This window comes from Lolium perenne, chromosome 7 (genome assembly GCF_019359855.2).
Source record: "Lolium perenne isolate Kyuss_39 chromosome 7, Kyuss_2.0, whole genome shotgun sequence".
Classification (NCBI taxonomy): Eukaryota; Viridiplantae; Streptophyta; class Magnoliopsida; order Poales; family Poaceae; genus Lolium; species Lolium perenne.
In genome coordinates, this window is record NC_067250.2 from 177,176,787 (window position 1) to 177,247,870 (window position 71,084).

Consider the following 71,084-nt stretch of genomic DNA (forward strand, 5'->3'; position numbering starts at 1 on the left):
GTACCAAGGACTATCTCGCGAGCTCACCTTTATTACAGCCAATTGTTCATTTGGAAAACTATCATTAACAGGAACAGGATCATAAGCTATATTTTCCAATCTAGACAAATTATCAGCAACAGGATTATCGGCACCTTTCCTATCTATAATATGTAAATCAAATTCTTGCAAAAGAAGTACCCATCTAATAAGCCTTGGCTTAGCATCTTTCTTTGCCATAAGGTATCTAATTGCAGCATGATCAGTATGAATTGTAACTTTCGAATCAACAATATAGGATCTAAACTTATCACAAGCAAAGACTACAGCTAATAATTCTTTTTCAGTTGTAGCGTAATTTCTTTGAGCAGCATCAAGAGTTTTGCTAGCATAATGAATAACATTTAATTTCTTATCTACTCGCTGTCCAAGAACAGCGCCTACAACAAAATCACTAGCATCACACATAATTTCAAAAGGTAAATTCCAATCAGGAGGTTCAACTACAGGAGCAGTTGTTAAGGCTTTCTTTGGAGTTTCAAAAGCTTCCTTACAATCATCATCAAAAACAAAAGGTACATCTTTTTGAAGAAGATTAGTAAGAGGCTTTGAAATCTTAGAAAAGTCTTTAATCAATCTCCTATAAAACCCAGCATGACCAAGAACACTACGAATACCTTTAACATCCCTAGGATAGGGCATCTTCTCAATTGCTTCAACTTTAGCTCTATCAACTTCAATACCTCTCTCGGAAATTTTATGTCCCAATACAATTTCTTCATTAACCATAAAGTGGCACTTCTCCCAATTAAGAACAAGGTTAGTTTCTTCACATCTCTGCAAAACTTTATCGAGGTTTCGCAAGCAATTATCAAAAGAATTCCCATAGACAGAAAAATCATCCATGAATACCTCTACAATACTCTCACAAAAGCCATGAAAAATAGCAGACATGCATCTTTGAAAAGTAGCAAGAGCATTACATAAACCAAAAGGCATACGCCTATAAGCATAAGTTCCATAGGGACAAGTGAAAGTGGTTTTCTCTTGATCTTTAGTTTTAACAGCAATTTGTGAGAACCCAGAATAACCATCAAGAAAGCAAAAATGAGTATTTTTAGACAACCTCTCTAACATTTGATCAATAAAGGGTAAAGGGTAATGATCTTTCTTAGTAACCTTATTAACTTTTCGATAATCAATGCACATTCTATACCCTACAACTACTCTTTGAGGGATGAGCTCATCATTATCATTAGGCACAATAGTCATTCCTCCTTTCTTAGGAACACAATGCACAGGAGTAACCCATCTACTATCAGCAATAGGATATATAATACCAGCTTCAAGAAGTTTTAATACCTCATTCCTTACCACATCCTTCATCTTCGGAATTAGACGACGCTGATGTTCAACAACAGGCTTTGCATCATCTTCCATATTGATAGCATGTTGGCAAATAGAGGGAGAAATCCCCTTCAAATCATCAAGAGTGTAGCCAATAGCTCCTCGGTATTTCTTCAATATTCCCAATAACCTTTCTTCCTCAAATTCTGAAAGCTTAGAACTAATAATAACAGGATATATTTTCTTATCATCAATATGAGCATACTTAAGATTATCAGGCAATGGTTTTAAATCAAAAACAGGATCTTCCTTTGGTGGTGGTGTTGTACCTAAATCTTCAACCGGCAAGTCATGTTTAAGAATAGGTTGACGAAGGAAAATTTCATCAAGCTCATTTCTTTCTTCCCTAAAGACTTCACTCTCACTATCCTCCAGATGTTGCTGCAAAGGATTATTAGGAGCAAGAGCAATAGATGCACACTGTTCAACTCTAAAATCATTATTAGGCAAATCAGCTTTATATGGAGTTTTGGCAAATTTAGAGAAATTAAACTCATAAGATTCACCAGCAAATTTAGTAACAATTTTTTCCTTCTTGCAATCTATAACATCTCCAAAAGTATTTAGAAAAGGTCTACCAAAAATAATAGGACAATACTTACTAGCAGCAGAACCCAGTACCAAAAAGTCAGCAGGATATTTAATCTTACCACATAGAACTTCCACATCTCGAATAATACCAATAGGAGAGATAGTTTCTCTATTAGCTAGCCGAATAACCACATCAATATCTTCAAGTTCACAAGAACCAATTTCATGCATGATCTCCGTATAAAGCTCATAAGGAATGGCACTAATACTTGCACCAATATCGCATAAACCATAATAGCAATGATCACCAATTCTAACAGATAGCATAGGAACACTAGTTTTCCTAGACTTATTAGGATGCGAAACAATATTAGAAGCATCTTCACAGAAAATAATATGACCATCTTCTACATTTTCAGTCACAAGATCCTTAACTATTGCAACAGCAGGTTTAACCTTTATTTGTTCTTCAGGTTCTATAGGTTTCTTTGCACTTTTATTAACCGCACTAGATATAACAGAGTACTCCTTCATTTTAGCAGGGAAAGGAGTTTTTTCAATATAAGCTTCAGGAAGAATATGATCAACAGTTTCAATTATAGCACATTTATTTATAGATGAATCAATTTTATCTTTATACGGTTCATGATACTTATCAAAATTCTTCCTAGGCAATTCAAAGTGGGAGGCAAAAGCTCTATAAAGATTTGCAACAACTTGAGAATCAAGACCATAAGTAGCACTCATATTACGAAATTTATCAGTATCCATAAAAGCTTCAATGCATTTATAATCATAGTTTATACCTGACTCTCTATCTTTGTCGTTCTCCCATCCTTCAGTATTCTCCTGGATCCGATCAAGAAGGTCCCTTTTAAACTCTTCTTCGTTGCGTGTAAATGATCCAGAACAAGAAGTATCTGATACGCGTACAGCACGCGTCCGTTGGGAACCCCAAGAGGAAGGTGTGATGCGTACAGCGGCAAGTTTTCCCTCAGTATGAAACCAAGGTTTCTCGAACCAGTAGGAGCCAAGAAGCACGTTGAAGGTTGATGGCGGCGGGATGTAGTGCGGCGCAACACCAAAGATTCCGGCGCCAACGTGGAACCTGCACAACACAACCAAAGTACTTTGCCCCAACGAAACAGTGAGGTTGTCAATCTCACCGGCTTGCTGTAACAAAGGATTAGATGTATAGTGTGGATGATGATTGTTTGCAGAAAACAGTAAAACAGTATTGCAGTAGATTGTATTTCAGTATAGAGAATTGGACCGGGGTCCACAGTTCACTAGAGGTGTCTCTCCCATAAGATAAACAGCATGTTGGGTGAACAAATTACAGTTGGGCAATTGACAAATAAAGAGGGCATGACCATGCACATACATATTATGATGAGTATTGTGAGATTTAATTGGGCATTACGACAAAGTACATAGACCGCTATCCAGCATGCATCTATGCCTAAAAAGTCCACCTTCAGGTTATCATCCGAACCCCCTCCAGTATTAAGTTGCTAACAACAGACAATTGCATTAAGTATTGCGCATAATGTAATCAGTAACAACATCCTTGAACATAGCACCAATGTTTTATCCCTAGTGGCAACAGCACATCCATAATCTTAGAGATTTCTGTCACTTCCCCAGATTCACGGAGACATGAACCCACTATCGAGCATAAATACTCCCTCTTGGAGTTACAAGCATCTACTTGGCCAGAGCATCTACTAGTAACGGAGAGCATGCAAGATCATAAACAACACATAGACATAACTTTGATAATCAACATAACAAGTATTCTCTATTCATCGAATCCCAACAAACGCAACATATAGAATTACAGATAGATGATCTTGATCATGTTAGGCAGCTCACAAGACCCGACAATGAAGCACAATGGGGAGAAGACAACCATCTAGCTACAGCTATGGACCCATAGTCCAGGGGTAGACTACTCACACATCACTCTGGAGGCGACCATGGCGGCGTAGAGTCCTCCGGGAGATGAATCCCCTCTCCGGCAGGGTGCCGGAGGCGATCTCCTGAATCCCCCGAGATGGGATTGGCGGCGGCGGCGTCTCAGTAAGGTTTTCCGTATCGTGGCTCTCGGTACTGGGGGTTTCGCGATGGAGGCTTTAAGTAGGCGGAAGGGCAGGTCAGGGGGCCACACGAGGTCCCCACACCACAGGTCGGCGCGGCCAAGGCCTGGGCCGCGCCGCCCTAGGGTTTGGCCACCTCGTGGCCCCACTTCGTCTCCTCTTCGGTCTTCTGGAAGCTTCGTGGCAAAATAGGACCCTGGGCGTTGATTTCGTCCAATTCCGAGAATATTTCGTTACTAGGATTTCTGAAACTAAAAACAGCAGAAAACAGCAACTGGCACTTCGGCATCTTGTTAATAGGTTAGTTCCAGAAAATGCACGAATATGACATAAAGTGCGCATAAAACATGTAGATAACATCAATAATGTGGCATGGAACATAAGAAATTATCGATATGTCGGAGACGTATCAGCATCCCCAAGCTTAGTTCTGCTCGTCCCGAGCAGGTAAAACGATAACAAAGATAATTTCTGGAGTGACATGCCATCATAACCTTGATCATACTATTTGTAAAGCATATGTAGTGAATGCAGCGATCAAAACAATGTATATGACATGAGTAAACAAGTGAATCATATAGCAAAGACTTTTCATGAATAGCACTTCAAGACAAGCATCAATAAGTCTTGCATAAGAGTTAACTCATAAAGCAATAATTCAAAGTAAAGGCATTGAAGCAACACAAAGGAAGATTTTCAGCGGTTGCTTTCAACTTATAACATGTATACCTCATGGATAATTGTCAACATAGAGTAATATAACAAGTGCAATATGCAAGTATGTAGGAATCAATGCACAGTTCACACAAGTGTTTGCTTCTTGAGGTGGAGAGAAATAGGTGAACTGACTCAACAATGAAAGTAAAAGAATGGTCCTCCATAGAGGAAAAGCATCGATTGCAATATTTGTGCTAGAGCTTTTATTTTGAAAACATGAAACACTTTTGTCAACGGTAGTAATAAAGCATATGTATCATGTAAATTATATCTTACAAGTTGCAAGCCTCATGCATAGTATACTAATAGTGCCCGCACCTTGTCCTAATTAGCTTGGACTACCGGATCATCGCAATGCACATGTTTTAACCAAGTGTCACAAAGGGGTACCTCTATGCCGCCTGTACAAAGGTCTAAGGAGAAAGCTCGCATTGGATTTCTCGCTATTGATTATTCTCAACTTAGACATCCATACCGGGACAACATAGACAACAGATAATGGACTCCTCTTTTATGCATAAGCATGTAACAACAATTAATAATTTTCTCATATGAGATTGAGGATATATGTCCAAAACTGAAACTTCCACCATGAATCATGGCTTTAGTTAGCGGCCCAATGTTCTTCTCTAACAATATGCATGCTTAACCATAAGGTGGTAGATCTCTCTTACTTCAGACAAGACGAACATGCATAGCAACTCACATGATATTCAACAAAGAATAGTTGATGGCGTCCCCAGGAACATGGTTATCGCACAACAAGCAACTTAATAAGAGATAAAGTGCATAAGTACATATTCAATACCACAATAGTTTTTAAGCTATTTGTCCCATGAGCTATATATTGTAAAGGCGAATGATGGAATTTTAAAGGTAGCACTCAAGCAATTTACTTTGGAATGGCGGAGAAATACCATGTAGTAGGTAGGTATGGTGGACACAAATGGCATAGTGGTTGGCTCAAGGATTTTGGATGCATGAGAAGTATTCCCTCTCGATACAAGGTTTAGGCTAGCAAGGTTATTTGAAACAAACACAAGGATGAACGGTGCAGCAAAACTCACATAAAAGACACATTGTAAACATTATAAGACTCTACACCGTCTTCCTTGTTGTTCAAAACTCAATACTAGATATTATCTAGACTTTAGAGAGACCAAATATGCAAATCAAATTTTAGCATGCTCTATGTATTTCTTCATTAATGGGTGCAAAGCATATGATGCAAGAGCTTAAACATGAGCACAACAATTGCCAAGTATCACATTATCCAAGACATTATAGCAATTACTACATGTATCATTTTCCAATTCCAACCATATAACAATTTAACGAAGAAGAAACTTCGCCATGAATACTATGAGTAGAGCCTAAGGACATACTTGTCCATATGCTACAGCGGAGCGTGTCTCTCTCCCATACAGTGAATGCTAGGATCCATTTTATTCAAACAAAACAAAAAACAAAAACAAACCGACGCTCCAAGCAAAGCACATAAGATGTGACGGAATAAAAATATAGTTTCAGGGGAGGAACCTGATAATGTTGTCGATGAAGAAGGGGATGCCTTGGGCATCCCCAAGCTTAGACGCTTGAGTCTTCTTAGAATATGCAGGGGTGAACCACCGGGGCATCCCCAAGCTTAGAGCTTTCACTCTCCTTGATCATATTGCATCATACTCCTCTCTTGATCCTTGAAAACTTCCTCCACACCAAACTCGAAACAACTCATTAGAGGGTTAGTGCACAATAAAAATTAACATGTTCAGAGGTGACATAATCATTCTTAACACTTCTGGACATTGCATAAAGCTACTGGACATTAATGGATCAAAGAATTTCATCCAACATAGCAAAAGAGGCAATGCGAAATAAAAGGCAGAATCTGTCAAAACAGAACAGTTCGTAAAGACGAATTTTAAAATGGCACCAGACTTGCTCAAATGAAAATGCTCAAATTGAATGAAAGTTGCGTACATATCTGAGGATCACTCACGTAAATTGGCATATTTTTCTGAGCTACCTACAGAGAGGCAGGTCGGAATTCGTGACAGCAAAGAAATCTGAAACTGCGCAGTAATCCAAATCTAGTATGAACTTTTCTATCAACGACTTTACTTGGCACAACAAAACACTAAACTAAGATAAGGAGAGTTTGCTACAGTAGTAAACAACTTCCAAGACACAAAATAAAAACAAAGTACTGTAGTAAAAACCATGGGTTGTCTTCCATAAGCGCTTTTCTTTAACGCCTTTCAGCTAGGCGCAGAAAGTGTGTATCAAGTATTATCAAGAGACGAAGTGTCAACATCATAATTTGTTCTAATAATTGAATAAAAAGGTAACTTCATTCTCTTTCTTGGGAAGTGTTCCATACCTTTCTTGAGAGGAAATTGATATTTTATATTACCTTCCTTCATATCAATGATAGCACCAACAGTTCGAAGAAAAGGTCTTCCCAATATAATGGGACAAGATGCATTGCATTCAATATCCAAGACAACAAAATCAACGGGGACAAGGTTATTGTTAACCATAATATGAACATTATCAACTCTCCCCAAAGGTTTCTTTTTAGCATTATCAGCGAGATTAACATCCAAATAACAATTTTTCAATGGTGGCAAGTCAAGCATATCATAGACTTTCTTAGGCATAACGGAAATACTTGCACCAAGATCACATAAAGCATTACAATCAAAATCATTGACCCTCATTTTAATGATGGGTTCCCAACCATCCTCTAGCTTTCTAGGAATAGAAATTTCAAGTTTTAGTTTCTCTTCTCCAGCTTTTATGAGAGCATTTGTAATATGTTTTGTGAAAGCCAAATTTATAGCACTAGCATTAGGACTTTTAGCAAGTTTTTGCAAGAACTTTATAACTTCAGAGATGTGGCAATCATCAAAATTCAAACCATTATAATCTAAATCAATGGGATCATCATCCCCAATGTTGGAAAAAATTTCAGCAGTTTTATCACAAAGGCGGTTTCGTAGCTTTAGCAATTTCAGGCAGTTTCTCGCGCTTTGCATTAGAAGTGGAAACATTGCTAACACCAATTCTTTTATTATTAATAGTAGGAGGTGCAGCAACATGTGTAGCATTAGCATTACTAGTGGTGGTAATAGTTTAAACTTTAGCTACATTCTTCTCTTTAGCTAGTTTTTCATTTTCTTCTCTATCCCACCTAGCATGCAGTTCAGCCATTAATCTTATATTCTCATTAATTCTAACTTGGATGGCATTTGCTGTAGTAACAATTTTATTTTCAATATCCCTTCTAGGCATAACTTTCGTTTTCAAAAGATCAACATCAGAGGCAAGACTATCGACTTTAGAAGCAAGTATATCAATTTTCCCAAGCTTTTCTTCAACAGATTTGTTAAAGGCAGTTTGTGTACTAATAAATTCTTTAAGCATAGCTTCAAGTCCAGGGGGTGTGTTCCTATTATTATTGTAAGAATTCCCATAAGAATTAGCATAACCGTTACCATTATTATAAGGATATGGCCTATAGTTATTACTAGAATTGTTCCGGTAAGCATTGTTGTTGAAATTATTATTTTTAATGAAGTTTACATCAACATGTTCTTCTTGTGCAACCAATGAAGCTAACGGAACATTATTAGGATCAACATTTGTCCTATCATTCACAAGCATAGACATAATAGCATCAATCTTATCACTCAAGGAAGAGGTTTCTTCGACATAATTTACCTTCTTACCTTGTGGAGCTCTTTCCGTGTGCCATTCAGAGTAGTTGATCATCATATTATCAAGAAGCTTTGTTGCTTCACCAAGAGTGATGGACATAAAGGTACCTCCAGTAGCTGAATCCAATAAATTCCGCGAAGAAAAATTTAGTCCTGCATAGAAGGTTTGGATGATCATCCAAGTAGTCAGTCCATGTGTTGGGCAATTTTTAACCAGAGATTTCATTCTTTCCCATGCTTGTGCAACATGTTTAGTATCTAATTGTTTAAAATTCATTATGCTACTCCTCAAAGATATAATTTTAGCAGGGGGATAATATCTACCAATAAAAGCATCCTTGCATTTAGTCCATGAATCAATACTATTCTTAGACAGAGATAGCAACCAATCTTTAGCTCTTCCTCTTAATGAGAAAGGAAACAATTTCAATTTAATAATATCACCATCTACATCTTTATATTTTTGCATTTCACATAATTCAACAAAATTATTAAGATGGGCAGCAGCATCATCAGAACTAACACCAGAAAATTGCTCTCACATAACAAGATTCAGTAAAGCAGGTTTAATTTCAAAGAATTCTGCTGTAGTAGCAGGTGGAGCAATAGGTGTGCATAAGAAATCATTATTATTTGTGGTTGTGAAGTCACACAACTTAGTATTTTCAGGAGTGGCCATTTTAGCAGTAGTAAATAAAGCAAACTAGATAAAGTAAATGCAAGTAATTAATTTTTTTGTGTTTTTGATATAGCAAACAAGATAGCAAATAAAGTAAAACTAGCAACTAATTTTTTTTGTATTTTGATTTAGTGCAGCAAACAAAGTAGTAAATAAAACTAAGCAAGACAAAAAACAAAGTAAAGAGATTGGGAAGTGGAGACTCCCCTTGCAGCGTGTCTTGATCTCCCCGGCAACGGCGCCAGAAAAAGAGCTTGATACGCGTACAGCACGCGTCCGTTGGGAACCCCAAGAGGAAGGTGTGATGCATACAGCGGCAAGTTTTCCCTCAGTATGAAACCAAGGTTTATCGAACCAGTAGGAGCCAAGAAGCACGTTGAAGGTTGATGGCGGCGGGATGTAGTGCGGCGCAACACCAAAGATTCCGGCGCCAACGTGGAACCTGCACAACACAACCAAAGTACTTTGCCCCAGCGAAACAGTGAGGTTGTCAATCTCACCGGCTTGCTGTAACAAAGGATTAGATGTATAGTGTGGATGATGATTGTTTGCAGAAAACAGTAAAACAGTATTGCATGGTAGATTGTATTTCAGTATAGAGAATTAGACCGGGGTCCACAGTTCACTAGAGGTGTCTCTCCCATAAGATAAACAGCATGTTGGGTGAACAAATTACAGTTAGGCAATTGACAAATAAAGAGGGCATGACCATGCACATACATATTATGATGAGTATTGTGAGATTTAATTGGGCATTACGACAAAGTACATAGACCGCTATCCAGCATGCATCTATGCCTAAAAAGTCCACCTTCAGGTTATCATCCGAACCCACTCCAGTATTAAGTTGCTAACAACAGACAATTGCATTAAGTATTGCGCGTAATGTAATCAGTAACTACATCCTTGAACATAGCACCAATGTTTTATCCCTAGTGGCAACATCACATCCATAATCTTAGAGATTTCTGTCACTTCCCCAGATTCACGGAGACATGAACCCACTATCGAGCATAAATACTCCCTCTTGGAGTTACAAGCATCTACTTGGCCAGAGCATCTACTAGTAACGGAGAGCATGCAAGATCATAAACAGCACATAGACATAACTTTGATAATCAACATAACAAGTATTCTCTATTCATCGGATCCCAACAAACGCAACATATAGAATTACAGATAGATGATCTTGATCATGTTAGGCAGCTCACAAGACCCGACAATGAAGCACAATGGGGAGAAGACAACCATCTAGCTACAGCTATGGACCCATAGTCCAGGGGTAGACTACTCACACATCACTCCGGAGGCGACCATGGCGGCGTAGAGTCCTCCGGGAGATGAATCCCCTCTCCGGCAGGGTGCCGGAGGCGATCTCCTGAATCCCCCGAGATGGGATTGGCGGCGGCGGCGTCTCAGTAAGGTTTTCCATATCGTGGCTCTCGGTACTGGGGGTTTCGCGACGGAGGCTTTAAGTAGGCGGAAGGGCAGGTCAGAGGGCCACACGAGGGCCCCACACCACAGGTCGGCGCGGCCAAGGCCTGGGCCGCGCCGCCCTAGGGTTTGGCCACCTCGTGGCCCCACTTCGTCTCCTCTTCGGTCTTCTGGAAGCTTCGTGGCAAAATAGGACCCTGGGCGTTGATTTCGTCCAATTCCGAGAATATTTCGTTACTAGGATTTCTGAAACCAAAAACAGCAGTAAAACAAAGAATCGGCACTTCAGCATCTTGTTAATAGGTTAGTTCCAGAAAATGCACGAATATGACATAAAGTGTGCATAAAACATGTAGATAACATCAATAATGTGGCATGGAACATAAGAAATTATCGATACGTCGGAGACGTATCAGTATCCAGCAAAGTCTTATCTTGAAAAGACAATCTTGCATAGAAATTATCAATAATAATATTACCAGGAAGCTCATGAATGGGGCATTTGAGCATTAAAGACTTCAATCTCCCCCAAGCTTGGGCAATACTTTCTCCATCATGAGGCCAGAAATTATATATGCGGTTCCGATCTTTGTGAATTTCACTTGGAGGATAGAATTTGGAATAAAATAGAGGCACAATATCCTTCCAATCAAGAGAATCACCATTCTTCAGCAATTTATACCAGTGCGCCGCTCTACCAGACAGCGATATAGAGAATAGTTTCTTTATAACTTCATCTATAGCAATACCTGCACATTTGAATAACCCGCATAATTCATGTAGAAACAGTAAATGATCACCATGATGGACAGTTCCATCCCCTTCATAGCGGTTATCTACAACACGTTCAATAATTTTTATAGGTATTTTGTATGGAACCTCTTTCTCACCTGGCGCCTCATCCACTACCTTTGCAGTAGTAGTAGATTTTACAAATAGGAATTCAAGAGAAGATCTCTCCATAATGAATTATAGCAGCAGGCAGAAATAAAATCAGCACGTACAGTAAAGGTTTTCCTTACCGATTCCACTTACCAATAGCGCTTCACTCCCCGGCAACGGCACCAGAAAATAGTCTTGATGACCCACAAGTATAGGGGGTGTATCGTAGTACTTTCGATAAATAAGAGTGTCGAACCCAACGAGGAGCAGAAGGTGTTGACAAGCAGTTTCGATGAAGGATTCACTGTAAATGCTCACAGACAAGTATTCAGGGGGTTTTGATATAGCAGATAAATAAAGTACGAGTAAGTAAAGTGCGAGAGAAATAATTGCAGCGAGTGGCCCAATCCTTTTTAGCACAAAGGACAAGCCGGTTTGTTTACTTATAATGACCAAACGTTCTTGAGGACACACGGGAATTTAGTCTAGTGCTTTCGCTTCATATAGCTGATTAATCTTCATTGTTTTGATAAGTGTTGTGTGGGTGAACCTATGCTAATGCACCGCTCTTCCTAGGACTAATACATACTTGTGATTATACCCCTTGCAAGCATCCGCAAATACAAGAAAGTAATTAAGATAAATCTAACCACAGCCTTAAACTCTGAGATCCTGCTATCCCTCCTGCATCGATATACCAATGGGGGTTTAGGTTTCTGTCACTCCGGCAACCCCGCAATTAGCAACCGAATACAAGATGCACTCCCCTAGGCCCATAAATGGTGAAGTATCATGTAGTCGACGTTCACATGACACCACTAGAAGAATAACACCACAACTTAAATATCATAACATTGAATACTAACCAACATAATTCACTACTAACATTTAGACTTCACCCATGTCCTCAAGAACTAAACGAACTACTCACGAGACATCATATGGAACATGATCAGAGGTGATATGATGGTGAATAATAATCTGAACATAAACCTTGGTTCAATGGTTTCACTCAATAGCATCAATAACAAGTAGAAATCAACACCGGGAGAGTTTCCCCTATCAAACAATCAAGATCAAACCCTAATTGTTACAGCGGTGACGAGGTGCAGCGGTGGAGATGGCGGTGATGATGATGAAGATGATGGTGATGATGATGGAGATGATGTCCAGCTCGATGACGATGACGATGGCGTCGATTTCCCCCTCCGGGAGGGAATTTCCCCGGCGGATTCCTGCCCGCCGGAGAGCTCTTTTCTCTCTGGTGTTTTCCGCCCCGCAGAGGCGGCTGTGACTCTTCGCGACTATCCCCGGAGCTTAGGTTTTCGGGACGAAGATGTACGCGAAGGAGAGAAGGCCAGAGGGGGCTGTGGGCCCCCTCCTCACAAGGCGGCGCGGCCAGGCCTTGGCCCGCGCCGGCCTATGAGGTGGGCCCATGGCGGCCCTCCTCGGCTCCCCCTTCTGGATCCCTTCGTCTTCTGGAAAAATAGGATTTTTCATATAATTTCCGTCAATTGTTGATCTTCCGAAATATTGCATTCTGACGACGCTTTTTCCAGCAGAATCCTGACTCCGGTGCGCGATCCTCCAATAATCATGAAACATGCAAAATAGATGAAATAACATAAGTATCATCTCCAAATATGAAATATATCAATGAATAACAGCAAATTATGATATAAAATAGTGATGCAAAATGGACGTATCACACGGCGTACACTTCCTCATCCTCATCATCAGTTAGAGAGGTATCCGACTTGCTCGAAATCGTAGGAGTAAGTTTGATTCTATCAAACTCCATACATATAAGAGCCCTCAGATAGAATCTGAGAATAAAACTCAGAATAAAAACCAGCGTTAGCCGAAACTGAAATAGAATTAATATTACTACCCAACGAGACCCCCACTTTATTAAGCTTGGAAGCAATAAGTGGTGGTGGGAAGGTTAAAAACGATTTAGTACACTTATTCATACCTGAGAAGTCGAGGTTCGCCGCCGCCTTGCGTCTCATGGCCTTGGCCATCGTGTCCTCATCTGTGGCCGTCGCCCCATCTGGACCAACGCCATGCCGATTGCTGCGCCGCAACAACATGCAACCAGCAAGCTTCTTCGGATGCTCAGGAGCTGCAGTCTTGGGAAGGGAGTGCGTCGAGGAAGACCCTCCCCTAGCTGCCTCCATAGGCGGCACCCTCGGCGCTCCCAGACTCGGCGAAGAAGGCCGAGCGTGCTGTCCGTCGACAGGAGGGGGAGGTGGTGACGAAGAACCCCCTCTTAACGCTGCCTCGAAGGTACATATGCCCTCCGCCGGCGGGCAACTCTGTCGTACTGCGTCCGAAGGAGCAGCAGCAGAGTCCTGAGCTGCCGGCGGGAGGGTGCTCGTGGGCGCCGCACGGTCCTCGCCACCCGAGTGTGCGGCTGGCCCGGGGGCACCAGTGTACGGCTCCTATCTATATTAGTTGGCTCTAGTATTGATGTATCTAGACATATTTTTGTTTTAAATACATTCATTTGCATCCCGCCCCTTTAAATACTCCTTAACTCTTTACCGGCCCAATTATCGTCCCACCTTTCCATTTCCAGTCTTTCTTCCCCTTTGCTCTGCGTGCACCAAAAGCAGCAGCGGCAAGAGGCCGAGAGCCCGTCCCTCGATTTCATTCAGCCAGTCTCCACCAATCCGTAAGTTCCCTTCCTCCTCTCCGCTACCCGCCATGCGAGGGATCGTCCCGAGTTCTTGTTCCAGATCGCGAATTCGTTCGTCGATATGCAGCATCCCTAGCTCTTCTTGGTTTCTTGCTGCGTTTGCGAATATTTTGGTTTCCCGTGGTGGTGATGTTGATCCCGTTGTCCGTGCAGGGAACCTGTTCGATAAAATGCTTCAGGGGGGCGAAGGGCGGGGGCCGCCGACCGACGGGACAGCGGGGACTTCCGACGGGGACGGCGGTGGTGGCGGCAGCGGAGGCGGTGGCCGTGGCCGCGACCGCATCAGTGACCTCCCAGACAAGATGCGCCACCATATCTTTTCCTTCATGCCTGCGTGGGAGGTGGTCCGCACGAGCATGCTCTCGAGGCGGTGGCGCAACATCTGGGCCTCCGCGCCGTGCCTCGACATCCACTATCCGTGCGGCTGCGTCGACGGCCCCAACGCCGGCCAGGATTGGTACGCCCAGTTCGTCAAGCACCTGCTTCTCAAGCGCAGTTTGTTCGAGCCGCTGGACACGCTCCGGCTGCATTGGAACCACGACGACGCCAACACGTGGATCGAGCATGCTCTCAGACGCAATGCGAGACATATCGAGCTATCCGGTGATCAGCATCGACCAAGGCTGCGACCAAAGTACTGGATCTTCCTTTATGGCAACCTCAAGATCCTGCATCTCAGCCACTTGGAAATGAACAACAACCCCCTCTCGCAGCTCTGTTCTAGGTGCACCTCTTTGGAGGAACTAGAGCTCAAGAACGTCTACATATATGCCTCGCACATTCAATCAACCTCACTCAAGCGTTTGACTATGGTCAGATGCGTCAACCGTTGCGGCCTCTCTGTTGATGCTCCCAACCTTGTTTACCTGCGCTGCATCAGACCTCACAATTTTGTTCCTCGGATCGTGGACTCGTGCTACCTATTGACAGCCACTATCATGCTTGACGACACTTGCTTGACGTCTCGTTTGGCCCCTTGCCGCAGCTGTGCGAATGATGAGAACCCTGTGCACGGTGAATCTCAGTCTGCATCTGATGATAGTAGGCCTGAAGATTCTGATTCTGAGGACCCTGGGCACAGTGAATCTCAATCTGCATCTGATGATAGTAGGCCTGAAGGTTCTGATGCTGAGGTCCTTGGGCACAGTGAATCTCAATCTGCATCTGATGATAGTAGGCCTGAAGGTTCTGATTCTGGGGACCCTGGGCACAGTGAGTCTCAATCTGCATCTGATGATAGTAGGCCTGAAGGTTCTGATGCTGAGAACCTTGGGCACAGTGAATCTCAAGCTGGACCTGATGATAATAGGTCTGCAGATGCTGAGGACCTTCGGGACACTGAATCTCAATCTGAACCTGCTGCTGATAGCTCTGCCGTATCAGATGCTGAGCACCCGGACAACAATGACGATGATGCTGAGATTGCAGATGTGTATTCAGGTGACGATGATGATTATGACGACGATGAGATTGCAGATGTGTATTCAAGTGAGGATGACTGCTACGGAACTCCAACTCGTGGTGGCCATGGCATTCTTCGCAGCCTCTCCAATGTGATAACATTGAACTTGAGAGCACACTATGGGCAGGTACTTTTCATGTCACTGATACTATGGCCTTCTCGTTTTCTTATGCTTTCTGCAGTGTATGATTATATGCATGGGAAGGGACTACAGACGTAGCTAGAGCTTTGTCTTGAAATCTGCGTGAAGAACTTTTTCGTATTTCTTCTGGTCGTGAATTTCTTAATTAAGTTATTGTGAATCGGTTTAGATGTAGGGAAGAGCTGTAAGACTGTTTATTATTATTGATATATTCTATTGCTGACCACTCAAATAACATGCTTTATCAGGTTTCTATGTTGATATCAGTTCTCTAATGTGCATAAAGAGGTTCATTTTACTAGTGGGTCATTCCAATGGACAGTTCTCACCCAGGAGAATATTTTAATTAGCTATACTACTGCAAAAAAAAGCATTGAAATTAATATTCATAGTCTTAAACTCTTAATATCCGATCCCTGCAAAGGTTTCAACCCCTAGGGTGTGGTGTATGGAACTTAACTTACGGTTTGATGTTTGTATGATATCATATATGGGGAGTGCCTTATTACAACTTTTTTTTTTTTGCAAATGTGCCATATTAGAACTAGCATGCTTTGTTAACTTTTAGTCGGTAGAGCTAGTTTGTGCCCTACATGTCAGTGGACCATCAGTACTCACTCCAATATTAATGCGCAGCTTCTACTATTCAATGAAATTAAGAACTGCCCTGAGTTCAGAAACCTGAGGACTCTATCGCTTGGTGAATGGTGCACAGATCCCGGCTTTGATTCATTGTCAACCATGCTGGGGAAATCGCCCAACTTAGAGAACCTTTTTATTCACCTCCCGGTACGTACAATGTATTACTTGATGAATGTTTGCTACAAGGGCTTAAGCATGTGGCCGATCCTTTAAACCAGCTCATTGTTCTATACAAGGCCTACAGCAATCCAAGAGAAAGATCATTTACTTGCAACAACCTGAGGGTGAAGATCTCATATTCAATGAGCGATGGCAGACTGGCCCATCAGTTGGAAACCTTCTTATGCGCCAATTATGGTTCAAGGGAGAAGCGCAAGGTGCAGGACGAAGCTGCCAGTAGCCCAGCGAAGTAAGGTGTGGCTTGCATAGTGCATACTGCTTCTAAATGAGGACCAGCTTGTTACTGTCCTACCATGTCAGTAAGTGTTTTTTTTTCGAAACGAGGCAACCGTGTCGGTAAGTGTGACCTTGGGGTAAATTGCAGCCGGGACGCAATTGCTCAGATGGCAGACACAGTAAATGGCAGATTTTTGTCAGGTGCATCGCGCCGTCGAGTTCTTAATGCTGGTAAATCAGTACATGTGTTTGTTGTGTTCCATGTAGATGTTAGATCAAAATGTATAGTGACTCTGAAGCCTGTGGTATCCTCTGCAGTCCTCCTAGGAGGAGCACTGCACGGATTGATTTGGCACTTGGTGAGCCTGGATCCGCACTCTGAGTTCCTCAATGCTGTTGGTGTTTGTGAGTTGTGACTAGGATGGATGGTTGGTTAACTGAGTTTCTGGGATTTGACCGGCAAAAGTCCATAAAACTCTTGTGCAATTTTGCTATTAATCAGATTCTGAATCAGAGATACTTCTATCGCATTTCATTTCTGTCAAACTTGTATACTGGAGATCCTGAAAAATGTAAAAATAACAGGTAGATATGAATTGAGCTAGTAGCATATTGTCACAGATAGCCACTGCGAGAAGTGCTTGTCCCGAATTGCATTAGAGCCGGAAGCGCCGAAAGAGGTGTAAAAAGGAGGGTCAACCTGTCGGCTCAAGAGATGCGTCTTAATTAAAAACGAGCAAGTTGAATGCAGTTGCTCCCCCGAGCAAAATCCCAAGTACAGTATTGGTTGATGGCATAGACGATCGATTACAATAGTTGCGAAGATAGGAACATCGATGTAAGCCTGGCAACGAAGACCAAATTAAGCAATCTCGGGCGGGGACCTCCACCAGCGAGCTCTGCCCCGGCGGCGCGGCGACCTCCATCACCACCCAGCACGGCAGCACCCGTACCCGGTGATCCTGCCGGTTGACAGGTCTCGCGCGCTCTCACACCTGGCTACGGCACGTCCGCGTCTCCCGAGCTCGGCGGCGCGTCGAGATCTGCCTAGACGGTGCGGCCGTGTCCTCCGAGCTTGGCGTAGCGATTTCAGTCATTGTAGACTCTGGCAGGTGATTTCCGCTTACTCTTCTTTACACCTCACTGTTTTATGGTTCAGCAATGCTACAACTACGGACGTAGGTCTAGGATTATTGTTTATGGTTCTGTTCATCGGTCCAGGTCAGGGTTCTCTATTTTCTGCACACAAAAAAATACCGGATTGACTGTTACGGATTTTGTTTATTTGTGTTCGGAGAAAAGAGAAATTTAGGAATCAATTGGGATGACACTTCATTTCAGATAAATAGTGCTTAGAGCCTTAGACTGACTACATGTGATTTGGAGAGTAGTACAAGTCACCAAATATATATTTTTATAGGACATTCCAAAACTGTAACTTTCAGTATTAGAAATTCATGCTCCAATCCCTCTGTCCCATAATATAAGATGTTATTACAACCTGCTAACTGTATATTGATTGTAATAACATCTTACATTGTGGGAATGAGGGAGTATGTTTTTAGCTACTCTCTAAGAGGCATGTCCATGTGGTTTTATAGGGCATCACTGCCTCGATGGCCTACACTTTTTGCATGGCTATGAGCCAATGATGCTGGGACCCGAACACACAGGTGGTCAAATTACAGAGATCGATCAATCGGTTCATGCTGGCAAAAGGCGAAGATCAAAGTCCAAGGTGTGGAAGGAGTTTACCCCGCTGTTTAGTGGTCAGAGCGCAGAGTGTAAACATTGTCGAAAGCAGCTTAGCGCAAAGAGTTCAGGAGGAACCAGTCATTTGTCCCGGCATCTAAAGATCTGCTCTGCACGACCTGGAAACACCACGAACAGCCACACTGTTTAGCTCCACAGCCTCTTGAAGAGCTCTCTAAGACTACAAGCACAAACCTTTGCCCGCTTCCAGTCATGAGCAATGCAGGTTTTAGGCACGTTTTGGCTGGTATGTATCCTACTTCTAGCATGATATCACGGGTCGCCACTGAAGAACAGTTCATCACTATGTTTCAGAATGAAAAGCTGAAACTTAGGGAGGAAATAGCATTTGCACCCGGGGGAATTTTCTTGTCTGTTAGAAACTGGGAACTTGGACAGCAAGCTTTTACGTGTATGACAGTGCACTTCATTAATAGGGACTGGAAGATGCACAGAAGAATCATCAGATATTTCTGTTCACACCTTGGATACAAGCCAGAATACTATATCGGCATCTTGCCTAATTGGCAAAGTTTCATGTGTATATCTACTAATCTACCACGACAAACAGTCGAGGAATATAGTCTTGAGAATAAGCTTTTGGGAATTGTGTTGTGTGAGTCAGTGGAGGATACAATGATATTGGACTTGGAGAAGATTCTTACAGGGAAGAACTATCTTCTTGCCAAATGTAAGTTAATAAATATACCATGTTCGGTGGATGTGCTTCATCAGCTCTTCATTTCTGTTCCGAATGGCGATGGAAACAAGTAAAAAATGGATTGATTACATGACGTACTCTCCACTATGGAAGGAAAAATATCAACAAATTCTTTCGAGAATGTACCTTCACAGACCCTCTTTCGGTTCCAAGAGATGGTACTCGACTTTCTACCTAATGGAGGCTGTGTTGCAATTCAATAAGAAATTTCCAAATCCTATACAGATGGACTCTGGTTGGTATCCGTCCAAACCATCTTCCGAGTCACTTGAAGCAGCAGAAAGTTTCTGTCTGGTTGCAAGGCCTATTTATCATGCAATCAGAGTATTATCCAGCCCTCGCTCGGCTAGCAATTCATATTTCCATGCACTCTGGAGTGTGAGGACAGTTCTGCAGGAGTCATCTGGTAACATGTGTATGGAGCGTGTTCTTGATATCAAGGACATGTTGAAAACTTTTGATGAAAAATGGACAAAATTGTATTTGTGGCTGTCTGTGGCTGTCTGTGGCTGTCGTGCTAGATCCTAGATATAAGATGAGATTTCTTGAACATTGCTTTAGACAAGCATACGGTAATAGTGCCAAAATGTACATATCTGATGTGCGAGGAAAGATTTATGAGTTATTTTTTCGATACTGTTGCCGTGCTGATGAACCGAGCAGAAACAACAATAACGGCATGGAGATGAATACTAATAGCAGTGAACCATTAGGTTTCACAGATCAGAATTATCATGAAAAAACATCATATGATGATTCTTTGAGCGAACTCCATGCGTACCTGGATGGAAAGCTCTGTTCTCCGAATGATATCAACTACCTAAGCAGGGAAGCCTTATCTCAGGATGGCCATTTTGATATCCTGGAATGGTGGAAGGCTAATGCTTCCATATACCCAGTACTTGCTGCGGTCGCACACGATGTCTTAGCAATATCTGCATGTGCGGTCTCAGAAGAATCCGCATTCGATGAAACCGATGAACGGGTCTATCTGTTCAATCAAAAGCTGAGTCATGAAATGGCAGAAGCTGTAATCTGCACTCAGGATTGGTTCCAAGATTCAGGTATGTTTCTGTGCTTTAGCATGTCGTGAAACTAAACTTCCTGTATTCAGACCTGACCGGTTTTTGACTGAATATTACTCGTATCGGGTAACAGGAAGGAGTGACACGAATGGTGTGAACTGCTGTGTGCCTATTTAACTCACGGTCAGGTTATTTTCCTGTCTTTCTGCGTGTCTTTTATGCTTCCAAACCGGTCTTATGTTTTATTACAGTTTTCAAGATCCTTTAGTGTTACCCATTTCAGTTTGACATGAAGTGTATGACTTGCTGCTGTTATTGTTGTTGCTGCTGTTGTGATCAATATTAGGTTTTGTTTCACGTTCAGCGAGAAAACGCCTTTGTCAGGGAAGTCAGCTCTGTAGTATTTTGCACATATGTCCTAAAATGTAACAAATGAAAGGGAACAGTTTTACAGGGATTATCCACATATTGCCTTTCAGTGAGAAGTACATTTGGAGAGTACAAAGAAAAGAGAAACTAAAGAGGACATTTCTTAGCAATCCTATGTACAATTGCTGTACCAAGCCATTTCACTAATCTACACACTTATCAAATCCTAACAACAGACACTGCATTAACCAATAGTCCAATACTACTCCAATATCATTAGAAAGAATATGTCATCTAATTACTAGTCACCACCACACTGCACTTAGCAGGCTAGCACCATAATAATCATATGTCAAGTTTCAGAGGGGTGTCCACATCTGTGACAATCCATTCTCCTGGCTCCAGTTTGTGGGCAACTCCAGCCTTGAATTGCTGTTGCTCAGCGCTGTCCTGATGGCCTTCGTATCAGGGTTGTCCCAGCCCAGCAGGTCCCCGAAGCTCACCGATCCTTTCAATGGCAGTGCTGGCAAGCCGGAGAAGCAGGACACTTGCTCAACAGCCGTGCCGCTGTCGAAAGCTATGTAGGCATCGATGAGGGGTGCGAGCGACTGCGGCGCAGCCAGAAGGTCCAGTTCACCAGGGAATGTGCATGTTTCTTCAGAAGGTGGCCTTGGGGTAGTTGTTCTGCTCTTGTAGAAGACCCTGCATAGCACCCAGTCTTCCTGTAGGTGCCAAGTTCACATGGTTAAGTGTATGTTCATACTACTAAGTAATAATTGAAATAGAAAAAATATTCCTTAAACAGTCAATCCTTTCATATGAAGTAGGTAAGGCTGAGAAGACTTCCGTTGCTTAAATCAATTCAGTAGGCTCATGAATAGTTATGCTGATGCAACTAACATGACAACCTCTGCAGCGGGGTCACTTGATGAAACTATTATTCCTGAAGTTATCTACTTTTAAGGCATAGCAATTACAGGGACCTGAAAAATTCTTAACTAGCAGCTTGGGCTAAACAATGAGCGTTGAAGAGTCAAATTAATCATTCTCACGGGATTGTTAAGTAAATTATCTAGTTTTCTTTGGAAAGCGCCCTGACGTAAACACTTGAACGATCATTCCAGTGACAGAGACTCTGGAGTGGACCGGGGTTTCTAAATTGGCAACTCGCAGGCTGTACTTTGCAATAAGTAGGTTCAGAGTCAGAGCAGCATGTTTCTCATGAAGGAGATGATCATTCATTCAACCTAAACAGTAGAGATCATACGAAATTCTGGCTTGAGATCCATAGTGACGCAACGCGTTTGATGGCAAATAAATGAGCTGACGCGAGGAATACATATCAACAGTACTCGCTCCATTCTAAAATACTATCAACTGTACTCGCTCCATTCTAAAATACATATCAACTGTGACTGCATGACCATTTCCATTAAGACATTGGCTATTGCTTCGTATGGGAATATCTTACTAGTACAAATGTTTAGGAACATAAATAAATATAGAATAACATGAAATATCTTGTGTGGAGATGAAAATTTAGAGAATTTTAATTGCAAGCTAGGGGTGGCCTAGTCTGGAGATGTGGTAGTAATATCAAACCATTCAAACTTTTTAAAAAAATGATGCTATGCTATTTTTTAAAAGGAATATGGAGCCACAAAACTATGCAATTTTCTGCATATACTGATAGAAAAAAAAGAAAAAAGAAATGAAAGACAATTTGTCTTCTCTCCTTCATAATTCTGCATGAGAGTGGCGTGTCCAAACACTGCCGAGGGGGTCACACAAACCGAATGAACACAAGCAAGAAGAGCACGGTATTGATCCTACCTTGAGCTGGCGCCTCGCCGCGGCGGCGGCGGCGCGGCCATGCTGCTGCTGGTGGTGCTCGTCTTGTTCCTCCAGGCGGAACTCGTGCATGACCCACTCCGTCCTGGTCCCCTTGGGGGCTCTGCCCTGGTAGAAGACCAGCGTCTTGCGCATGCCCACTACCGCCGCCGATGCCTCGCCGGAGCCGGTGATGGGGCGGTCCTTTCCGGTGGCCTTCCAGTAGCCGGAGCGGGTGGCGCGGTTGGTGCGCTGGCCGGTGGCGTACTTGCGGTCGCGCAGGCTGAAGAAGTACCACTCCCTGCCGCCCACGCACGCCGCCTCTGTGATCGACCGAAGAACAGAGACGAATCAATCTCAGCAAAGATTAGTTGTACTTATAAACTAGTAGTAGTAATCCTATCAGCAAGGTTTCGTGGTGTAGTTGGTTATCACGTCAGTCTAACACACTGAAGGTCTCCGGTTCGAACCCGGGCGAAGCCAAGTTTTTTGTTTTTTTTTGTTCACGATCTGGTGCAGAAGCGCGCGAATGAATCAGTTATCCTCTCTCCGAAAAAATTCCATCCATTTTCTTTTTCCTCCTTCAAATTTATGGATCGATTTCTATGGAACTTGATTACTGAACTAAGTTCATCGCCAGCACCGTGGTGCACCAACAGGATTAACCAACCAGCAGAGATAGATCCAGAGAATGAAGAAAACTTGCTATGAATCATCCATGTTACTACTGTAGCAGACGTACCTGGAAGGTCCCATGGCTCGCACTTGTTGAGGTCGACGTCGACGATGTCGACGCCGCCGTAGGCGCGCCGGCCGGTGAGCTTGTGGAGGAGGTAGTCGAGGACCAGCTCCTCGTCCCTGGGGTGGAACCGGAACCCCGGCGGCATCCTCGCCTCCATCATGCCGATAGAGCTCATTCTCCACCGCTAAATTAAACTGCTTGCTAGCTAGGTAGCCTCTTCTGCTATAGAGAGAGACGGGAAGGGACGATGAAGGGGTCGGTACGTACGTACACGTATTAATAGTGCGATCGAGCAGGGTCAACTGATCGATCATGCACAGTATGCAACTTGCCATATTCTTTTGCATTGATGCTTACGGTTTGGAAATTAACTGTAAGTCCTCAACTTCGGCGACTCTTTCCTCCTATCCTAAAGCCTGCACTAGCCACTAGATATACGCAAATCATACATACGTAAGTGCTTGTGGAAATATACAACTGTATTTCAGTATTTATTTCATGGAAAAAAATACATTTACGCATACTTGGTAGTGGGTGCACACGCATGAATGCACACACGTGAATACGTATACGTATGAGTATGATATTGCTGCTGGGAAAGCGTGCCGTGTCGTCGGGTATACGGTATTTAGTTTGTTTCGTGGATATACATGGTTCGTTCCATCCATCGATCTCTAGGTAGCTAGCTAGCTCAGAGGCATGGGCGAGTGATTCTGATCAGCTTGCACCTTGGATGAGTTGAAGACTCTTCTTTTTGGCGATCAAACGGCCCCGGCCTGACCAAGTGGCCGGCGTCAATTATTTGGGGCGTCGCCATACTGCAAAAGATAGCTTGCGACAGTGACATGACATTGATCGTGTTCGAGGCTGTGAATCAAATACTGAACTTATGAATTAGTTTGAGGCTGCTAGTACCAAATAGATATAGATTTTCCATATCTATAGTGCCCAAAACTAGCCTTGTTTCTCTGTCTCCTTTGTACATATCTTGTACATCTTCTTAATGCAATAGAAAAGCTTTTTCGTCAAAAAAAAAACAAATCATATATGCCCACTAAAAGAGAGACCATATGATTTCCAAACAGAACAATAGAGCGACTAAAGAAAATAATCGCTGGCCACTCGCTTACCGACTACTTGCTAGCCACCAATAAGTCAAACAATCAACATTCATTTTTCATCTTTATTCAATTATCTAGGGACGTCACAATATTACAAAAGACATCGAAAGTGATACCAATGGTCTTTGAGGCTATAAATCACACAATGAACTTGGACTAGTTTGAGGCAACGATGCACATTTCGCAAATTTCTAGTTCCCAGAACATATTTTCCAAAAGGAGCCGACTATATATAACGGCCGTTGTGCCTTTAGGAGCAGCTGCCAACGGTTGCTTTTGAACTCTTGCATGCATACCAGTAGCACATATAGCTGACATCAACAAATATTCCATCTGATTTCCAAACAAAACAAATAGAGCGATTGGGGAAATTAATTTCTGGCCACTAGATTGCTACTGCTCGCTAGCCACCGATTGTTCGAACAAGCAATATTCATTTTTTATCTTTGTTTTCAAATTACCCAGGGGTGAGACGATATTGCCAATCGTCTCGAAGATGTAAAACACGCAATGAACTTGCCACTAGATTAGTACTAGTCCTTGTCCAATGAATAAGGGTTTTACAGTATTTTTTTAAAAGTCAGATTACGTAAAGTTTGGCAAAGGTTTTAGAAAAAAAAACATTAACATGTATAAATCAAAATCAATGCCGCTAGATACATCATCAAATATATTTTCATATGATATATATATATATATATATATAATGTTATAATGTTATTGTTCTTGATAGTTTTTTTCTAAAAGTTCAGTAAAACTTTACTTAGCTTGACTTTTTTTAAAAGATATAAACCTTATTCATTGAAATGGAGGGAGTACTGCTTGTTAGCCACCAATATTTTAAACAATGAATATTCATTTTTCATCTTTGTTTTCAAATTATCCAGGTTGTGAATGATCTTGCCTAAGACAGCGAAAGTATGCCAGTCTTGTTCGAGCTACGCCTTAAAACACACACAATGAACTTGGACTAGTTTGACTAGCTCTCGGGAAATAAATAAATACTTACTTACCAGATAAGGTAAAAGTACCTTTCGTGCAGCTAATTAGGCAAGCACCTAATTTTCCTTATCTGTGCCGATATGCTTGTGAAAGAGAGACCAAATGATGCTAGAAAAATATAGAGGCCACACTAGCTTACCAGTCTTATTTCTTTTTCACTGGTACATATTTTCAAAAAGGAGCCGACTATATATAACGGCCGTTATGCCTTTAGAAGCAGCTACCATTACCAACGGTTGCCCTTGAACTCTTGCATGCACACAGCACGCGAGTACCACAAATAGCTGACATTAGCAAATATTCCATCTGATTTTCAAACAAAAACAATAGAGCGATTGAGCTAATTAATCATCGTCCACTAAAACTACTAAAGGCGCTCCCTCCCGAGCGTCTCTGGCGGCGCCCTCCTCCTCAAAACCCTAGGCGGCGCCTCCACCCCCCACCCCTGGCCGCCCCCGCTGCCTCCGTGGTGGCAGCGGCGGCCCCCTCCGCGTCGAAGACGGCGGCAGGGATGGCGGTGTGTTGCTGGTTTTCCTCGGGAGTTGGGGGAACGCCGGTGGAAGCGCAGGGCGGCTATTCGGGTCGAGGCCTGAGGCCCTCCGGCGAGGCGGTAGTGAGGAGATGGCGATGCGCCTTCAGCACGCCTTCGGCGTGCATGGCGGCGAGCCGGGTCGACGGGCCATGATCTGGGCTGACGCCGGTCTGGTCAGATGGCCAGCCACGGCCGGGGCGAAGGGGGCTAGTGGTTCCTCGGGTCGCTGGTACATGCAGCCTTGCGCTAGGTCTGCATCTTCCTCTCTTTTCACTCCGGCATGAAGGAACTGGTGGCGTGGGGGGCTGCTAGTCTCGTGGATAATGGCGGTGGTCCTATGATTCGTCCTATCGCCAAGTTGATGATCTGTTGCTGCGTGTCCCCATCGATCTGCCGGAAGTGGCGTGTTTTGGAAGGCTCCGCTGGTGCTCCACGAGGTGTTCTATGCCTGGAGTCTGCCGGATCGGGTGGGATTCGGTCATGCGCACCCGTGTTTTACTCTGACCATTTGGTTTTGGAGGGAGCGTCTCGAAGCTTTGCTGGCTGTTAATATCATGGAGCATCTTCTCGTTCCGTGATGCTGGCGAAGAATGGCATTGAAGCCGAGATCTGAGGTCTGGCAATAGCGGCTCGAGTCTTTATGGTTATGAAGAATTGACTTGGTGATTTGTGTGATTTGGAGCAGCGGCATGTAAGCGGGGGAGACTGCACAGGAGAAGGTCATAGTCCTACCACTCGGGGTGAAAACCCAAGGTCTGGTCTTAGTTGGTTGTGGCTGGCAATGGCTTTGTTGGAGGCATTGTTTTGAGAGCGGGGACTTTCTTCAGGGTGAAAACATAAGATCTATGATCGGGCGATGCCGATGTTTGTGCACTGTTTTCTTCTTGGAGGCGTCGCTTTTGAAGAAGCTGGACTTCATATGTGCTATCTTGGTGGTGTTAGTACTACCATTTCAATGAATGAATCATTGTAGTGAGACTTTTCGTTTTTTGTAATTCTTCTTTCTTTTTTGAATGTGTGCATCCGTAGTGCCGCTAGGGCAATGTGTTGTTGCAGAACTGGGTGTAATTGGTATCTTTGCGATATTAATATATACTATTATCGAAAAAAATATTAGTACTTTCTACGTTTTTATTTACCCTGCCTTTTAGCTTTAGTCAAAGTCAAAGTTTCTAAAATTTGAACAAAGTTATAGCAAAAAAACATTAACATCTATAATTGCATATTTACATAATATAAAAATATATTTCAAGATGATTTTAATGGTACTAGTTTTATACTTTAGATATTAATATTTGTCCCTGTATTTGTAGTTAAACTTTGTAAAGTTTGACTTTGACTAAACATAGAACGCAGATAATTGTGAACGGAGGGAGACCACCTCCATTTCAATAAATAAGGTTTTTTTTCAAAAGTCAAACTACTTAATTTTTGACAAAAAAATAGAAAAATCATTAACATGTAGAATTTAAAATCAACACTGTTAAATAGAACATGGAATATATTCCCATATGATCATCTACATAATATCATTGTTCTTCTCGATAGTTTTTTTTAAGTTTGATCAAACATTACTTACCTTGATTTTTTTAAAGACATAAGCCTTAATCATCGGAACGGGAGGAGTATTGCTCGCTAGCCACCAATAATTCAAACAATGAATATTCAGTTTTTACCTTTGTTTTCAAATTATTTGAGGATGTGACAATATTGCAAAAGAGCACGAAAGTGATACCAATCACGTTCGAGCTAGGCCGTAAAACAAAAGTTAAAAATAGCAGGCTATGCGTCTTAGCGGCGACTATTTCCAGGCGTAAGAAAGTTATAGAGAAGTTAAGCCATTGGCGTTTTTTACAAAACAAGAAAACTCTTATAAAAATTAGGCATCAAATATTCATATATATATATCATCTATAAATATGATAAGAAATTCAATGATACAAACTTGTAATAAACAATAATGATGATTGCAGTAATAAAAGTAGTGCATAAATGTATATTACATACCCAGGCCTAACTTTCAAATCTAAACATAGAAATATTTGGATTTAGCGGGAGAAATAGCGCTATTTTTAGCCGTATTTAACGTTTTTGCGTGATTTAGCGAGCTATTAGTGGGAAATTTCCTACTTAGCGCTAAAAGGGCATATCTTTAGCAGGGGAGCTGTGAATCCGCTACAGCGATGCTATAGCCAAGAGATAGTGTGATATTTGAAACTTCGCGTAAAAGACACACAATGAACTTGGACTAGTTTGACTAGCTCACCGAAAATAATTAAGTACTTACTTACCAGATAAGGTAAAAGTACCTTTCGTGCAGCTCATCAAGCAAACACCAAATTTTCCTTATATGTGCCACTATGCTAGTAAAAGCTGAGAGTAGTTCGAACCACTTACACTTCCTTGTCATCGTCTTTGTCCAGCTTTAACTATGAAACAGTGGATTCATGCTTTCAGGTCTTATCCACCACGAACGTAGCACCATGACAACAACAACAACGACGTGCGTCGACGGCGACCAACCGAAACTGACCGCCGGCGATGCCATGGCCGCCTGAGGGACGTTAACATCGTCTAGCGGGGGCCGCTTCACGTGGCCTCTCACGTGCCTCAGTCCACATGTCGGCACCGCGTACCGTCCAATGAGCGATCAACGGCGAACAGATCGCCGGCCGTCGCCGGCCGGCCGGGGCCACCGGGTAGAATCCCCTATTCACCTTGTCTTTCATCTAAAATGACTCGTACCGCCAGATTATTGGCTCCTATTATTGGCTGCACTCAAGCATGAGACATGAGAGAGGAGATGAATGTGATGTGTTGTCGTGATAGATAAGATAGCGCACATCTATCGCTACAAGTGGAAAGGCATGGTCATAGTCTCCAGCTCTCATAGTAGAGCAATATACCATTTTTAGTGTTATCATAGGATGATACTCGTAGTTGCTATAAATTTGATGGTCGTGTGCATGGATTTGTAGCAGCCAGCTAGTTTGGACATGCAAATAGCACCACAGTTTGCCAAGCACTGCCGATCTAGGCATGCATACATTTCACTATTATATGTGGCTGGGTTTGGAATATTTATGATAGGTTAAGAAGATGAACAATTGTTTTGGCCGGGTTCTGATGATTAACTGTGTGCTGTGTGCACATCATGTTGTTGCTCCTGTCGATGTCAGAACAATTCCACTGGATTGATGCTCAACACATAAATTAATTGTGCATGATTCTCTTGGGGAGGAGGGATATGTATTGCTGTGTCGCTCTCAGCATAAGGGGCTACCTAATTTTAAGTTTTTTTTTTCTTGGCTCTATATATGGCGGTGTGGGAAGGTTAACCGGTCAGGTCATCAACTTCTTTCTCTGTCACTGGGAAAAGAAGAGGAAAAAACAATTATGATGTGATAGCATGGATGAGCAGATAGGGTAGATAGATCGTGACATGTCAAATATATATATATATATATATATATATATATATATATATATATATATATATATATATATATATATATATATATATATATATATTGTTCATATTGCTACATTGAAAATCTTTTCTTTCTGAGGGAATGCTACATATTTCAAAATCAATGTAACCAAAACTCATCAATGTACAGAAAACATATGCTGACATATGATTGATGATTTTTCATAATTAATTAGTATTAATTATTGAATTGTATGCACCGATCAGCCTGCCTAAAAAATCAGAGTGTTATGAAACGGTAGGCAATAATATTTCAACACCCCTCACTCTTACGCTCCATCAGATAGTCATAGATGTGGGTCGCAATTATCTTTTTATTAGTAATGCATTGGCAGGGTCCTAAACTCGAGTTTGTGACGAGTGGGGATGCATTTTACATTATTTGGAAGGTAATATTATTTGCTCGGATTGATTTTTATATCTAGGTACAGTTCTATTGTTGCCGCTAGGAGATCAACTTGTAGTCCAAGACACATTGTATTATGTTGGGGCATAATTATTTCATAAGGCCCTGCCATGAAATTCCACTCCACGCACTTGACACGGTCAACAAATCAAAGCGGGGGTCAAATGGAGAAGCAAGATGTGAGATTCAGTGAGGTAGTTCATCAAGACAATGCACTATCAATTTTTATCCATAATCCACTATAAGCTAGTTTATCAAGTTTTACCGTTATACCTCTTTATGAAAAGTATCCCTAGAGGATAGCATTGTCCTTTTGTCAAGGGGCTCTTACCTACATAATCCTAAGTGATTCTCTCCACATGGGCATGAGGTCATCCCATCTTCAAGCGAATAAACTCTAGGGTATATGGTCTAGATTTCCAAGTACCATGTGAAGAACTATAGTGGCAACCTCATGAAGTCTCATACACCCACATCGATGTTTGTGCACTCAAAGCTTCAAAGATTCAGTAGGAAATACTATATGGTCGTAGTCACTTGCTAGCCAAGCCCGACTGTCTAAGATGTTCCTTAACATAGGAATAGTATGCACTCTACAAGTTGTTGGCCCATCATCATAATGTCACAACTAATAAACATCCGCGATGCCACATTTCTTGTGTAATTTCTAAGATGGCATCAATATAAACCCCACGAGGATTAGGTCCCGTCATTTGGGCAGTAAACGACCATGTTGATTAGTGCTCATGGCTCGTTTTTTTGCTGGGAAAGCAGGCTCCTTAGCGTCTGCTCGATTTAGATGTGCGTTTCTACTTCACTTGGGGTCGATGATGTGTGTTATTAGGTAGCAACTGACATTGGTAAGTGTTTGTGCGACAATTTTGGTCGTCGGAGGCTAGTTCTCTTGGATTTTGGGGCATTACCTCCTCGTAGTCGGGTGTGGCGGTGACCTACTGATGGGAACGTTTAAAAAGCATGTTCTAGAGTTGGGTGACGATGTGACATGTGCGGGAGACACACATGGTGCGGTTGTTAGTCTCCCACCAGGATATGGGGAGCATCTTCTTTGTCCTCCATAGGGATAAGTGTGGTACCTACACACAAGCATTGAGATAGTGTCCCTCCCCTCCTTGGAGGCACTATCGCGGGCCATTGTCCCTCCCCCTCAGGCTCTTGTGGAAACCCTTAGTCTTGTTTGCTGGACCATGCGGTGACGGTCCATTGGTGTTGCCCCCTCCTTGGAGGCGCCATCTCTAGATCTTATGTCCTGGCTAGTTGGTCATAGTGTGGTTGGTTTGTACGTGATGACAATATTCCTCTCGTTATGGACCTCGAGTCGAAATGGTGGTTGTGCTCAGAGTCTCTTCCCCTTTAGCGGTATCCTTATCAAACATACTCCACAACGATCTTCATCGAGTGTACCCGCCATCTGACGGCCCGATGGGGGGGGGGGGGGGGGGGGGGCTCTTCGGCAATGGATGAAGGGGTTTGTGATATCATGTCTTCTTACAGGTAGACAAAGGTTCTTCCTCCTACAAAGGGCAATCTTCCACATCTTTTTTGTGCATTTGCTTCTTCTTTGGTTAGCAATCACTCAGTGGACAAATTTTCATTATGTTCAAGATTCGCCTCTTTTCTTTATATGTTGTTTGCTTTTTTTAGCGCATGCAAGCTAATTTACTCAGCACCTACCTGATTCAATTGTTTGGAGCTTTATAGATTTAGTGATTTCTTTCTAAAACACTAGCTGGAGTAGGTGTTCATATCAGATGATCCTGAACAAATCGTGCCAACAAATCTCAAAACACGTAAGCAAATTAGAGCCCACAGGCTTCATTTGTGTTCCTTTTTGCCGTTGACGAGCGCTTGTCTGCAATTCATCATCGGGTACGTGCTATGGTAACTCTTGCAAGCAAAGAAGTTGCATGCAAGCAAAGATCCTGCAATCGGTTAACCATTAAATATTCAGGAACGCTCTGGATGCATGCACACCTCAGTGCCATTCGTGTGGCAGTTCTTTTTTGGGCAAATGATTGATGAACAACCTGTACTAGCTAGTGTCATTTTCACGATCATTACGTGGATAAATATGCTTCACAATTGGTATTATTAAGCAAACCTGACGGCAGCAATCGAGATGTATCAACAGCTCGTATGTAAGCAACTTAGTATATTTTTGGCTACCAGCTACGTTTCGTACTAGTACTATTAAGTAGTCTAATTATCTATAACCTTTCTCTACAGTGTATGCAAAATAAGGGGTAGTTTGGTACCATGAATTTTCTATGAGAAGTGCTTAACAATTTCATATGATCTAACAATGAATTTAATCAGTCCACTATCTGCAAATTAAGTTAGCGTTACTGCAAGCAAATCGGCTCGATTTGGGCAAATCAAATCTTTTTTATTTAAGTAATATCAATTGACATCAACATTACCAACATCCCGACCTTAGCTCAGTTGGTAGAGCGGAGGACTGTAGTGTTGCAGAAAAATCCTTAGGTCGCTGGTTCGAATCCGGCAGGTCGGACATTTCTTTTTAATTTCTTTGCAGTAATTTTTTGCTTCCTCATTTTCTCTATCAGTAGCAGAAATGGCTACAAATAGTTCTCCCAAAATCTATTCCCGATAATCACCAGACGCAATGTGCCGCCACACTCGGCTCAATTCTTTTATCATGCATACGCGCCGTGTGAGCCCCTGTCGGCTGTCGCCCCCGATAGCTCGCTCCATGTTGCCCTTTTGGTTCCAAGCATAGGGAGACTGGAAAACCACCACGGATCAACGTTCAAAATGTTGTTTGGTTCAATGATAATTGACAACTATGTAGTAAGGGTTAGGGCATCTCCAGCGGGTGAACGCATTTCGGACGGCCAAAATGTCCGCGTTCATCCGTTTGCGTTGGCCCGTGGATGTGAAAATGGTCATGCGTCCGTTTGCGTCGGGGATGGCTCCAGCGGGCCGACGCATTTCCGGCGCGGGCCAGTTTAGGTTTAGAAAATTCAGAAAAGAGGTTGTAGTCTCAAATTTGCACGAAATTATAGCCTCAAATTAGCTCAAATTGAGGTCTGAAATAAGCTCATCACACTTTGCACATAGTGGGGCGCAAAATGGAGTCAAAAAGGGGCACAACAAGGCTAGAACACCATATGAAGTCCAAAAGGAGGCCATGGTGCTAGACATTGGCGCCGCAGATCAGTCGTCTCGCGCGCGGATTTCGGTGCGCCTCTTCATGAACCAGATCCTGGTGTCGTTATCGACGCTGATCAAGTTGGCTAGCATGATCATTGTGTCCTCTGCAAGGGTCTTGGCCTCGTCGACGCCGCTGGGAACTTACCGAGCTCACCGACGAGGGCGGAGGAGCGACGTCGACGATCCCCTCTCGCTTGACGAGCATGTAGGCATCCGCTATGCTCGGATGGAGGCCTACTTGCGCGGCGTCGGCTTTCAGCTGCATCTTCCATGCCTGCTGGGTGGCCTCCAAGGCGGCGGCCGCTGCATTCCTCTCCTTCTGGTTCCTGCACCGGCTGCGACGCTTGGCGGCCTCGACACCTTTCTCCTCCTTGGACAACACCTTCTTTGCCGCCTTCGGCTTAGCGTCCCGGTCGCCAGTGGCGGCACGCTTTGCGTCCGCCGGACCTGCGGCCTCCATTGTGGCTATGGTCGTGGCTATGGGGGACTCTGGGGCGGCGGCGAGTGCGAGGTTCCCTCGGAATTCATGGTTGTGGCTGCGGCGGTGAGGACCTCCATCGCTTCTGGACTGCTAGCGCCGGTCTACTTTGATTTTTCGCGCGAGGAATGGCCACTTTCGGAAATGTTATCGGCCTCCCTGCCACGTGCGGGTCCTACGTAAGTTTCGGCGACACTCGACGCGTCCACGAAAACGCAAACCTGATGCATATTTGGATCAGGTTTACGTCGCTGCGGACGGTCCAGTCACTTTGCGTTCAACGGTGGAGCAAGGCCCATACGCATTTTCGATCACCCCGTTGGAGATGTCCTTTTGCGTCACCGCGTTGGAGCAAGGCACGGACGCATTTTCGATCAGCCCGTTGGAGATGCTCTAAACAGTCTATCCCTTTTAATAGCCCGTTGGAGATCGAAAAGTGTGTTTGGCACATGAGCACCAGTGCTCCTGATTTCTAAAAATCATGTTTTTTGGATTTCAAAAATTATGAAATTAAATACCCACATACATACAAACATTCTGAAGGTACGGTAAAAAATTTGGAGAAAAATATATTATATTTTAAGCTATAGAAAAAAGACAAATTTCTGACAAATATATACCTCTATACGTAGCCACAAATTTGTTTTTTTCCTGTAGCTCAAAATACAATGTAATTTCTACCGAAACTTTGCATAAATATTCAGAACATGTGTATGTATTCATGGAATAAATGTGATGATTTTTTGAAACACAGAAATACAGTTTTTAAATATTTAAAAAACTGAGAGCACTGGTGCTCATGTGCACCAAATTTGCTTCCGTTGGAGATGCTCTAATAGTCTATCCCTTTTTATTGACCTAGGATTTGGGATTTAGTAGACCGGAGGAAGCAGTACGGAACCTGGCTTTCTTTTTGCAATAAATGCCGAACATGGCTTTATTCTCAACATTGTGTTGCTGTTGTGGACGGTGCTGTTGATATTGGAGAGGATTTTGTCTCAAAGTTAGGGATGTGAAAATGTGGTAAGTAGGATAATTAAATCCATGTTTATTAAGAAGGAAAAATAAAGTCTAAAAATTCGGTCAATCTTCGGAAGTTTGACCAAGAATAAACCACTGCACATCCACACTCTGCTGTGATAAGCAAAATTGGCATAAACTGACAAGCAATCTGCGATCCTGAAAAGAATGTACCCATACTGTAAGAAGAATGGTTACTTATTATACTGCCGCCATGCCATGTTCATGTCAACCAGAAATCCTCTAGAAACATGGCCAGAGTTGCAGCAAGCCTCAGCCTCAAGAGTTAATAATGTTGGGCAACCACATCAAACATGAAAATGGCTGTCAAATTCTCAGGGGAAACGCCGTGGAGTTGCCAATGTTTTCTTATTAAATTTACAAAATTGGTTACTTTTCACGGGTTGGTGATCAAGCAACTGAAACTAAATTTGCACCTAGTATCTTTTCTTGTGCCACCTCCAAAGAATTCTCGGAACACCATAAAATAGCATCTTTCATTTACAAAAGCAGTCTCCTGATGTCACTGAAGTTCAATGCCAACTCTGTGAAAAACTTGCCTGCCACGTGTCACAAAAGGAAGAGAGTAAATAACATGAAAGAAGATGGATGAAATTACAGGACTAAGATGATCAATACCTCCTACTTGGCCGTCAAATATACGATGATCAGCAGACAGCGTCAGGCTCATTTTTGTTACTACAGCAGCCTTCTCTGTTCCTGGACATTGAGATATGAGTTAGAGATGAATGCGACTCATTTAAGCAGGACAATCATATTCAAGAAAATATACCATCACTGTCCATCACTGGTTCCACAACCTTGTTACCACGTCCAACAGCGAGAATACCAGCCTGACAGGAGAATATGGAAAGAGATTAACAGTACGAATTCAAAGGAACACCTTAACTGACAGGACACGGCACAAGGAGGAACCTGTGGAGGGTTAATGATTGCACAGAAATTGTCCACTGGATACATTCCAAGATTTGAGATGCTGCATAAGCACGGACAGGTGAGAATTTCAAATATGGAATATAATCAATGAGACAACAATACGGGTCAATGTCAGACATGTACAAGTCACTTGCCTGAAAGACCCTCCTTGAAATTCATTAGGAGCAAGCTTCCCAGCTCGTGCCTTCTCGGCTAGCTGCTTGACCTAAAATGTTTCAAAAGGGAGAAACATGAATCTTCCATTGCCATTGAAACACTTGAATTAGTCTACAGGTAGTAGGACAATTTTGTATTTTTGGTGATTCCAAGTGCAAGCTTGATTCTGGTTGACAATAAGAACTGCATGCCTACGACTTAAACCGTAGCTCATCACCTAACATAAAGTCATGCTGCTGAAGAAATTCTGCTTAAATAGAATTGTCATACCTCTGAGGATATTGCTGATATTGTCTTTTGATCCGCATTTCTTATTATAGGAGTCATCAGGCCCTATAAAAGCAAAGACTGTCATTACAGACATCAACAAATGCTAACAAAAACTTTTGTGGACAATGCTGTCGTGCCTTCTCTGTAGCAACAGCGATAGATATATCGACTGAATCCCACTTCTGGGCTTCTTCCTTCGCATTGTCCCAGTAAGCTGGCAAATGGTGATAAAGCACAAGATTTACAAAAGCAGAAACTAATAGACATACACATAACCCGCATATGTAACTGAATATTTCATAAATCAGTGGAGCACAAATTTTGAGGAAGACAAACTCTAGCGCAATACCATAGTATGTTGAGCTGACCCAAGTTAATATGCAAATTTATTCATGTACCGTCCGCTCAATATGGAAATAAATCATGTTCATGGAGTTCTATCATATTATTCTACCATTGTCCCTAGGGACAGTAGCACTATAAGCTTCCCGAGATTGGAAATATAATCCCTCATCACTCACTAAATTACACTGACACGCTATTTTTGACAGAAAAATTGTTTACACAGAGATGGTTTGTGCCTGATACATCTGATTTGCAATAAAAACTGGTAGTCTTGCCTAAAACAAATAGACACTTCATAATATAATAGCCAAAAATGTTGCATCATTACCATTTGCTTCAGGGACATTCCTTAAGGCAAGTGCCACAGCTTTTATGACGATATCATTTACTGAAACTTTCACGCCGTGTTGCTCTGCAATATTAGAATGCCCAAGGGAAAAAGGGTTATACTCTGGCTAGGTGAATCGCTGAAATATCAAATGGGAAGAAGATGAATACACACCTTTCAGTTCATTCCTGAAGGCGAGCAGGGGATCCAGTATGACATCTGACAAGGACAATAGGACATAACACAAATCGTTTCAATACCGCCAATAAAATTGCAGACTGTAAATGGAATGAGTACAAACCTTTGGATAGGTACAAATGTGGAGTAGTCTGTTTGGATTCAAGCAACCTTTTTGCAATCACCTGCATATACAACTTTTTTGTCACTTTTGAAACAACAATCATGCACTTTGAATTTAATAGACAAAATAACAAAGTTCATTTAATAGAAAGGCATTATTAATTTCAGCCCTCCCGCTAACAAAACAACAATCATGTTTATGTTTATGTAAATTCACTCAAAAGATATCAGGTGGCACTAGAGTACAAATCATATGGTTGCTACCAACAAGGTAAAAAAAAGGACATGAGTTAGAAAGATAACCTGAATAAAACATAATTTCAATTAGACTAGTTATCCTGCTTTTAGAGGATGTCAGGTAACTTGATTTTCTATTAATGAAATACGTGGTTGCTCTCAAAAAAAAATCTGAATTTATCTATTTATAAAGTATGTGCTGATGCAACAGAAATGAATACGTGGCCAGACACAGTACCTTGCGTATCTGAGTATTGGTCATATCTTCAAATGTACCGCTCTTTTGTGAAGTGGGTAGAGATTGAGTTTGGGAATCACGAGCTGGTTCGGGTGAAGGTGTCGCAGGAGCTGTCTTTTCTTTGGCTGAACTTGAAGCAGTGCCTGCCTTCAATGCAGCCAAAACGTCACCCTTCAGAAGAGTCCCACGTGGACCTGATGCCTTCAGTGAGGAGATATTAAGACCATGTTCTTTGATGAGCATCTTAGCTGTTGGGCTGATATGTCTCAATGCTGGGCTTTCTTCAGCAGCATCAACTTTGACACTTTGTGCTGCACTTCCACTTGACTGATCCTCGTCATGCTCGCCTCTAAAGGAGGTATCTGCAGGTATCTTTGCAATATCCTCAGAGTCTTCAACCTTCAAATGGACATGACATAAGTACTGCTGACATTAAAATGAATGGCCATTGAAAAAAAAGAACCACCAGTCAAGCATGGAGCTATACCGTGACAAAAATGGGTTGTCCAACCTGAACATCCTTTGAACCTTCCGGTACTAAAATCTTGGCCAGATACCTGCAGCATTAAAGGAGTGAACCAAAAATTGAAGGTTTGTCGTTTGTGCAGGTTACACAGATACGCGTGATTACAGAAGGTCACATGGCACAGAAGAATAAACATAAGAGGCACGCACAAATTATGCATAAAGGAATAAGTTTAGAAGAAAAAAATCAATACTGTACACCAGTTCAGCAGCACAACAGAGCAATATATCAAAATATACTTATGCACACCATGAAAACCAAGGTAGACAAGTAGCATAGACATAGTTGTCACATTAACTTTCATACTGACAGTAAACAATTTCACGCGAACTACTGAAACCCTTTTATGTGCATTTTGTGCACAACATAGTATATTTAAAGCAACAAGAGATTTGATGTGGAGTGGCAAAAGTAGTAAGGAAAAATAAAGGATTGTCAATGGTGATTAGATAAGTCAGCCAGTGAATCATATATTTTCTATAATAATGACTGGGCAGAAATGGTAACAAGGCCTAGAAATGCTGAGGCTACATGCAGCTAAAAGAATGTGAGTTCAATAAATTTGGATGCAACCTATCCCAGGAGTTTCCTGACAAGTTCTATCAGCGAATGAGAAGTATGTAACTTATCGAAAGCGCAAACACCAGAGCTCCTTAGGTAAGCACATGATACACAATATTATTTGTTGAACCAAAAGAATGTCAACAATCTTTCTTCAAGGCAACACAAAGTGGAATAGGAGGACATTACCCCTCTTCAAGACTTTCAAATTCAAGTGTAGCTTTATCAGTTTCTATCTCACAGATCACATCACCAACCTCGATCTGGAAACAACATATAGCTTTAGAAGACACGTGCTCATAGTTAACTAAGAGAGGAAATGTTAAGAACTCTATGCTAGGACACACAAGTTATATCAGAGAAGAAGCCATAGCAAAATCATTACCTTATCTCCTTCCTGCTTTCTCCATTTTGTGAGGTTACCTTGATTCTAATGAAAACTATGTTAAATATGTACGTATGGGGGAAATGCACATTGCTAGCATCAATCAAGAATTACTACGACCAATGTTTAAGCTCTTACCATAGTAGGGGACAGCGCTGGCATCCCTATCACCATATGTGGTGGAAGCCCTGCAGAAATGATACAAGCAACTTCATGATATACTGGATAGTATTTACTATTTTGTACCAGCATATTTCAGTACATATCTGGGGTGATAATTAAGTTGCAAACATGAAAATGTAATAAAAGAAAACGAATGTGATGGGCAAGTATGCCAACAAAAGGATGTGCTCAGGGTTCAACAGTAATGTATCGTTACTACATAGAAGTCAGGGTCTTGCTCAGGATGCTAACTTCCCTTGACTGCATGTGAATTCATTTCGTTGCTTAAGTCTGTATTGCACAATAATCAAGAAGCACTAGAAGCTCCGAACCGCATAAAGCTAGCATTTCTAAGATTTCAGTTGATGCAAATCCAAGCATAGAGAAACTACAAAGGATCCATAAGATATCTATACCTAATAATAAAGGAGCTAACGTTTCCTTGGTTCGGTCCGTCGCTTTACGCTTTCGTCCAACCTTGTTTATGTCTTCGTCTGTCCTTCATACGCTCCTTTGACCGTTTCTGTAGTCGCGTGTTTTGTTTTCCTAGAGACCGATCGTTGGTAGAAAAGAGAAAGAAAACCGTGTACGAGTCCCGTCTCCATGTCGCGCACGATTGGGAGGGATCTCTTTCCTTCTTCCTTCCCGCAAGCTATGCATAATCCTCCTAAAATCTCGACGCCTGCACTTTTTTCTGTTTGTTCGTTTCTTACCGGTCCCCGATCTGGAACGCACGGAATCGAGGCCATCGCATCTTCCTCCTCTCCGGCCGTCGACCTTGCCGTCTCCTCACTCTCTACCAGCCTCGGATCAGCACATCTTCGTCGGCAGTGTGAGCTCGCCGTATTTTTTTTCCGTCTTCCCCGACCTCCGCCATGGGTCGTAGTGCCGCTGCTGTGGCGGTCACCAGGTACCTGTCTCTCCGGCGCCCATAGGTCCCCGCGCCACGTCCAGCTGGTGCGCCGTGACCAGTGAAACCAAACCATTGAACCCTTGGGCCTCTTCTCCGTTGTGCGTGCGCCCATACGGCGTCTGCTGTGCTGCCCATAAGGCGGTGCAGTCTGATGTGCTAATTGTTGCTTTTTTTTTTCTCCTCTGTCTGAACTCTGAACGTTGGTTGCTCGCTTCATCTGTTTCAGCAATTGGTCATAGCTTTCATCGCTACTCAATTGGTCCTGTGGTTGTGCGCGGAGTACGTAACTGGACAACAGACATGGCCAGCTGCTAGCCTGCTACATGCTGTTGGGAGGGATCTGTATATCGTGTGTGCCGAGACGCTGCAGTACTCTAGGCAGGGGCTCGATTGGATGTGGTGCGGTGGTGTGATTTGGATGCTGAAGATTTGAATACGATAGGTTCATTTTGCTGGTGTATCATATTCAGGTGCAAATTCAAGAATGATTCTGCTTGTCCTACTGAGCTAGCTGGATATATATCCCTCCTCCAACGAGAGGAATTAGTTGCAGCATCGTGACTTTCTTCTTTGGGGAAGAGTTCTACCAAGTTTCTTGTAAATTCAAATACAAATCCTCTACATGCGTTGAACTGTGCCAAAAGTAGATGGCTCATTACTTGGTGGGAGAGAGATGACTACTTAAGCATTCACTTACCACCATAAACGATGTCTGCTGTGGTTATCAGCGTACAAGATTTAAATTCCACATGCTTATTCATTAAATTTGTATGATGTTGGTTTCAGTAATCACTCTTCGTGGCGCTTGGTGGTTTGAGTATATCAGACTAGGAAGCCCTGCAGTTTCTTAAATATATTAGATAAATTTGACTGAGGATTTGCTTCTCTTTTGTAGCATTGCAGCACAAGCCGGATTGCGATGACTGTGTCGTGGAAGTGTATCCAAAAATGTTACGAGCTATATACATATGTGCTGAATTTTTGTGAAAAATTGTTGTTTGCGGAAGAGTGGACTTTCAACAATAATAATCATAGAGAGCTTGGCTGGACAGAAAAAAAATAAAGGATCACCCACTTCATTCTGCAATTCAACCATCTAGCACTTTGAAAGATCAAAGGTACCAAAGTAATCAGGCACTACATATATGCTTTAACTTTTCTATCTGCTAATCGATATGTACTAAAAAAAATCATACTTTTAGAGTTGCAGTGATATGTTAGTGTTTACTGTTCCACAAGATGGCAATGTTGCAACCATATTTTTGGGTTTGTTTGCAGCTTCACAAGATGGGAGTGTTCCTAATGGTTTTTGTTGTGACATGTGAATGATCCTTCACTTGATTTGTCACCTTCACGGCCAACAGCATCCCGCGGACATTCTACGTCCGCCGCAGATGTCCGCCCGTGCATGGTAACATTAAGGTGTCATAAAGAGAAGAAGAAGAAGGACGAACATTGCAAAAACATTGTGAGATATTGATGCACGAGATTTATCAGTTAGAATTGTTGCATCTAGCGGGATGACATTCCATGTATAAGTTTCGAAGTTGTTGCAAGCTAGCGCATAGTAAGAAGAGTGGAACTGGACGTTCTAACGAGGATTCAATGACCTTGATGATGAGAAAAAACAATGATTTCTCGCTGGCACGCGTACTGAGTGGATTGGCTCAACCAGCTGACAAGAGAGGCATTGGTGGCACACCTTGCCGCGGAGCACGACGTGAAAACGCTGGCTGGTTTTCGTAACGTAGATTTATTTTTTTTCCCGTTGCAACGCACGGGCACTTTTGCTATTAAAGTATAAAGGTACAAATGGACAAAAAATAAATTCCAGTGGGCATAATGTTATAATACATCTACAGCAATAGAGCAACATGCATACACCAGAACCATATCAAAGTTAGAATGGTCTACCTGTCGAAGAGAACCATCGGGCCTGCATACCAACCTGCAGCGAAAATACCGCGTAAGTATACAGCTACGTGAGAACAAGAGGGATTAATCTTTCGACTAACCTTGTGACGTCCACCACCGATGGATGCTGGACGCAGCGTTACCAGATTCGCTCGGGCCATCGTGGAGCCCCGAAACCGGTCGATCGTTCCAGATCGGGGATCGATTCCGCTCCCCTGATTCGCCACGGCCACGGCCACGGCCACCGGACCATGTTGTGGCGGTGGTCCGGGGGAGGCCGCGGCAGGGGAGACGCGTGGGTGGGCGGCTGCGCGGGAAAGGGCAGCAGGGAGGCAGCGGCGCGTGCGGAGGAGCATGATGACGGCGGCGTGGACGCCGGCGAGGTTGGGGGGGCGACGCGGTGAGGTAGGGCGGAGAGGCAGTTTCGGCGGCGCCGGATTTAGGAAATCGAGGTGCCCCGTCGAGCGAGATTGACTCCTGGAAAGGGCGGAGGTCTGGCCGGTACAACTCACCAACAGGGCCGGGCCGAGCCGGGCTTGCTCCAGGTGAGCAAAGAGCCACTTTACCTCTAACCTGTATTTTTTAGAGTACTTTAGTAAAAAAAAGTTAAGTTAAAAAATTCTCTAGAACAAAGACACTTTTGAGAATGGTTTTCATGATAGGAAATCTATTCAACCTATTTTTCATTCCTGAGATTTCTATTGATGAGAAAGTTTACTCTTCCATTGTGCTATCATAATCGCCTCATGTGAAGCCAAGGCTAACACTCTTGCGAATTCGAATTCCACTCACCAGCTATGTAACTATGAACCTTACAGACTCATCTACAATCTCCCACTGCCGCTAGGCATATCATGATGATTACATAGGACACGCAACGCAAACATGTCTCCAAATTATTATTATTATCTGACAAGTGGATCGACTATTTGTGGCGACTAGTAGCGTAGATCAGCGCTATGGTAGATGGTGCTAGGGGAATAACATCACTAAACATTATGTCGTGCATTGCACACGACATTTAATGTGGGTCCCTAGAGGCTAGTAAGATGTGACGCTAACTAGTTAAAAATATACCAAGTATCCATATAGTGAGTTTTGGATGATTCATGAAAGGCAATTACGGAACTAACCAATCTTGTGCAAGACTTGAGGTTTTAGTTCAATATGATTAAGCCATTTTCATTTATTCTTTTCACATCTTCTGATCATGGAAATTGCAAAAATGTATTATGCTTGGTGGTCCTTCAAAGAGATAGAAAAATATATATGCTCATATGCAATGTAATTTTTATTCATTAAGACATAGATATGGCGTACTATCAAGAAGGTCACTTGGCAAAGCATGAGGGGAAAAAATATCGCCTCAAATACCCCACAAAGTTTTCCTTCAAAATCCACTCAAAATCTTCAAGATCTTCTTTTACACTTACCTAATACCTCTAACCATGTGAGTTTGAGAGACTGGAAGAGGCCCACGTTTATGACAAGTCTCTATTTGTGTTATCGCTATTGAGTGTAGATAAATCCGTCCAATGATTTTTATGTATATGTAGAAGGTGGTACTCCCGGATCATATCTATACGGTTCCTCTGAGCATCAACTTAACCCTTTTTTTCCAAACTCATGCATGATGGCATTTTTTCGGTCCAGTGCCACTAAGGTGATTCTCTTCCAGTAATTTCAATCACTCTAGGATGAAAACTAGCCGGTTTCTAGGTCAAAACTTCTGAAATTTGTGTCTTCACGTCCATGTAAAAACCATTTTCAAGTGTTATAATCCAGACAATACCTCCAAGTATTTCGCTCTACTACATTCGATATCCAACTTTCTCGCTGATGAATATAGTTTTTACATGTATGGTGCTCCTAGGTTTAACTCATTGGTACTACCGGGCTAGTTACATTAGAAGTCATATTCCTACTTTTGCCCTCTAAGCCACCAACCACCAACCACCAAGGGAGAAGTAGGACCTTTTTAGTGGTTTTCTAAGAGAAGAGAGAGCTTTTTTACCTACCTTTGTCCTCTATTTCTTACACACCTAGATATACACCTCCTCCTCACAAATGAAATAGCTCGGCTCAGAAGTAAGGAAATTACATCATTGGAAGAAGATACTTCATGATCTCATCTCCAAATATCACATCCCTTGAAGCCTACTTAAAATGGCGCCAAATTATCGAGACCTCAAGCCTATCGAAGTTTGTGCTCATGAAATGGGGCTTCAGGACAAAGAAGATCCTCGAGGCATGTCTTCTACTCGGTAAAAGTGAAACATTGCTTTGAAGGCACCACAATCTGAAGAGATCTCAATTGATGAAGAAGGAGGACAAGACCAACAACAAGTTACTAATGACTTGGCTCTCATGGTTCGCAACTTTAAGAATATGTACACGAAGACAAAGAAAGACTACTTACAACAATTTCAAGTCCAACTTAAGAGACTCCACCAAGTACAAACTCAAGAAGCCCACATGATATATTTGTGAAGCCATACACTACATTTCAAATTGTCCTGAGCCTATCAAAGAGAACAATTATAAGAGGGAAGAGAAAGATAACAAGGATAGTAGGGATAATCCAAGGACCAGAAGGACAAGAATATCAAGAGTTATTCAAGATACAAGTCTCGAAGCAACCTTGCTGAATGGGTTGCTAGCTCCAAATTTGAGACCGACTCCGACTCGTCAAGCGACGATGAATAAACTGGCGTTGTCGGAATTGCAATTGCTTCATCTCCACCGATAACCTCCATCTTTGACATGCCTAAGAAGGATAATCACACTCTACCGTTCTTCATTGCCCATGTAACATCTTCCACCCACTATGATGTTAGTGATGATGTTGATCTGCTTAGTGAAGAGTTTAAAGATGGCTTGTTCCGAGTTAATGTCTTGGCAAATGTGGGTGATAAACAAGAAGAGTTGTCTGTTAGTACAAGAGGAACATATGCGAGAGGTTACCACACAAGATTAAAAACATTAAGTTAAAACATCTTGATCTCTTGGAGAAACATAGTTCTCTATTATGTGATGGTGAGGAGCTAAGCCTTGATTATCTCGCAAAATCACGGGTCACTCAAGTGCGGCCATGAGAATCTCGAGAATAAGCATTCTTCTATTATTACAAACATTACAACTCTAAAAATAACTCTGATTAAATGCTTTGTTGCGTTTGCTCATACAAACAAAGAGGTTTCTCTTCGAACACTTCCGATATGCATATTATTGTCAATGATGTTAACCTCTCTTCTAGCAAGTAAGATGTGAGTTTTGGCGGCAATACTTCAGAACAACGAGAAAGATTTTGGCAAGCATTTTACAACAGTGAGGAGGATTTTGGCAAATCTTTGACGCTAGCGAGATGTCCAGGAGAGTAGATTAGATGGTTATATATTGAGGAAAATATATGTAGGGCTAATCTGACCACATCGGTAGGCCCAATGAGCCAGATTGTTGTGTTGGTGACACATCGCAATCATCAACTCGACTTTCACGGTAAAGAAGGTTCAAAAATAAGTTACTCGGCTTTATCTAGATATATAAATTTATCTAGACGCATTTAACTGTACGAAAAAATTGAGAAAAAAGAAATAAAAATTAACTGGGTTAATTTTACACGGGCAGGCTCTCACCACCGAAACCGTCATAGTCGATACAAGTCCCGGGCCAACACAACAACCTTGTTAATGAACTGCTGGCTGCGAACACGAGATCGACTCCAACTCCTCAAGCGACGACGAATAAACCGGCTGGTACCGTACCCAAACCAAACCGTCACAGTCGCGATGCCGCCACAATCGGAGACGCACCGCCGCAGCCAAGGCGAAAGCGGTGGCGACTTGTGCAGCCTCTCGCCGGATCTGCTGGCCGAAATCCACGGCCGTCTCTGTCTTGCCGGACGCCTCTCCTTTGCCGGGGTCTTCCGTACGTCGTGCGCTGCCTTCAGGCCGGAGGCGCCGTGCCTGGTCCTCCCCGGAGAGACCCCGGACGCGGAGACCGCCACGCTCTTCTCCCTCGCCGACCCCCGCGCCGCCGGCGCGCGCGCGCGAGGTCCCGCCCTTCGCGACCTCGCCTTCCTGGGATCCTCACCTGGCGGATGGCTCGTCACCGCCGACGACCGCGGCCAGATGCGCCTCCTCAACCTGGTCACCGGCGAGCAGGCCGCGCTCCCGCCCATCTCCACCCTGGGCCTCTTCCTGCCCTCCAACCACTACCACCACTTCTCCCTGCTGATGGCTCCGTTCCGGGACATCCGGTTCGGCGGCCCGCCGTACGACCACCAAGGCTGGGGCCCGAGTCTGCCCGGGACGCACACCACCTGCGCTGAGGATATGCGCAGTTGGTTCTACCGCAAGGTCGTCCTCTCGGCGTCCGCGCGCCCCGGCAACTACGCCGCGATGCTCATCCTGACTCCGCAGTACGGAGCTCCGGCCTTCGCCACGGCGGAGAACCCGGCTTGGAGGCTGGCACCCTCGCGCGACGGCGTCGAGGACGCGATCCACCACGGTGGGCGTTTCTACTCCGTCACGTACTCCGGCGCCGTCGAGTCGTGGGAGCAGGATGCGGCCGCGGGCAGTTTCACGAGCACCGTGGTCGCGCCACGGCTGCCCATCGAGAGCAACAACTCGTCGCACCGCAGCAAGAGCAACCGCAGCCGCAAGTACCTGATAGCGGCTCCCGATGGCCGGCTTATGGTTGTGCTCAAGGACTACGAGCAGGCCGAGGGCTGCAAGGGGACCTGGTCCATCAAACTGCAGGTCCTGGACGGCGAAGCTGGAGGGCGGTGGAAGGAGGTGAATGACATCGGTGATACTGCTCTGTTCGTCGGAGTGAACAACTCGCTGTGTGTGTCGACGAGGGAGCACCCGGAATTGAAGGCCGGCTGCGTCTACTTCACTGAAGACCACCCGCCGGGGCTGGCATACAACAATGCCGACTATAAGGAGCTGGGCGCCGCGGTGTACAGCCTCAAGGACAACACGGTGGAGAAGATCCAGGGGCTTGGGCAGGCCCGGTCCTAAGGTTTTGAGGGCCCGGGGCGAAAGCAGAATTCTGGGCCCCTAATAAAAATATAATAAAAATATAATTTCACTTATATACTCATTACAAGTAAATACTTAAAGCGTATTAAAACATATTATTTATATAAAATAATTTAGAGATTTTAACTTAAATTATCGATAAATATCTATGTTTTTTTATTGTCATGCATACCTTTTAGATGAAACAATTATTTAAGACTATTTGCGAGATGAATGTTAGTGAGATGAAGAAACTTTTGAAGAAGAGATAAATAGATGATGGGGCGTACACAATTGATGAGTTGTTGTTTTCAATTATTCTAGGAAGTGAAAAAATGAAATTAGCAACCTTATCCTTCTTCGTCCAGGTTGTGTAAAATAAGCATAAAGTATACACATAGGAAATTTTATCATTAATTAAACGCTTATATTGCGTACAGATGCAACATTGATAAACTAAACATTTTATATTAAATATTTCTTCTAATAGCATGTTTACTCATATCTAACCATGGCTTTGCAGTTGCACTTTGCCAACTATGTGAGAAAATAAGCGCACAAAGAAATAAGAAAATGCTGCAGGCTTTTTTTAGCAGGAAAATGTTGTTTTGAATAACTGGATCCGTATTCCCGGCCAGGTACAGCCCATGGGCCCCACCCCACTTAGTGCCTTATATATAGCTAAGTTAAGAGAAAACACTGACCAAGGGAAGACGGCCCAAGCTAATCGAAGGGATAAAAAAAAAAGCCCGTCTTTAGCATAACGCTTCGTGCCTGCCTTCGTCGTCCTACCTCCAACCGTATACGGGAGAAACAGTTCGGAGCTCCGACCTGCTCTAATGGCGGATCGAGGGGCGCTTAGTCGCATAGATGGGTTCTTCCTCTGCCGCTTCTAGATGGAAGTTGGGCCCCCCTGGATTCAGGGGCCCGGGGCGGCCGCCCCTCCCGCCCTCCCCTAGGGCCGGCCCTGGGCTTGGGAGGCTTCAGAGCTTGCCGCGCCCAGCATGGTTCATACCTTGATACCACATGGATAGGTGTGCTTTTATGAATTACTCTAGTCAAATTGTACTTCATAGTAAATGGGAAATGCATTGTGAGGGATTTTCCTGAAGTTTCCTGTGTTCATTGTAGGATGGAGTCAGTACAGAAGTAACATGTTCAATGCCATAATTATCCTTTTGTAGTACTGGTTTGGATACCTGAGTCATTTTGGTTTGCCGAGCAGTAAAGTTATCTCCATTTTAGCTCATATCTCCTAAACATATTATCCTTTTGTAGATTCTTCTTGTTAAAGGTAGGCCATAGTTCTACTTATGTTAGTATCATAATATTATTTGGGATGTATAAGAGATTTTAATTTCTGAGCCAAGTTGATAACAAGTGAACTGCAGTCAAATTCAGCGAACATTCGAAGTGAATTATCGCAAAGACATATTCAGGGATCTGATTACTTTGATCCGTCGTCTCTAGTTTGAGTAAAACGTGTTTTATCTGTCATAACAATGCATACTGCAACAGCTCCTAAGTGCAGCAATAATTGAAATCCTAAGCAGCTAGTGTCCTATTGAACTGCTGAATTTAGATAAGCACTCGACTTCTCTGAATGTGGATCAAGACTGCAAAGACACATTCAGGGCTCTGATTACTTTGACCTCTGTTATCTCTAGTTTGAGTAAAACGTGTTCTGTCTGTCATAACAATGCATACTGCAACAGCGTCAGTGATAATTGAAATCCTGAGCACGTAGTGTCCTATTGAGGCTGCTGAATTTAGATAAGCAGTCGGCTTTTCTGAATGTGGATCAGGTCTGCTGGATTTTGGCCAATTAAGTTTCCAGGTTAGAGGTATTCTATAATGAGCTGATTTAGTGAGATCGAATTGTGTCTTGTGCGGTGCGCGCTGTATAAGTACAGTGGCTTCAAATTATTTCTGAAATTTTGGGATTACTAATTCTTACATAGAGTTTGAACTGCACGGTACTCTGCGAATTGTTGATATGGCTATGACTAGTTAAGTAAGATAATGTCACAAGCCCACAACAGAGAAGAATTACATTATGGTAGTAATGTTTTTCTTAAAGGAAGTGCAGTAGGTGCGAGCTCTGGATGAAGCCTCGGATATGTACCTCTGAGACGTTGCTACTAAACTTGAGGCATGATGAATTGATGACAGATTTGTGTATTCTTTTTTTAGATAATAGGCAAAGATTTGCCCGACTTTAAATTAATAAAGCCAACATGGTATCAAGGATTCAGATACAAACTGTTGGGCATTACAGCTTGGCCACACACTAAGAGGCACACACGACTAAAAGTTTCAGGGTGACAAGGTAAGGTGCAACACAAGAACACAACAAGGCCTCCATGAAGTCCTGACCGTCCCAGGGACCCGCACCGTGGCACGGACTACTCCATCACGTCGACGCCGGCTTGAGCGACGCGTACAGCTCCCTTAGCTCGCGTGCCATCCAGTTTATGCCCTCCTTTTCTCTTGACTTGCATTTTAGGCTCCACAGCTGCAAAAAATGATGATTTTGTAAATAATGTCAGCTGGGTTAGCAATAGTTTTCTTTTCAATGGCAAGTTTATTGCGCACATTCCACAACGCCCAAGACTGGGCAAGGAAAAGGATCCACACCAGTCTTCTGGGATAACCCGAGAAGCTAGAAAGGATGGCGTGAAATTGGGCGAAGTTGGCGGGGCGTCAGTTGCACCCGAGCAGCTGGCGCGTGACTGACCACGCGAGGATCGCCAAGGAGCAGGAGAAGAAAATGTGGCTAGCATCCTCCGGCGCACCGCACAGAGGACATTGACCATTGGACGGACCGTGGCGAGTAAGGATCTGCAACCCCGAGGGCAGCTTATCAAGCGCTAACTGCCCGGAGAAGATTTTGATTTTTAGCGGAACCGTGGCTTCCCACATGTCTTTAAAGTGGGCAATAGTCGTGCCCTTCGAAAGCATAGAGTACTTGGATTTCACTGAGTAGGATCCGGTTTGTTCTAGGTGCCAGGAGATCTTGTCTTGACCAGTGGTGAGATTCACCTCAGCCATGATACTTTGGAGCTCGTCCCACTGCCGCAGACCCTCCGGATCAAGTGAACGGCGAAAACGGACTTGCAGGGAGTTTTGATAGAGCGCGTCAGCGACCGAAATAGCCTGGTTGTCGCAAATGGCAAATAACAGAGGGAAGGACTCTAGGAGGGGGCTGATGCGCGTGAGACACACGTCTGTTGGGAACCCCAAGAGGAAGGTGTGATGTGCACAGTAGTAAGTTTTCCCTCAGAAAGAAACCAAGGTTTATCGAACCAGTAGGAGCCAAGAAGCACGTTGAAGGTTGTTGGTGGCGGAGTGTAGTGCGGCGCAACACCAGGGATTCCGGCGCCAACATGGAACCTGCACAACACAACCAAAGTACTTTGCCCCAACGTAACAGTGAGGTTGTCAATCTCACCGGCTTGCTGAAAACAAAGGATTAAACGTATTGTGTGGAAGATGATGATTGTTTGCGAAGAACAGTAAAGAACAATTGCAGTAGATTGTATTTCAGATGTAAAGAATAGGACCGGGGTCCACAGTTCACTAGTGGTGTCTCTCCCATAAGATAAACAGATGTTGGGTGAACAAATTACAGTTGGGCAATTGACAAATAAAGAAGGCATAACAATGCACATACATATATCATGATGAGTACTATGAGATTTAATCAGGGCATTACGACAAAGTACATAGACCGCTATCCAGCATGCATCTATGCCTAAAAAGTCCACTTTCAGGTTATCATCCGAACCCCTTCCGGTATTAAGTTGCAAGCAACAGACAATTGCATTAAGTATGGTGCGTAATGTAATCAACACAAATATCCTTAGACAAAGCATCGATGTTTTACCCCTAGTGGCAACAGCACATCCACAACCTTAGAACTTTCTGTCACTGTCCCAGATTTAATGGAGGCATGAACCCACTATCGAGCATAAATACTCCCTCTTGGAGTCACAAGTATCAACTTGGCCAGAGCCTCTACTAGCAACGGAGAGCATGCAAGAACATAAATAACATATATGTTAGATTGATAATCAACTTGACATAGTATTCAATATTCATCGGATCCCAACAAACACAACATGTAGCATTACAAATAGATGATCTTGATCATGATAGGCAGCTCACAAGATCTAACATGATAGCACAATGAGGAGAAGACAACCATCTAGCTACTGCTATGGACCCATAGTCCAGGGGTGAACTACTCACACATCGATCCGGAGGCGATCATGGCGATGAAGAGACCTCCGGGAGATGATTCCCCTCTCCGGCAGGGTGCCGGAGGCGATCTCCTGAATCCCCCGAGATGGGATTGGCGGTGGCTACGTCTCTGGAAGGTTTTCCGTATCGTGGCACTCGGTACTGGGGGTTTCACGACGAAGACTATATGTAGGCGGAAGGGTAGGTCAGGGGGCGTCACGAGGGGCCCACACACTAGGGCCGCGCCGCCCTGTTGTGTGGCCGCCTCGTCGCCCCACTTTGTATCTCCCTCGGTCTTCTGGAAGCTTCGTGGAAAAATAGGCCCCTGGGCGTTGATTTCGTCCAATTCCGAGAATATTTCCTTACTAGGATTTCTGAAACGAAAAACAGCAGAAAACAGCAACTGGCTCTTCGGCATCTCGTCAATAGGTTAGTGTCGGAAAATGCATAATAATGACATAAAGTGTGTATAAAACATGTGAGTATCATCATAAAAGTAGCATGGAACATAAGAAATTATAGATACGTTTGGGACGTATCAGGGGCCCCTCCCACACCACCAGTCCCTCCAGAAGTTGGTTCTATTGCCATTCCGCACCTTGTGCTTTGCGCCAACCTTGAAAAGATGTTTGATTTTGTGAAGGCTTTTCCAGAAAGGGGAACCTCCATGACCTGATCCCGCAAACAGGTCGAAGGCGTCAGCATACTTAGCACGAATGATACGAGCCCAGATCGTGTCCTCTTCCTGATAGAGCCTCCAAATCCATTTTAGCAGCAGCGCCAAATTCATCTTTTTGGTATTGAGCAACCCAAGACCTCCATCTTCCTTGGGTCTACACAGTTGGCCATTTAACAAGGTGGTACTTCCTCTTTGGTCCCGCCCCTTCCCAAAAGAACTTAGAGCGGTGAGAATCGAACCTCGCATGAATCCCGTCATGGAGGAGGAACAAACCCATCGCAAACATTGGGAGATTATCTAGGCACGCATTAGAAAGAATGAGTCGTCCCCCTGACGACATCAACCTTCCTAGCCAAGGTTCAATTTTGATGGCGAGTTTCCGCACCAAAAAGAGCCACTGTTTCAGGGTTAGCTTTCTGTCGGAGATAGGGAGGCCCAGGTAAATGAAGGGGAAGGTGCCAAGCTTGCAGTTTAGCTTGTTAGCAATAGAAGTTCGCTCTTCGAACCGCTGACCCAGCACAAACACCTCGCTTTTGTGATAATTGATCTTGAGCCCAGACATATCCTCAAAGCACATCAGTAGGAATTTAAGATTGGCAATATCCTCATCCGAACCCTGGATGAGGATGAGCGTGTCGTCTGCGTACTGAAGGTGGGAGATACCCCCGGGCAAAAGGTGCGGAGCCAGACCGTGAATGTGTCCGGCCTTGGTAGCAGCAGAGAGAATACCAGACAGGGCCTCGCCAATGAAGTTGAAAAGCAGCGGTGAGAGGGGGTCTCCCTGGCGAACCCCTCTCCTATTTCCGAAAAACGGCCCCACTTCACCATTGATCGAGATAGCAGTTTGTCCCCCAGAGACAAGTTGGGTAATCCTATGGATGTAGCCTTCGTCGAAACCTTTGCAACGTAGAACTTCCCCCAAGAAGTCCCAGTTCACTCTGTCGTAGGCCTTTTCGAAGTCAATCTTGAGAAGCACCCCATTGTGCTTTCTCTTCCTCAAATCGTGGATAATTTCCAACAGCGCCAGCGGGCCGTCGAGGATGTTTCTTCCTTTGACAAAGGCCGTTTGATTGGGGGATAGAATCCTATGAGCAATCGGATCCAACCTAGAGGCATAGGCTTTGGAGATGATCTTAAAGATTACGTTGATCAAGGCAATCGGTCTGTATTGTGTCATTTGGTCTGCGCCCGGAACTTTCGGAATAAGCGAAAGGATTCCAAAGTTGAGCCTAGAGATGTCGATGTGCCCCAGCACAAAGTCATTGAGAATGTGCAAAATACCAAGTTTGACCTGCGGCCAGAATTTCTTGAAGAAAGCAACAGGAAAACCGTCCGGGCCCGGGGCAGTGTCAGTCTTCATGTCTTTAACAATGGCTTCGAGTTCAGCCTCAGAGAATGTGAAAGCCAGGTTCACATTCTCCTCCTCTGAGACCCGACTGTACCTATCCCAGGTATCCGGCGCCAGCCCACACACCCTTGGGGCTGACGAGCCAAGCAGGTTCCTGTAAAAATCATACACATGTTGTTGGATGAGCTTCGGGTCCGTGATTGTCCCGCTGTCCGAGATTAACGCCGAAATATTGCATTTCCTTCTTCTGCCATTGGCGACGGCGTGAAAGTAGGCTGTGTTCGCGTCACCCTGCAGAGCCCACCTGACTCTGCCACGCTGCCTCCAGTGCTCCTCTTCAATCTTATAAATATGCAGCAGCTGCTCTTCCAGGTGATATCTAGATGCCCAGGCGTCTTCGTCAACACCAGAGGTGTCAGCCAGCACATCGAGCTGGGCAATCTGAGTCAAGAGTGTGTTCTTTGTAGCCTTGGTGTCCCTACCAAGGTTCTGGTTCCAGCCCCTCAAGTACTGTCTTAGTCCCGTCGACATGAAGGACCACCAGTCAATGATGTCGCGGCCGCCCACCTTGGACATCAACCTGGCCCAGGTTAGCTGGATCAGCGGGACAAAGTCGGGATGCTCGAACCAGCTAGTCTCGAAGAAGAAGCGGTTGGAACGGACGGGGAAGCCCTCCCCGGTGTCAAAGACAAGCGGCGTGTGATCAGAACCAAGGCTGGCCTCGGCAGACAGAGAGCAAAGTGGGAAAATGGCTTCAAAGGATGCAGAAACAAACACTCGATCAAGGGCAGAGCGGACAGGATTGAGCTGATGATTAGACCAGGTAAAACGCGCCCCCGTGCGCGGAATTTCCCTTAGGGCCCATGAAGCAATACTATTGTTGAAGAGATCGATGAGCGTCCAGTTAAGATTGTCATTGTTCTTATCTTCGGCAGCTCTGATAAGGTTAAAGTCCCCTCCCATGAGAATCGGAAGGGCACAGTTGGTGATTTTGTCCGTAATCTCGGCCAGGAACCCCCTGGAGCGAGCGTGGTCCGCAGGACCGTAGATACCAATGACCTCCAGCTTTTTCTTGGTAGCACGATGAAGAATAGATAGGCTAAGGAAGAATTGACCCCTGTCCATTCTCCCCACCTCAAACATACTGTCCCTAACTCCCAAAAGCATGCCTCCCGATTGGCCATCGCCAACTACAAGGCTGGCAAGCTCGGCGTCCGTGAAGTCTTGTTTAATGGTTTCTTGCAAAAGAACCAGATCAATGTGGTGAAGCCTGAGGTAGTCTTTGAGCAGGGTTCGCCTCCCCCTACGGCCGAACCCCCTGATATTCCAGAAGAGGGCCCTCATTGGCGAACCAGGCTAAGCGCCCGTGCTTGGCGGGTTATCGGCCGGTGCCCAACAGGGGTAGGTCTGCGAGCGATTCTCCTCTTCTTGGGAGCAAGCTTCTTTGTTTTGCCAGGGCCCGGGCTTGGTTCCCCCTCGGAACCTCCCTCTGGACAAGTACCTTCCTCCCTTTGGTTAGTACTTGCCCGCGCTGCCTCTACCTTGGCTTTAGCCGCCTCCTCTTCAATCTTTCGTCTGGCTGAGAGCAGTTCAGCTTGGGCGCGTTCACGAGCTTGGAGCAGAGCCACTGCGTGGGCAGGCGACCCCTCCGAGGATTTGAACAGGATACAACTATCTCTAGCCACCTTAACAAGATGCTCAACCGAAGAATCTTGGAAAGCAACAAAGGAAGAGGGGAAGTTGGGGTTACCTGGGGCGGGCGTGGCGGAGGACGGGGTAGCGGTATCTTCGATGGAGCACTTGGACATGGAGTTCTTCTCAGCAGTGGCGCGAATGGCACGCTCCAGAACCGGGCCTTCAGTTGCCCCTTTAGCTCTCACACTTTTGCGTAGGGCTTCCGTCGGAGGGGCCTTAGATCGCGGCGCTCGGGCAACCGCAGCCCCCAGGGCTGGGATTGGGGCATCAAGCAGCAGAAGTTGGCCCGAGGGAGGTGAGCCACCCATAGAGAGCGCAGGTGCGTGATGGAGGTCCAGTGTTGGAGGAGGCGCAGGGGTCTCCTTCGTGGCATCAGCCTCAGCCGCTTCCAGCATCAGCTTCCTAGAGGGCGATCATGGTTGCTCTTGCTCCTGCGTTCGATGTTTCACCGGTATTCCTGATCCGACGAAGCAGAGGGAGGGGTAATCCAGCCCACCTCCACCCTATCAGCATCAGACAACCTCAAAGATTTTCCAGGTGTCGGGGAGACCCTCTCCCCCGACGTCGGATCATCAGGCAAGTCGAGCTGGAGGAGCAATTCACTATCAGAAGCTTCAGGGGACTGGTGTTTGGAGCTTGTAGGAACCGATGCCTTGATGATTTGCGCCACCAGGGGAAAAATGTTGCCAGTGGGGGTCAGATTGGAGCCATACTGGCTGCATGCAGAGTCAGGAATGGTGAGGTTGAGCTCCGCGTCACCTGCAGGAGGGGAGGCCGACGAGGAGAATGGCGCGGCCGCCAGCGGCACCGATTTACGCGGGCCGCCCCCTCCCGCGCCCGGCACAGAGGCGGAGGATCGCTTGTCCTTAAGGTGCTTGCCCCGCCACCCATCCTAGCGGTCGTCATCAGTCTCTTCGCAGTCGTCTTCCCTCTCCCCGGTGTCATCGCCTGGAGGGAATCTAGGCAGAGCCCGTGGGGGAGAGTCTTCAGCAGCAGCGGTCTCGCGGAGAATCTTGATACGGTATCCTTGCAGGTTGACGAAGAGTGTGATAAACTCTGGGAGCACGTTTCCCTTGCGGCAGCCAAAAGACATCCTAACCGGCGTCTCCAGGTGAGCAAGAGAGTCCTCGTCAACAGAAATTGGGCGGGCCACCTCACGCTTTGACAGCAGCAGACGTTCAGCAAGACGCAGAGGTTGCGGCACCCCAAGCAGCTTGACCCAAACCTCTTCCAGAGTCTTAGAAGCAAGCGGGTCACCCAGCGGGACAGTGACCAGGGCCTTGATTTTGCTCGTCGGCAGGGTAAGTCCGCCCCCACGGATCGCAAAACGGAGGCTTTCTTTGGATGGGAAGACGACGGCGAAATCCGAGGCGGAGATCTGCCGCACCTGCCAGTTCCAGTTCTCGTCTACCAGGTCCTTGAACTCGTCTTCCACTTCTTCTTCCGATAGGTGCCCCCCATCCAGGATGACGGTAGCCGAGTTGGAGGCAGGGCGTTGTAGCTCCTCGTCTGGTACCTCAATGCAGAGGAACCCCTGGCGCCCTCCACCGAATCCCGCCCAATAGGGAGCCAGAACCTTGGCGAAGGCGGCACACATGGCCGAGAGGTGGCCGACTTTCTTACAGTTGACGCAGAAAGGCTCGTCGGTGCAGTCAGCCTGGATATGCCCCTGTTTCCCACAGTTATAACAGGTAATGTGGGCTGCATCTGGGTTTGTAGCAGCGGCTTCCCCTGAGCCGGTGCCATCCCCATGAGACGGAGCAGAGGGAGGACCTTGATGAGCGCGGGGCTGGCGGAGATTCCTCCGGCCCGCGTTCTTCCCAGAATCACGGTCGCGTGGAGGAGGAGGAGGGGGTGGGGGGCCCGGGTGTCCTGCCGTGGACCTTCCCCCTCGGAACGCCACGACGAGGAGCCCGCCCGGTCGAGGTCGCGGTCGCGCTGGCGCTGCTGGCGTCGGTGCTCCTCCTGCTCGCGGTCCAGCTTCTGACGGAGATCATGCTCGCGGTTGCGGGAGTAGCCGCCCTGGTAATCATCAAACGGGCGCTTGCCGTAGGAGGAGCGGTCACGGTCCATGGCTTCAAGGTGGACAAGAGCACCGGAGCAGGGGTCGCGGTGGGTGGAGAGGTGCTTGGCGGCGGAGCGGTTGCGTCGGACGTCTCGTGCGGTGGCGGGGAAGGCGAGAGTGAGATCTAGGGTTTGTGGAGGGAGCCAGAACCACTTAAGAACCGGCGGAGGGGGGGGGGTAAGATCGTCCACAGCGGAAACCCTAGTCGCGCTGGGCCGCACATCCCCACAGGGGGCTACGTGGCATCGATCTGACGGCTCGGGCGGAGGGGTATCACGGACCAGCAGATACGCAGGAGGTTGGGCCGGCCCAAGCGACCTCAACCCCACAGAAGAGCACACTTGGGCCCCCAGAGCAGGACCCAGTCCCTGGGCCGGCCCACCAGGCCCCTAACGGCCCAGGACAGGGCTCCCCACGCTGCGAGCAAACCCTAGAGGCGGCGGCGGCGTCTCCCTCGGCTCCGGCCGCCCAGGGCACGGTGGGAGCGCCAACACAAGGTCTCCGACGTGGATCGACGAAGATCCCAAACCAGAGCCACCGGATCCCACGACGGCAGGCGAACTCCGGCCCAGGCCCGGAGCGCCAGGGAGCGGCGGGAAGTGGGCAGACCCCAACGGCGGCGGCGCAGGAGCAGAAGGGCAGGGCGCGTGGCTCCCCTCCCTTGGGGAAGCAGGAGACGGCAACGGCGGCGGCGCCCCCCCACCGGATCTGGCCAGAACCTCCCTAGATTCAGCGCAGAAGATGGGGGCGGCGGCGGAGCAGCGTCGGCGTCCGAAACGCAGAGGTCAGAGTCTGAGTCCTCGACCTCGGACCAGACGGGGGCGAGGGCGGCAAACCTGTTCCCTTTCCTCGCCGACGCCCGGCGACCCCCCTGGGTGCGACCAGAGCAGCGGCGGCGGCGCTCCGGGAGGGCGAGTTCCCATTCGCCTCCCGAGTCGCCAGAGCAGACGTGGCGTCGCGTGAGACACATGCTCTCCGATTTGTGTATTCTCAGCCTATATAAATGTTTTAGAAAGGACAGTGTAGCTTCATTTTCTCTATGCTGCTAGCATAAATTTGGTTAAATAGAATGTCTGGTTAGAAAAATACTATTCGTGGGCACTAAAATAATTGCCCTTTTTTGTATCTCCGCATGTAAATCTTATGGCAGTATGAAATAATGAGAAGATTTTGAAAGATGGGTTTACCAGGAATCACTTTATACTACTGGCTGACACGGACGAAGCCGCGGGCGACCGGGGCGAACCCTAGCTCCACCCGCGTCGCCACCCCTCCTCCTCCCCTCCTCCCCCGCCGCCGCCGGGCAAAGCCCGCGCGGTGCCGGCGGCGGCGGGTTCTCTCTCACCCGCGCGCGAGGGGGTCTGCGCGGGGCAGGCTCGGCTTGCGGCGGTGCTCCTCGGGGCTTCAGGCGCTCGGTCCGGCGGTGGCGGCAGGGCATGATGGAGGCGGTTCCAGCCGGAGGCGGTGGCGGGCGCAGTGCATGGCCATGGGCGGCAGCGGAGGGCGACGACGGAGGGGGCCTGCTGGCGGCGCCAGTTGGGCTCTGATACGTCTCCGACGTATCGATAATTTCTTATGTTCCATGCCACATTATTGATGATATCTACATGTTTTATGCATACTTTATGTCATTATTATGCGTTTTCCGGAACTAACATATTGACGAGATGCCGAAGGGCCAGTTGCTGTTTTCTGCTGTTTTTGGTTTCAGAAATCCTAGTAAGGAAATATTCTCGGAATCGGACGAAATCAACGCCCAGGGTCCTATTTTTCCACGAAGCTTCCAGAAGTCCGAAGGGGAAACGAAGTGGGGCCACGAGGTGGGGACACAGTAGGGCGGCGCGGCCCAAGCCCTGGCCGCGCCGGCCTAGTGTGTGGCCCCACCAGGACTCCACCGACCTTGCCCTTCCGCCTACTTAAAGTCTCCATCGCGAAAACCCTACCCAGTTCGACGAAACCAGAGAAAACCTTCCAGAGCCGCCGCCATCGCGAAGCCAAGATCTGGGGGACATGAGTCTCTGTTCCGGCACGCTGCCGGGACGGGGAAGTGCCCCCGGAAGGCTTCTCCATCGACACCACCGCCATCTTCATCAACGCTGCTGTCTCCCATGAGGAGGGAGTAGTTCTCCATCGAGGCTCGGGGCTGTACCGGTAGCTATGTGGTTCATCTCTCTCCTATGTACTTCAATACAATAATCTCATGAGCTGCCTTACATGATTGAGATTCATATGATGATGCTTGTAATCTAGATGTCATTATGCTAGTCAAGTGGATTTTACTTATGTGATCTCCGGAGACTCCTTGTCCCACGTGTGTAAAGGTGACAGTGTGTGCACCGTGTGGGTCTCTTAGGCTATATTTCACAGAATACTTATTCACTGTTATGAATGGCATAGTGAAGTGCTTATTTATATCCCTTTATGATTGCAATGTGTTTTGCATCACAATATATCTGCGTGCTACTCTAGTGATGTTATTAAAGTAGTTTATTCCTCCTGCACGGTGTAATGGTGACAGTGTGTGCATCGTGTAGTACTTGGCGTAGGCTATGATTGTGATCTCTTGTAGATTATGAAGTTAACTATTGCTATGATAGTATTGATGTGATCTATTCCTCCTTTCGTAGTGTGAAGATGACAGTGTGCATGCTATGTTAGTACTTGGTTTGGTTATGTTGATCTGTTATGCACTCTAAGGTTATTTAAATATGAACATTGAATATTGTGGAGCTTGTTAACTCCGGCATTGAGGGTTCGTGTAATCCTACACAGTTAGTGGTGTTCATCATCCAACAAGAGGGTGTAGAGTCTAGCATCTATTTATTTATTCTGTTATGTGATCAATGTTGAGAGTGTCCACTAGTGAAAGTATGATCCCTAGGCCTTGTTCCTAAATACTGCAATCATCGCTTGTTTACTGTTTTACTGCATCTTTACTTCCTGCAATATTACTACCATCAACTGCACGCCAGCAAGCACTTTTCTGGCGCCGTTACTACTGCTCATATACATTCATACCACCTGTATTTCACTATCTCTTCGCCGAACTAGTGCACCTATTAGGTGTGTTGGGGACACAAGAGACTTCTTGCTTTGTGGTTGCAGGGTTGCATGAGAGGGATATCTTTGACCTCTTCCTCCCTGAGTTCGATAAACCTTGGGTGATCCACTGAAGGGAAACTTGCTGCTGTTCTACAAACCTCTGCTCTTGGAGGCCCAACACTGTCTACAAGAATAGAAGCACCCGTAGACATCAAGCACTTTTCTGGCGCCGTTGCCGGGGAGGAAAGGTAAAAGGCATTCATACTCCGGTCCCAAGTAAAGTACTTTTCTGTTGCCGTTGTGTGTGTGCTCGAAGCTATTTCCTTTAGATCCTGCAATTGCATCTTTTTGTTTCTTGTTTACACTAGTTAGGCATAATGGACAACAATGAGCTTCTTATTCTATTTCCTTATTTAAGACATGGATGGTTTGATGCGAAAATTAAAAAACCTATGGAACATATTAGTATGAACGCTTTGAACACCATTGTTGCTAATGATATGGAAAATTCTAAGCTTGGGGAAGCTGGCTTTGATGAGCATGATATTTTTAGTCCCCCAAGCATTGAGGAGAAAATTTACTTTGATGATACTTTGCCTCCTATTTATGATGATTATAATGATATTGGTCTTTTAGTACACTTTGTTATGGAGGATAAATTTGATTATGATTACAATATGCCTCCTATATTTGATGATGAGAATAATAATGATAGCTACTTTGTTGAATTTGCTCCCACTACAACTAATAAAATTGATTATGCCTATGTGGAGAGTAATAATTTTATGCATGAGACTCATGATAAGAATGCTTTATGTGATAGTTATATTGTTGAGTTTGCTCATGTTGCTACTGAAAGTTATTATGAGAGAGGAAAATATGGTTGTAGAAATTTTCATGTTACTAAAACACCTCTCTATATGCTGAAATTTTTGAAGTTACACTGGTTTTATCTTCCTATGCTTGTTACTTTGCTCTTCATGAACTTGTTTATTTACAAGATTCCTATGCATAGGAAGCATGTTAGACTTAAATGTGTTTTGAATTTGCCTCTTGATGCTCTCTTTTGCTTCAAATACTATTTCTTGCGAGTGCATCTTAAAACTGCTGAGCCCATCTTAATGGCTATAAAGAAAGAACTTCTTGGGAGATAACCCATGTGTTTATTTTACTACAGTACTTTTGTTTTATATTTGAGTCTTGGAAGTTGTTACTGCTGTAGCAACCTCTCCTTATCTTTATTTTATTGCATTGTTGTGCCAAGTAAAGTCTTTGATAGTAAGGTTGATACTAGATTTGGATTACTGCGCAGAAACAGATTTCTGTCTGTCACGAATCTGGGCAGAATTATCTGTAGGTAACTCAGAAAAATCTGCCAATTTACGTGCGTGATCCTCAGATATGTACGCAACTTTCATTCAATTTGGGCATTTTCATCTAAGCAAGTCTGGTGCCACTTTAAAATTCATCTTTACGGACTGTTCTGTTTTGACAGATTCTGCCTTTTATTTCGCATTGCCTCTTTTGCTGTGTTGGATGGATTTCTTTGTTCCATTACCTTCCAGTAGCTTTGGGCAATATCCAGAAGTGTTAAGAATGATTGTGTCACCTCTGAACCCATGTGAGTTTTTGATTATGCACTAACCCTCTAATGAGTTGTTTTGAGTTTGGTGTGGAGGAAGTTTTCAAGGGTCAAGAGAGGAGGATGATATACTACGATCAAGAAGAGTGAAAAGTCTAAGCTTGGGGATGCCCCGGTGGTTCATCCCTGCATATTTCAAGAAGACTCAAGCGTCTAAGCTTGGGGATGCCCAAGGCATCCCCTTCTTCATCGACAACTTATCAGGTTTCTTCTCTTGAAACTATATTTTTATTCGGTCACATCTTATGTACTTTACTTGGAGCGTCTGTTTGTTTTTGTTTCTGTTTTTGTTTGAATAAATGCTTGTGTGGGAGAGAGACACGCTCTGCTGGTTCATATGAACACATGTGTTCTTAGCTTTTAATTTTCATGGCGAAGGTTGAAACTGCTTCGTTAATTGTTATATGGTTGGAAACGGGAAATGCTACATGTAGTAATTGGTATGATGTCTTGAATAACTTGATACTTGGCAATTGTTGTGCTCATATAGATCATGTTTAAGCTCTTGCATCATGTACCTTGTACCCATTAATGAATAACTACATAGAGCATGTTAAAATTTGGTTTGCATGATTGTTCTCTCTAAGTCTAGATATTTTCTGGTTGAGGTGTTTGAACAACAAGAAGACGATGTAAAGTCTTATAATGCTTACAATATGTTTATATGTGAGTCTTGCTGCAACATTTCATACTTGAGTTTGCTTCAAACAACCTTGCTAGCCTAGTCTTGTATTGAGAGGAATTCTTCTCATGCATCCAAATCCTTGAGCCAATAACCATGCCATTTGTGTCCACCATACCTACCTACCACATGGTATTTCTCCGCCATTCCAAAGTAAATTGCTTGAGTGCTACCTTTAAATTTCTATTCTTTATCTTTGCAATATATAGCTCATGGGACAAATAGCCTAAAAACTATTGTGGTATTGAATATGTACTTATGCACTTTATCTCTTATTAAGTTGCTTGTTGTGCGATAACCATGTTTCTGGGGTCGCCATCAACACTTTGTTGAATATCATGTGAGTTGCTATGCATGTCCGTCTTGTCTGAAGTAAGGGCGATTTACCACTAGTTGAATGGTTAGAGCATGCATACTGTTAGAGAAGAACATTGGGCCGCTAACTAAAGCCATGAATCATGGTGGAAGTTTCAGTTTTGGACAAATATCCTCAATCTCATATGAGAACATTAATTGTTGCTAACTGCTTATGCATTAAAGAGGAGTCCATTATCTGTTGTCTATGTTGTCCCGGTATGGATGTCTAAGTTGAGAATAATCAAAAGCGAGAAATCCAATGCGAGCTTTCTCCTTAGACCTTTGTACAGGCGGCATAGAGGTACCCCTTTGTGACACTTGGTTAAAACATATGTATTGCGATGATAATCCAGGTAATCCGAGCTAATTAGGACAAGGTGCGGGCACTATTAGTATACTATGCATGAGGCTTGCAACTTGTAGGATATAATTTACATAATGCATATGCTTTATTACTGCCGTTGACAAAATTGTTTCTTGTTTTCAAAACCAAAGCTCTAGCACAAATATGGCAATCAATGCTTCCCTCTGCGAAGGGCCTTTCTTTTACTTTTATGTTGAGTCAGTTCACCTATCTCTCTCCACCTCAAGAAGCAAACACTTGTGTGAACTGTGCATTGATTCCTACATACTTGCAAATTGCATTTGTTATATTACTCTATGTTGACAATTATCCATGAGATATACATGTTACAAGTTGAAAGCAACCACTGAAACTTAATCTTCCTTTATGTTGCTTCAATACCTTTTACTTTGAATTATTGCTTTATGAGTTAACTCTTATGCAAGACTTATTGATGCTTGTCTTGAAAGTACTATTCATGAAAAGTCTTTGCTTTATGATTCATTTGTTTACTCATGTCATTACCATTGTTTTGATCGCTGCATTCATTACATATGCTTACAATAGTATGATCAAGGTTATGATGGCATGTCACTCCAGAAATTATCTTTGTTATCGTTTACCGCCGGACGAGCAGAACTAAGCTTGGGGATGCCGATACGTCTCCGACGTATCGATAATTTCTTATGTTCCATGCCACATTATGGATGTTATCTACATGTTTTATGGTTTCTTTATGTCATTATTATGCGTTTTCCGGAACTAACCTATTGACGAGATGCCGAAGGGCCGATTCTTTGTTCATTGTTTTTGGTTTCAGAAATCCTAATAAGGAAATATTCTCGGAATCGGACGAAATCAACGCCCAGGGTCCTATTTTTCCACGAAGCTTCCAGAAGTCCGAAGGGGAAACGAAGTGGGGCCATGAGGTGGGGACACAGTAGGGCGGCGCGGCCCAAGCCCTGGTCGCGCCGGCCTAGTGTGTGGCCCCACCAGGACTCCACCGACCTTGCCCTTCCGCCTACTTAAAGTCTCCGTCGCGAAAACCCTACCCAGTTCGACGAAACCAGAGAAAACCTTCCAGAGCCGCCGCCATCGCGAAGCCAAGATCTGGGGGACAGGAGTCTCTGTTCCGGCACGCCGCCGGGACGGGGAAGTGCCCCCGGAAGGCTTCTCCATCGACACCACCGCCATCTTCATCAACGCTGCTGTCTCCCATGAGGAGGGAGTAGTTCTCCATCGAGGCTCGGGGCTGTACCGGTAGCTATGTGGTTCATCTCTCTCCTATGTACTTCAATACAATAATCTCATGAGCTGCCTTACATGATTGAGATTCATATGATGATGCTTGTAATCTAGATGTCATTACGCTAGTCAAGTGGATTTTACTTATGTGATCTCCGGAGACTCCTTGTCCCACGTGTGTAAAGGTGACAGTGTGTGCACCGTGTGGGTCTCTTAGGCTATATTTCACAGAATACTTACACTACAAGAAAAGTTGCCATGGCCGACGAAGTTGAAGTCGCGCCGTGGTTGTTGGTGTACCATGGCCGACGATTTTGGGTCCCTCCGTGGTGCATGTCAAAACTTTTTTTTTCTCGTTTTTGAGGCCACCTAGCCCGACGAAAGCGGCCAAAACGTCTCGTATGGTGGCCCGGGATGTGGTGCATCTCGAAATCTCGGGTTCGCCGGCCGAGTCAACGCAAATCCGCACCGCCGAGGGATGTAGGGCCCAGATGGCAGCCTCTCTGGCATTGTTTTTTTTCTCGATCGCGCCATCTCGTTCAACGTTCTCCGATCGAGCCGTTTACGATGCAGGATCATGGGTCCCGCATGTCATCCTCTATGAACCAAAATTCTTTCTATTCTTGGATTTTTTTGACCCCCGATTTCGGCTACTTCCTTTTTCTTTTGATCCCTTGCCGCCTTGGAAACGTTGAGACCGCTGGCTAAATGGGACCCGCATGTCATCCTCTATGTGCAATCAACTTTCTTTTCTTGGAGTTTTTTTTGGCACCTCATATTTGGTCACTTGCCTTTTTTTTTTCGATCCCCTGCCGCCTCTCAAACGGTGATACCGCTGCTGCTAAATGGGACCCGCATGTCATCCTCTATGTACTATAAAACTTTCTTTTCTTGGATTTTTTTTGGCACCTCATATTTGGTCACTTGCCTTTTTCTTTCGATCCCCTGCCGCCTCTCAAACGGTGATACCGCTGCTGCTAAATGGGACCCGCATGTCATCCTCTATGTACTATAAAACTTTCTTTTCTTGGATTTTTTTTGGCACCTCATATTTGGTCACTTTCCTTTTTCTTTCGATCCCCTCGCCGCCTCTCAAACGGTGATACCACTTTGCTAAATGGGACCCGCATGTCATCCTCTATGGACTATAAAACTTTCTTTTCTTTAATTATTTTTGGCACCATATATATTGTCACTTTCCTTATTATTTCGATCCCACGACGCCACTCAAAACTTGAGACCGCTGCAGCTAAATGGGACCCGCATGTCATCCTCTATGAGCAATCAACTTTCTTTTCTTGGAGTTTTTTTTGGCACCTCATATTTGGGCACTTGCCTTTTTCTTTCGATCTCATGCCACGTTTGAAACGTTGAGGAACCTGCAGGCTCATGGGACCCGCATGTCATCCTCTATGTACTATAAAAGTTCATTTTCTTGGTTTTTTTCACCCTCTGATTTTTGGCAATTTCTTTTTTCTTTTGAACCCCTGCCGCCTCTCAAACGGTGATACCGCTGCTGCTAAATGGGACCCGCATGTCATCCTCTATGTGCAATCAACTTTCTTTTCTTGGAGTTTTTTTTGGCACCTCATATTTGGTCACTTGCCTTTTTTTTCGATCGCCTGCCGCCTCTCAAACGGTGATACCGCTGCTGCTAACTGGGACCCGCATGTCATCCTCTATGTGCAATCAACTTTCTTTTCTTGGAGTTTTTTTTGGCACCTCATATTTGGTCACTTACCTTTTTCTTTCGATCCACTGCCGCCTCTCAAACGGTGATACCGCTGCTGCTAAATGGGACCTGCATGTCATCCTCTATGTACTATAAAACTTTCTTTTCTTGAATTATTTTTGGCTCCTCATATTTTTTCACTTGCCTTCTTCTTTCGATCCCCTGCCGCCTCTCAAACGGTGATACCGCTGCTGCTAAATGGGACCCGCATGTCATCCTCTATGGACTATAAAACTTTCTTTTCTTGAATTATTTTTGGCTCCTGATATTTTTTCACTTGCCTTTTTCTTTCGATCTCATGCCACGTTTGAAACATTGAGGAACCTGCAGGCTCATGGGACCCGCATGTCATCCTCTATGTACTATAAAAGTTCATTTTCTTGGTTTTTTTTCACCCTCTGATTTTTGGCAATTTCTTTTTTCTTTTGATCTCCTGCCGCCTCTCAAACGGTGATACCGCTGCTGCTAAATGAGACCCGCATGTCATCCTCTATGTACTATAAAACTTTCTTTTCTTGGATTATTTTTGGCACCTCATATTCGTTCACTTGCCTTTTTCTTTCGATCCCCTGCCGCCTCTCAAACAGTGAGACCGCTGCAGCTAAATGGGACCCACATGTCATCCTCTATGAGCAATCAACTTTCTTTTCTTGGAGTTTTTTTTCACCCCCTAATTACTAGCTACTTTCTTTTTCTTTTGATCTCAAGCCGCATTACAAACATTGAGACCGCTGCTGCAAAATGGGACCCACATGTCATCCTCTATGTACAATAAAGTTTCTTTTCTTGGATTATCTTTTGCTCCTGATATTTTGTCACTTGCCTTTTTATTTCGATCTCATGCCGCCTTTGAAACGTTGAGTAAGCTGCTGGCTCATGGGTCCCGCATGTCATCCTCTACGAACAATAAAAGTTTCCTTTCTTGGAGTTATTTTTTACCCCTAATTTCTAGCTATTTGCCTTTTTCTTTTGATCTCCTGCCCCCTCTGAAACGATGAGGACGCTGTTGACATGTCGGTCCCACATGTCATCCTCTATGAACAATAAATGTTTCCTTTGATGGATTTATTTTGAACCCCTAATTAATTTCTGGATATTTCCCCTGCCGCCTTGGAATCGTTGAGGATGCTGCTGCCTCATGGGTCCTGCATGTCATCCTCTCAGAACGGTAAATGTTTATTTTCTTGGATTTTGTTGACCAAACGATTTTTGGCTTATTTTTTCTTTCAATCACCTGCAGCCTTTAAAATGTTGAGGACGCCGCTGGCTCACGGGTCCCACATGTCAACCTCTATGAACAATAAACGCTGAGGATGCTGCTGCCTCATGGGTCCCGCATGTCATCCTCTCAGAACGAAAATGTTTCTTTTCTTGGATTTTTTACCAACAGATTTTTGGTTTATTTTTTCTTTCCATCCCCTGCCGCCTTTAAAACGTTGACGAAGCTGTTGGCTCATGGGTCCCCGATGTCAGCCTCCCCGTACAAGAAACATATGATATCTTGATTATTTTGCAGACAATAAACAATGTATTGCGCTCTGAACTATTTCAAACGGATAATTAAATATTTATTTTTACATAAACAAACTTATATGTTGAATCTCCTTGTTTTTTTGTCTTTGCGAAGCATAGGACTTTCCTGTTTTTTTAGAAAATTCTGAACTTTCCTGTTTTGGAGTGGGCTGAAATTGTACGAGTCAAAAGGCCAAGCAGATAGTTCGAAAGCCAGATGTCCAGATGCAGCCCAATTGAAATCTTTCTTCTTGGATTTTTTTCACCCCCGATTTCTCGCTACTTCATTTTTCTTTTGGTTCTGTGTCGCCTTGGAAACGTTGAGACCGCTGCCGCAAAATGGGACCCGCATGTCATCCTCTACGTACAATAAAATTTCTTTTCTTGGATTATTTTTGGCTCCCGATATTTGGTCACTTGCCTTTTTCTTTCGATCCCGTGCAGCCTCTCAAACGGTGATACCGCCGTCGCTAATTGGGACCCGCATGTCATCCTCTATGTACAATCAAGTTTCTTTTCTTGAATTATTTTTGGCTCCTGATATTTGGTCACTTGCCTTTTTCTTTCGATCTCATGCCACGTTTGAAACGTTGAGGAACCTGGTGCTAAATGGGACCCGCATGTCATCCTCTATGTACTATAAAACTTTCTTTTCTTGGATTATTTTTGGCTCCTGATATTTGGTCACTTGCGTTTTTTTCTTTCGATGTCATGCCACGTTTGAAACTTTGAGGAACCTGCTGGCTCATGGGACCCGCATGTCATCCTCTATGTGCTATAAAAGTTTATTTTCTATGGTTTTTTTTCACTCTCTGATTTTTGTCTATTTCCTTTTTTCTTTTGATGCCCTGCCGCCTTGGAAACGTTGAGTAAGCTGCTTACACATGGGACCCGCATGTCATCCTCTATGTACAATAAATCTTGGATTATTTTTGGCACCTCATATTTGGTCACTTGCGTTTTTTTCTTTCGATCTCATGCCGCCTTTGAAACGTTGAGGAACCCGCCGGCTCATGGGACCCGCATGTCATCCTCTATGTGCTATAAAAGTTTGTTTTCTTGGATTTTTTCACCCTCGATTTTTGGCTATTTGCCTTTTACTTTTGATCCCCCGGCCCCTTTGAAACGTTGAGTAAGCTGCTGGCACATGGGACCCGCATGTCAACCTCTATGTCCATCAACTTTCTTTTCTTGGATTTTTTGACCCCTAATTTCTAGCTACTTTCTTTTTCTTTTGATCTCAAGCCGCATTTCAAACATTGAGACCGTCACGCAAAATGGGACCCGCATGTCATCCTCTATGTACAATAAATCTTGGATTATTTTTGGCACCTCATATTTGGTCACTTGCGTTTTTTTCTTTCGATCTCATGCCGCCTTTGAAACGTTGAGTAAGCTGCTGGCTCATGGGTCCCCCATGTCATCCTCTACGAACAATAAAAGTTTCCTTTCTTGGAGTTATTTTTGACCCCTAATTTCTGGCTATTTGCCTTTTTCTTTTGATCCCCTGCCCCCTTTGAAACGATGAGGACGCTGTTGGCAGGTCGGTCCCACATGTCATCCTCTATGAACAATAAAAGTTTCCTTTGGTGGATTTATTTTTTACCCCTAATTAATTTCTGGCTATTTCCTTTTTTTTCTTTTGATCCCCTGCCGCCTTGGAAACGTTATGATGCTGCTGCTTCATGGGTCCCGCATGTCATCCTCTCAGAACGATAAATGTTTTATTTTCTTGGATTTTTTTACCAACTGATTTTTAGTTTTTTAATTTATTTTCGATCGCTCGCCGCCTTTGAAACGTTGACGACGTCGCTGGCTCATGGGTCCCCGATGTCAGCCTCCCGTACAAGAAACATGTGATATCTTGATTATTTTCCAGACAATAAACAAGTGTATTTCGCTCCGAGCTATTGCAAACGGATAAATTAAATCTTCATTTTTACATAAACAAACTTATATGTTCGGTGTCCTTGTTTTTTGTTTTTGCGAAGCATAGGACTTTCCTGTTTTTTTTTGAGAAAAAACCGAACTTTCCTGTTTTGGAGTGGGCTGAAATTGTACGAGTCAAAAGGCCCAAAGGATAGTTCGAAGGCCCAGATGTCCATATGCTGCGCTATTGTAATCCTTCTTTTCTATGTTTTTTTTCACCCCCTGATGTCTGGCTACTTGAATTTTCTTTTGGTCCTGTGCAAGTTGGGTCCCACATGTCATCCTCTATGTACAGTAAATTTCTTTTCTTGGATTATTTTCGGGTCCTGATATTTGGTCACCTGACTTTTTCTTTCGTTCTCATGCCGCCTTTGAAACGTTGAGGAAGATGCTGGCGCTTGGGTCCCGCATGTCATCCTCTATGAACAATAAAAGTTTCCTTTCTTGGAGTTATTTTTGACCCCTAATTTCTGGCTACTTCCTTTTTCTTTTGATCCCCTGCCGCCTTTGAAACGTTGAAAACTTTCTTTTCTTTGATTATTTTTGGCACCTCATATTTGGTCACTTGCCTTTTTCTTTCGATCCTCGCCGCCTCTCAAACGGTGATACACACTGCAAAATGGGACCCGCATGTCATCCTCTATGTACTATAAAACTTTCTTTTCTTGGATTTTTTTGGCTCCGATATTTGGTCACTTGCCTTTTCTTTCGATCCCATGCCGCCTTTGAAACGTTGAGGAAGCTGTCGGCTCATGGGTCCCGCATGTCATCCTCTATGAACAATAAAAGTTTCCATTGTTGGAGTTATTTTTTACACCTAATTTCTGCCTACTTCCTTTTTCTTTTGATCCCCTGCCGCCTTTGAACGTTGAAGAATCTGCTCGCTAATGGGTCCCACATGTCAGCCTCTATGGACGATAAACCTTTCTTTTCTTGGAGTTATTTTGACCCCTAATTTCTGGCTATTTTGCCTTTTTTTTGGATCCCGTGCTGCCTTGGAAACGTTGAGGATGCCGCTGCCACATGGGTCCCGCATGTCATCCTCTCGTAACGATAAATGTTTCTTTTCTTCGATTTTTTTACCAACTGATTTTTGATTTATTTTTTCTTTCGATCCTCGCCGCCTTTAAAACTTTGACGACGCCGCTGGCTCATGGGTCCCGATGTCACCTCTCCCGTACAAGAAACATGTGATATCTTGATTATTTTGCACAATAAAAAGTGTATTTCGCTCTGAGCTATTGCAAACGGATAAATTAAATCTTTATTTTTACATAAACGAACTAATATGAATCTCCTTGTTTTTGTTTTTTTTTTGCGAAGCATAGGACTTTCTTGTTTTGGAGTGGGCTGAAATTGTACGAGTCAAAAGATGTCCAGCAGGTTAGAAGGCCCAGATGGCGTGCAGCCCCAATTTATATCTTCCTTATCTTGGATTATTTTTTGATCAAAAGGCCCAAAGCAGGGTACATCCTTTTTCTTTTGGTCCCGTGTGCCGCCTTGGAAACGTTGAGGACGCCGCTGCCTCATGGGACCCGCATGTCATCCTCTATGAACTATGAACTCTAAAAGTTTCTTTTTCTTGGATTTTTTCACCCTCTCGATTTTTGGCTATTTCCTTTTTCTTTTGTTCCCCCGCCGCCTTGGGACCCGTATGTCATCCTCTATGTACAAAAAACTTTCTTTTCTTGGAGTTTTATTCCCCCTAATTTTGGGCTACTTTCGTTTTCTTTTGATCTCAAGCCGCATTTGAAACGTTGAGACCGCTGCTGCAAAATGGGACCC

At 44.3% G+C, this 71,084-nt stretch overlaps 4 protein-coding genes, 1 long non-coding RNA gene and 2 other non-coding genes across 7 annotated transcripts; 5 read left to right on the forward strand and 2 right to left on the reverse strand.

Moving 5' to 3' along the window:
• The first annotated feature begins 14,021 nt into the window (after positions 1-14,021).
• LOC127314778 (uncharacterized) lies at positions 14,022-17,026 on the forward strand. Its single transcript, XM_051345301.2, has 4 exons — positions 14,022-14,124; positions 14,302-15,737; positions 16,389-16,541; positions 16,631-17,026. The coding sequence occupies exons 2-4, from the start codon at positions 14,319-14,321 to the stop codon at positions 16,805-16,807; spliced, it is 1,749 nt and encodes a 582-aa protein (XP_051201261.1). The 5' UTR covers positions 14,022-14,124; positions 14,302-14,318; the 3' UTR covers positions 16,808-17,026.
• Positions 17,027-18,690: 1,664 nt separating this feature from the next.
• Positions 18,691-21,862, forward strand: LOC139834234 (uncharacterized). The gene is made up of 2 exons (XR_011749817.1): positions 18,691-20,327; positions 20,422-21,862. It is a non-coding gene; the product is annotated as an uncharacterized lncRNA (long non-coding RNA).
• Positions 20,735-23,477, reverse strand: LOC127314780 (NAC domain-containing protein 21/22). The gene is made up of 3 exons (XM_051345303.2): positions 23,230-23,477; positions 22,491-22,810; positions 20,735-21,379 (listed from the first exon to the last, which is right to left on the reverse strand). The coding sequence occupies exons 1-3, from the start codon at positions 23,402-23,404 to the stop codon at positions 21,017-21,019; spliced, it is 858 nt and encodes a 285-aa protein (XP_051201263.1). The 5' UTR covers positions 23,405-23,477; the 3' UTR covers positions 20,735-21,016.
• Positions 22,897-22,970, forward strand: TRNAV-AAC (transfer RNA valine (anticodon AAC)). Its single transcript has one exon. It is a non-coding gene; the product is annotated as a tRNA-Val (tRNA).
• An 8,748-nt stretch (positions 23,478-32,225) lies between the features above and the next one.
• Positions 32,226-32,310, forward strand: TRNAY-GUA (transfer RNA tyrosine (anticodon GUA)). Its single transcript is given in 2 exon segments — positions 32,226-32,262; positions 32,275-32,310. It is a non-coding gene; the product is annotated as a tRNA-Tyr (tRNA).
• A 2,320-nt stretch (positions 32,311-34,630) lies between these two features.
• LOC127314779 (dihydrolipoyllysine-residue acetyltransferase component 1 of pyruvate dehydrogenase complex, mitochondrial) lies at positions 34,631-42,295 on the reverse strand. Its single transcript, XM_051345302.1, has 17 exons — positions 41,864-42,295; positions 41,763-41,796; positions 38,912-38,961; positions 38,774-38,818; positions 38,578-38,651; positions 37,789-37,858; positions 37,302-37,700; positions 36,828-36,888; positions 36,701-36,745; positions 36,527-36,610; positions 35,991-36,067; positions 35,854-35,916; positions 35,562-35,632; positions 35,407-35,467; positions 35,264-35,324; positions 35,110-35,190; positions 34,631-35,030 (listed from the first exon to the last, which is right to left on the reverse strand). The coding sequence occupies exons 1-17, from the start codon at positions 42,116-42,118 to the stop codon at positions 34,972-34,974; spliced, it is 1,590 nt and encodes a 529-aa protein (XP_051201262.1). The 5' UTR covers positions 42,119-42,295; the 3' UTR covers positions 34,631-34,971.
• Positions 42,296-45,512: 3,217 nt separating this feature from the next.
• On the forward strand, positions 45,513-46,786 carry LOC127315707 (uncharacterized). Its single transcript, XM_051346177.2, has one exon. It carries the CDS (start codon positions 45,551-45,553, stop codon positions 46,784-46,786), a length of 1,236 nt encoding a protein of 411 aa, XP_051202137.1. The 5' UTR covers positions 45,513-45,550.
• The last annotated feature ends 24,298 nt before the right edge of the window (positions 46,787-71,084 follow it).

What these genes read in the sequence shown, in the direction of transcription:
- LOC127314779 (XM_051345302.1), bottom strand. Translation starts at nt 42,118, where the DNA reads ATGCTCCTCCGCACGCGCCGCTGCCTCCCTGCTGCCCTTTCCCGCGCA. An exon ending in CTTCAGGAATGAACTGAAAG is followed by an intron (nt 36,611 to 36,700) that starts GTGTGTATTCAT and finishes CTAATATTGCAG; the next exon opens with AGCAACACGGCGTGAAAGTT. An exon ending in GAATGTCCCTGAAGCAAATG is followed by an intron (nt 36,068 to 36,526) that starts GTAATGATGCAA and finishes ACCATTTGCCAG; the next exon opens with CTTACTGGGACAATGCGAAG.
- LOC127314780 (XM_051345303.2), bottom strand. Translation starts at nt 23,404, where the DNA reads ATGAGCTCTATCGGCATGATGGAGGCGAGGATGCCGCCGGGGTTCCGG. An exon ending in CGAGCCATGGGACCTTCCAG is followed by an intron (nt 22,811 to 23,229) that starts GTACGTCTGCTA and finishes GGTCGATCACAG; the next exon opens with AGGCGGCGTGCGTGGGCGGC. An exon ending in CGGCGAGGCGCCAGCTCAAG is followed by an intron (nt 21,380 to 22,490) that starts GTAGGATCAATA and finishes TGGCACCTACAG; the next exon opens with GAAGACTGGGTGCTATGCAG.
- LOC127314778 (XM_051345301.2), top strand. Translation starts at nt 14,319, where the DNA reads ATGCTTCAGGGGGGCGAAGGGCGGGGGCCGCCGACCGACGGGACAGCG. An exon ending in TGAGAGCACACTATGGGCAG is followed by an intron (nt 15,738 to 16,388) that starts GTACTTTTCATG and finishes ATTAATGCGCAG; the next exon opens with CTTCTACTATTCAATGAAAT. An exon ending in ACCTTTTTATTCACCTCCCG is followed by an intron (nt 16,542 to 16,630) that starts GTACGTACAATG and finishes GTTCTATACAAG; the next exon opens with GCCTACAGCAATCCAAGAGA.
- LOC127315707 (XM_051346177.2), top strand. Translation starts at nt 45,551, where the DNA reads ATGCCGCCACAATCGGAGACGCACCGCCGCAGCCAAGGCGAAAGCGGT.